Source organism: Quercus lobata, chromosome 12 (assembly GCF_001633185.2).
Source record: "Quercus lobata isolate SW786 chromosome 12, ValleyOak3.0 Primary Assembly, whole genome shotgun sequence".
NCBI lineage: Eukaryota > Viridiplantae > Streptophyta > Magnoliopsida > Fagales > Fagaceae > Quercus > Quercus lobata.
Genome location: NC_044915.1, coordinates 7,593,949 through 7,664,596, shown reverse-complemented (window position 1 = coordinate 7,664,596; position 70,648 = coordinate 7,593,949). Strand labels below are relative to the sequence as shown.

Sequence of the window (70,648 nt, the reverse complement as noted above, 5' to 3'; positions counted from 1 at the left end):
TTGGACTATATGTCGGTGCCTATGCAAAAAAGTAGTGGGAGGATAAGAGCAAATCTCTATGCAAATCTTTGTCTCTATATTCTGTTTAAACTTTTTTATGTCATTATCTATCAATTGGTTAACAAGTGATATTTCTGTCTTTAAAGATGACAAATGTCTTTCTGTCCTACAAATTCTTTCTCTATTAATATCTTTAAAGATAATGTCTTTATTAAGGAAACAAATTTCTTTCGGGATTAGGGGTGAGGTGAATCTAAAAACTAGCACATTAATTTTAATTCCTTCATCTGTCATCAAAAAGGAGTAAAGTAAAGCCATAAAGGGATTTCTTAAAATAACTTTTGAGGAGAGGTCTTTTAAAATAGTTTCAAAATATATGTGATCATTAGGTAATTTATAATTAAATATCTGAGTTAATCTTTCAAATGATCTTTCATAATACTCTAAAGGTATTAATCTTTCTTGTATACAATTCATGTTATCATCACCCTATCAATGGACTTTTGTCAAAGAAAACTCTTTATTATTTATTAAAATAATTTTTGTATCCCTATTTTGAAAAATAACTCTGTTAATTAAACTCAAATAATTCTGTCTATTGCTATCAATTTTATTGTTATTTGAAACATTAATATATGTAACTTCTTTATCTGTAGGAGGATTATGGGTTTCTGTAACTTCTTTATCTATAGGAGGATCAGGGGGTTCTATCATTATTATGCCTATTACGGGAGAATCTGTCAATGGTCTAGGAAAATATTTCAAGTCTGCTATTTCTGCAATATTTTGTTTATTTATCTTTTTGGAATTATCCTCTTTAATTTCTTTTATTTCTTATTTTACTATTTTTATTTCTGTATTAAGTCTTGTAGAGTTACTGGTTTTATATCTACTCCATTTTATTTCATTTTTGTCTTTTCCTACTTATCTTTTTCTTTCTTAACTTTTTCTCTTTTTCCACATTCCATAGCATGGTGTCCATATTTCGTACATTTAATACAAGCAATAGGCATGTCTATAGATTTTTTCAATTTTAGTAAATAGTCTTTTTTATCTTTTAGGTGATTGGGTAGATTATCTATCAATTTCATTATTATGTCTTTTTGTTTCCTTTTTCTTTTATTGACTTTGAGTGGGTTGGTTGATTTTAGTTCTTCATTTTTCTTTACTTGGTCTATCTCTTTCTGTTTAACATCAAACATTTCCATTAATTCATTTATTACATCTTTCTCAAATTCTAATTTATTGATTTGTTTAACAGTTTTATTATGTCTATCACATTGTTTCTTATTATGTCCATATTCTTTACATTTATGACAAATAATATTTCTAATATGTCTGTCAGTTTTCTCAGTATTTGATAACTTAGTATTATTTAAAACTGTTACGTCTCTTTTTCTGTCTATATCTAAAGGTGAATTTAAAATTTCTATCTTTTTAGTTAATTCTGCCAAACTATCATTTTGAGTATATATCATAGATCTTTCAATTGATTTTAGTATTTCATCAACTTTTTCCCTAAAACTATCATTTTTCTTAGAACTATCAGTTTTCCATCCTTTGTTGACTTGACTATCATTTTCTTTCTCTTTCCTCATTATGTCTCTTTCTTTTTCTATGTCTTATTCTATATCTAACTCTTTACGTAGAGTTTCTTTTGAGTTGGTTAGCTTAAGAATACTATTGCCTTTCCGTATCATTCCTTTTTCTTTGTCTTCATCAATTATATCCAACGTCTTTTGTATTATAGCACTACATTTCTTTTGTGTTGTTTTTATGTGTGTTGTTCTTTCCATTACTATGCCATCTTTCCTATTATTGTTCTCTTGTCTTTCTATGTCACCTTTCTCTTGCATTATTTCTATAGAACTTCTTTCTTTCACTACTTGACTATAGTGTTTTCTTTCATCAAAGTCTTTCTTGTTGTCTTTATATGCTATAACTATAGGTCTTTCTATTATTATTATGATTTAATATGGGACCTGTCAATTGATCAGCAATTCTTTCATATATTATTTCTGACTTTAAAGATAACAAATGTCTGCTTTTCCTGTAAATTATTTCTTTATCAATTTCTTTTATTATGGAAAGAAAAAGGAAGAACTAAAATCAACCAACCCACTTAAAGTCAATAAAAGAAAAAGGAAGCAAAAAGACATAATAATGAAATTGATAGAAAATCTACCCAATCACCTAAAAGATAAAAAAGACTATTTACTCAAATTGAAAGAGTCTATAAACATACCTATTGCTTGTATTAAGTGTAAGAAACATGGACTATAATGATATAGATCATGATAGGAAAATCTATCAGGGACTCGTAATTAACTCTTTTTGTTAAGAAATTAAATCTGTCTTTGTTCAAGAAATTACCATAATTAATGTTTTCTTTAATGATTAGTAAAGTAGAATCTATAAAGACTTTTTTTATTAAAACATCTGTCATATGAGTATTTGAGATTATTGTAAAAAGTATGAGTTTGTTATTAATCACAACCTTGATTGGTGTATCTATCATACTGTTAGTCCATGCATATTGATTAAAATATATTGTAATGCCTTTTCCACTAAATTCTTTTGTACAAAGTGTTTGGACTATATGTCGATGCCTATGCAAAAAAGCAATGGGGGAATAAGAACAAATCTCTGTCTCTTTATTTTGTTTAAATTTCTTTATGTCATTATATGTCAATTGGTCATCAAGTGATATTTCTGGCTTTAAAAATGACAAACTTCTTTCAGTTCTATAGATTCTTTCTTTATTAGTATCTTTTAAGATAGTGACATTATTGAGGGAATCAATTTCTTTTGGGATCAAGGGTAAGATGAAATTAAAAGGTGCATTAGTTTTAATTCCTTCGTCTGTCTCGAAAAAGGGGTAAACCAAGACCATAAAGGAATTTCTTAAAACAACTTTGGAAGAAAGGTCTTTAATAACTTCAAAACATATACCTTTATTACATATGTAAACATTAGGTAATTTATGATTAATTAACTTTTCTCCATTGGCCTAAATTAATCTTTTAGAAGATTTTTCGTAATATTTGGAAGGTATTAATCTTTCTTGTATACTATTCATGTTAGTATCTGAGTCTATTAAAGCAATTTCTGCCAAAGAAAACTCTTTATTAACTACTAAGGGGATTTTTGTATGTCATTTTTGAAAAATTACTCTGTCAATTAAACCCAAGAAATTATGTCTATTGTGAGCATCTTTTTCTAATGAATAGGGGTCTATCATGGGATTAGAAAAATCTTTTAAATTCATTATTTCTGCAATATTTTTTTCATCTATGTCTGTGGAATTATCTTCTTTAATTTCTTTAATTTAGAGGTTCAATTCTCAAGTTCCAACTTCAGAAAGAAGATAGCCCTCTCTCCTTAAAAAGACTTTTGCAATCCTTCCTCTCTTGTAACCTTGTAATCCTATAACCCTTCCCTTTAGACAGAATCTTGTAACCTTTCAGTTTCTAAGACAGTTTTACTTTGTAACCTTGTAACTCTTCAGACAATTTTATTTCAAACTTGTAACAAAGACAATGGTTTATTTTCAAGTTTAATCAAAGACAGAAGTGTTAATTCAAGTAAGGTTTTACTAGTTTCTGTTTTCATATTCCATACTTTGTTTTAACTTATTTTGAATATATCTATTTTGCTATTTTCTTCTTTATCATCTATATTATCATTGTTTATGCTTCCTGTAAGGACCAGATTTAGATCCCAAGCCCAACAGATAGATGGACTAAGGACCAAAAAGCCCAAAACAATGAATTTGTAAAGAATGAGTTGGAAAACTGGGCTCTAATGAATCAGACAAACACAAAAGTAGATTTAGATGACAAGAATATGTAAATGGACAGGTTTATAATGAAGAAAAGCATCCTCGACAAAGTCCGAGGAGATCTGTTCTTGTATATTTCTTTCAGATTTGATTACAAAGTAAGTTCTTGATGCTATAGTAATTTTCTCTTTGTTTCTCAATCCCTTACCCATGGAGGATCTCTTACATTATATAGTTCCCTTTGGGCGATCTTGATCCTACACTTGTTGATCATTTAAGCCACTACTTGAGTGCTTGTTCCATCAGACACCCTCTCTGGCCTTCTGTGAGTTGTGGTAGTCAATGCAGCATTGTTTAAGGGGTCTTCTCCACATAAATGCGGCCAGAAAGTTAGCTGCAGGATATTCAATGTGGTGGTAGTAGCTTTCCCCTTAGATATTTTATGACATTTCCTTGTCCTGTATTCCCCTAGTGCCTATTCGTATCAGCAGAGTGTTCCTGGGATGTTCTCCTGGATGGCAGACCACCTCTACGGACCCCAGCCTTGGTTAGCCAAGGATGCTTTCATCCTCGACCTAACCCCCCGTGCCGTTATAATCAAAACTGACTTCTTCGTTTGCTAACATGGGCTCTTTTGATAACGTTTACCTTCCACGGATGCCTTTAGTCCTCTGCTTAGGCCTTAGGTCCATTATATACCTAAATAATGGGCTCTGGGGCCCAATGCCCCTACAATTCCATATTACTGCTGTGCTCTCTCCTAGGTATGTTATGGGATCAGAGCCATGGATGGTAGATGTATGAGTTTTATTTCTTTGCAATTAAGAAGTTACTAGGAACATATATTACTATATAGCCAATACTTGCTCCTTGTTATCGTTGGTCAGCCTCAAGACTCGTTGGCAAACCATAGTTTCGCGTTGGTCAACCCGTTTTTTGTTAGTCGACAGACATGCGTGTGTTTGGGTGGTCTCGCAATGGTGTTTCCCGAGGAGGTAGTCTTGATAGCAAAGATACCAGTGGTTAGTAATAGTTTCGCCAGTAATTATTAACTGCTTGGAAATAGAATAAATATGTTTATTAGCTCATCATCTGCTTGCTTGTTCACACTTAGGTTAGGCACACACTAATAAAAAACATGGACTATGATGATATAGATTATGATGAAGGTTATAGCATAAGAGATGTAGACAATAATTGGTTAAATAGTAATATGGATTATGAGGAAACAGATTCTGATTATGGCAATGATATTGATGATTATAACTATAATAACAGCACAAATAATTGGTGTACATTAACTGGACATAAAATCAACTAACAGACTGATAGATACAATAATAGTTTGCTAGACAGAATTAATAAAAACTTAGAATCTTTAGAAACTATTGAGAGGCCCACTATATGTACTAAAGTAGAAAGAAAAAATGATAGGTTTTTGGTCCTCTAAATTTGAACCCGTCTTCTGTCTTCAGAGTTTGTCTATTTATAGATGAAGTGAACCATAATAAGTCTTCAAACGTAACCTGAGTTAGTAAAGTTAGCTAAAGTTAATCTGTCGGTGGAAGAATATTACTATTGATGAGCAGTAGTCTGTCTAGGAATCTATCAGGTTTCTTTTTATGCATTCTAGTGAGCAGTAGTGACTTATGGACATCTATCTGTATTTGCCTGGACTGTCTTGGATCTGTCTGGAAGCTATTCACACATGCTGGTGAATAGTAATTTGTCCTAGTAAATAGTGATTTGTCGTCGGTGAATAGTGATTTGTCGCCAATGAATAGTGATCTGTCGTAGTTGTCTGTCCTGGAGAGCATTCTATCTTGCTTGGCATATCTTTCTGTCTATCAATCTGTATCCGCATAGTTATCTGTCGTTGGTGAATAGTAATCTGTCGCAGTTGTCTGTCCGGGAGAGCATTCTGTCTTGCTTGGCATATCTATCTGTCTATCAATCTGTATCCACATAATTATCATAATCTAGTGGATCAGAGTTATCTTTATACTGCTCATGCTCATGGAGTACTCCATAATTACCACGTAGAATGTAGTATGAGATAGGGAGATAAATAGGAACACGATCATTTGTTGTCATTAGTCTAGGATCCTTAGCAATCTTTCTTTTTCCAATAAGCTTTCTTGTTCAAGGTCTTGGACCATATACGGATATCCTGTTGGTGTAGCCATATAAGTGGAAGCCTCTGTCTAATTCTTTTTTGTACCTCATAAATCTTGTTACTCATGAAATTAGACCATTCTTAAGCCAAAGCATTTGGATCATCGAGTGATAAATAAGTATCTCATGTATACCAGTTGTATTCGGGGATACAACCCCAATCATAGATAAGGACCAAAATGTGTACTGGCTGAGCTTCTATATAATAGCTAATGTCCCAAGCTAGAAGAGTGCTCCAGATAGTAATATTCATATAATTAAGTCCTCCAATATGTGCAGCTGCTTCTTGGATGACTTTGGAAAATAAACTAATTTGAATTCCAGAAGTTATGATTAATTTGCTAATAAACCTTGCTTCTAACATTTCAGATAACCATAGAGGATCACAAATTACTGGATCTTCTGTCTTCGTGTTGATAAGTAATCCTAGATAGGGATTGTATCTGTCAAAAGTTCCTTTATAAACTCTGTCTATTTCTCCAAAGCTTTCATACCTATAGCTTTATGAGATAGCCATATGTCGTCTGTCATGTCTTCAGTTATGATAAATGCGGTAGAAACTAAAACTTTAAAAAGATACATCCATTTGTCATAAGAACTGGTTATGGCTTTATGAGTTAGTATATTCTATTGGATTTCAGGAGGTAAAGTTCTAATGGCAAGTCTCGTTTTTTGCTGAATCCTAGGGTGGAGCTTTGAAAAACTTGTTCCGATAAGATAGCTTTTTAGAGACTGTGATTCTGTCTTTGTGGAGCTTGAATCTCCATCCTCCTTGCCAGGAGGTTGACAACCAAATGCTTCAATAAATGCATTGGTGCTAACAAGATGTAATTCCAAAGCCTTAAGGGTCTTTTGGAATAAAGATGTATGTCTAATGGTGAAAGCTACCTGAAGATGATTAAGAAGTAGTTTAATATGAAGAGGAAGGTCTGTAAATTCTCCGTCCTAAAAAATGAGATCAGTGCGGGACACTTCTTGCAGAATTTCACTTTTTCCACCATATGAATACATTGCCTCTGCTAGCAACGTATCCTGAAGGGATATTGTCTCTATCGAGATGCCTTCATGCTTATCCAAAATCTTCACTGAACCCTTTCGGATTTCTTTGGGTTGCACCGCTGGTGCCTTGCCCTTTCCCTTCATGTCTGCCTGGGAGGGTCTTTTATTCATAGTAGTCTGCAATTGGCTTTTGGGAAAAGGATTATGTCTTGAAATATAATTTTGAAAATAAATATTTTCTTGCAAAACTTCTTTCAAATTTATTTTTAAAACTCTTTTGCCAATGTCTTTCTGTGAAATTTCTTTAAAATGTTTTACAACAAAATCATTTTTAAAATTTAAAGTATATATAATAAAACAAACTTTTTTCTATACACCTTTGTGCTCTTACTAAGTAGTAGTGGTATTAGAGTAATCATGATGAAGTCTGTCAAAGTAAGTGGAATTCAAAAATTTTACAAAATCTGTCATGATTCTATCCATGTATGTATTACTATATACAAAATTATTTCCATTTTCTAATGAGCTATACATATTTTTGTTTCCCTTGCATGCACTTGACTTGGATCCAATGCTCTTATGCACAAGACCATTATTATTTCCATTTTCTAATGAGCTTTACACATTTTTTCCAGGGCTCCTATGCACTTGAATTGGATCCAGTGCTCCTATGCACAAGACCCAATCTTTACCTAATTTATTATCCATATGATAATAAGAGGAAGAGTGCTGCAAGCCACACAAGATTTTTGCAATTATTTCAAAATTTCTCATTAACCATAGACACTACTTAAAAAATGAATTGGATTAGCAAATTTACCAAAATGAGAGTGAAAATTTTAAGATGATTAAAAATTAAAAAGGTAAAATGTTAGATTTATTTTTTATTTTTTATTTTTTGCATTATCTTTACTTTTTAACATCCATAGGACCATAGCCAAGTGATAATTACATGGTGCAATAACCCTTTTTTTTTTTTTAATCCGCAGTATTCCAATCTAAACCTTCCTCTCGTGTGTGTAAATATATATATAGGTAAAATGTTGGATTTTTTTTTCTTTTCTTTTTTTTGGCTTTTTAGATCCATAGGACCATAGCCAAGTGATACATGGTACAATAACCCTTTTTTTTTTTTTTTTTAATCCGCAGTAGCCCAATCTAAATCTTCCTCTCACATATATATACCATAATACGGTTCTATCTTAGCCCATTTACCTATAGGTATAAGGGCTCTCATTGAACTTCTTTTACGGTCTACTATGGAGCCCTTTGTACGAGGTACGTAATGACTACCCCAGGGCTCCCTCAGTCCCTACGAGGGCTGCCTGCTACTCCAATTCACCATTGGTTAGGCATGTGGCCCTCTCTAAAATCCCTATGTTAAGCAAACAACCATTTCGCAAGGTTTTCAAGGAGAACCACGTGCTAACTTCTAAGTAACTCAAAAGCACACCACAAACTGCTCTTTTGTATTCTAAACAAGCAATAGTTGTTTCTCATTATTAATGTAGGAATTAACCTAGGTGCACATATGATTAAAAATGGTGTCTTTCATAAAAAATTGAAAGAATAAATTGACATTTATGAACACAAAAATAGTGATTAAATGTACATTTTCATTTAATCTGAGGGTCCTACGTTAAATAAGGCAAAAACCTATGTTAGTATGTAATATAATATTAGCTATATAAACCTATGTTAGTATGTAATATAATATTAGCTATATTGATATCATTGAAGAGAAATTCTGGAGGCATAATTTTTTGCAACAACTTATGTCGCAACTTTGATATGGTTGACTGTGAGTTGTAGAGAAAAGTGACGAATCAATGAGAAGATAACAATCGACCAGTCATAGTTAGCCACATTAGAGTTGTGGCACAAAAGTTGCATTAAATGATATACCATCTTGTAAGGTACAAATAACCACAAGTGCTTGCCTGTCGTTAGGGGTGGCAAAATAAGTCTAAACCCATTTCCCACCCAATCTAATTGAACCCAAACCCACCCGATTATTATTTGGGTTAAATGGGCATCAACCCAATTAGACCCAGTAATTATTGAGTTTTTAACTAAAAACTCATTGAGGCCCATTTAACCCAAAAACAATCAACCCAAATTCAACCCAACCCTTCCCATCCAAAATAAAAATAAAAAACCCAGCCTTACCCCTCTTTCGGCCTCTCTAATCACTAGATTTTCAAATTTTAAAATTTTCCTTCATTTTCTTAGCCTCCAATCATGTATTCAAATTCCTAAACCTACCTAAGCAAACCAACTCAGAAACCCTAAACTCTTGCTTCACTCTCTCAACAATGGCAAAGTCGGTGACTGACAAGAGTCGCCATGGCTCGATTATGCAGCCACAAGACACAGTGGTTGGCAATGGTGGCGGTGCTCACGATTGTTACGACGCGTTGCAGAACGCTCCAATGCTTGCACTTCCGGAGTAGGGTTAGGGCACGCTCTAGGTTCTCAGACACCTCGGTGGTCACTTGTCGAATCGGACAGTCATAAAGAAATCGTGTTGTGGAAGCGAATCGGGTCATGGTTCGGAGCATCTGGGAGACCTGGCCACTTGCTTGCCCACTTCAGAACACTCAAGTTTGAACCAATTGGCTTCGTCCATCACGGCCCAAACTTGCTCCGAGAGCTGAATTGGGTACCCGAGTTCTTCTTCTATCAACTTCTTTTCCAACTCCATGGCCATTTTTTCGAGAGTGCCATTTCACTGACTTGGCCGTTTTGCTTTGAGAAGACGTTTTCTTGGAGAAGGCTTTTGGTGTAGAATGGGGAGAGGAGTGCAGAGAGTTTTTGGTGGGAGGTTGAGTCTAGGAGTCTAACTTTCACTTCCACTTCTATTTCTTGGGCAGTGTTTGGTTGCTGATAAAATTAGAGTTTTGTTTTTCCTGCATTTTCTTAGCAATTAAATGCAGAGGGAAAATATGGGGTTGCAGAAAATGAGTAGAAGGGTTTAAATTTGTTGAATTTTGGATTATTTTATTTACTGGATGGTGGCAATTTTTTTTTTTTTTTTTTTAGATTTGATGAAATTTTCCAACCTCGCTTTTTGAATCAAAGAAGGATAAGGGGTGGAGTCAGGAGATTTGAGTTTTTCACTTTAGGGACATTTTGGTAATTTTGATAATTGAGTAATTGGGTGGGTTGGAGTTTATCCATAATAATTGGGTTGGGTTGAGTTTGGGTTAGAAGCAATTAGTTAAATGAGTTTTAAATACCCAATCCAATTATGCCCACCCCAAACCCACCCATTTGACACCCCTACCTATCGTTGCTTAGACTAGGGGCAAGAGAGAGTAGCCCACAAAAATTACATTTCTATAAATAGAATTAATATTCAAATTGGAGCATTTCCCAGTGAAAATTGAACTATGAAATCTATCCTCTATAGTCTATACTCCTTGACATACCTCTCTCTAAATGGAGAAAACCTGCACCCTATACTCTATATGACTTTATACAACTTCGAAAATATTTACAAGGCAAAGCAGCTGAAAATTTGCTGAAGCTGAGTTTTATAGTAACATTGCAATGCCTTTTTTAACCTTATGTCATCAGCTTGGCTCGTGAGCCCAAAAAGCATCTGGATCTGGACAGAAGAGGGAAAAATCTTCAATTTCTAGATTTGCAATGTGCCAGTTGACGAAACGAGCTTGTATTGACTTGAATAGCAGAAGGATAGTAGGCAAAAGCCACCATTTATCATCCTCCCTGTCAGCAAATACAATTAAAAGCTTTTTAAACATTTGACCAAAGGAAGAAAAAATTTCTTAAAAAAAATAAAAAAGACGCCAAGAAAGAAGAAAGCCGAAACACCAAAATATAGCCCAATCATTTTTGAAAGAAAAGACACTTTGGTATTTAAGGCAGAAGTACATATAGGCTGATTTTTATACATGTGAGACCAACAAAACATTTTCATCCAAGATAGTGATTTATGTGATTATTGACTAGGTCACTTAAATATCCTATAGAGCATAGGGTAAGAGTTCAGCCTTGAAAAAAGCAGTTATGTAAGTTCTTATTCATTATACCTACAGAACAGGAAATCCGTTTGCAAACTGTGTTGCTAAACACAGGTCAATTGTGGAAAGATATGAGAACAAGAAAATCTAATCCTGACCTGGGATGTTGTCCTAGATCCCAATTGTGATTTTGCAAAAAATTTGAGTTATTTGCTAAATATGGTTTTGTAATATGAAATTAAAAGGCTCACCTTCTAGTTGTGGATGCACTTGACTTGTCAGGTGGCTGGAGAGAGGAAAATCCGTAACGAAAAATGCCACAAAGGAAAGCCACAGCCTGCAGAAGACAATCATTACATGACACAAGCAAAGATAATAGATATGACCAGAAGATTACAAATATTTACACTATGAGCCTTTTCAACTGAGTTTAGAACTGCACAAATAATAGCCCACTGTTGGCCCAGTAAACATTTATAGCAGGGAAGTAGCAAATGTATCTTTTACATCCCAGTAATCATTTGCAATGACGATATAAAATTGTTCAAGAATGAAAAATAAGTAAATGTGGCAGAAGATTGACAAGTCTGCACTCTGCACAGCACAGTTTTATTGTGCAAATCAGCTTATAGGTTTCATATGATAGATTTTCATGAACTAAACTTCAAAAATTAAAATTATGTTAATATACAAATGTGCTTTTTGCTGCAATTCTATCTTTAATTTATACATGTTAACAGATCAAGGGGAAAACTGAGATGTAAGCAAAATAATGGAAATTCAAAAACGAACAAAAAAAACCCCCACAATTTTCCTTTTAAAATACTTTTTTTTTAAAAAAAAAAAAAAAAAATTCTAGAGCACATTCACCATGCAATTTTATTTTATTTTAAAATTTTCTTTTAATAAAAAGGGACTTGCCTACAATTTTAACAATACTGACTTAGGGAGTAAGGATAGTGTTATTTTGACGATGTTGGTATGCAAACTTCTCAACTACAGAAAATTATATAATCAATCACCTAAAATTATGATACAACAGTAAGAAGCATGAGTGTAGCCTGTATCACAAACTATACATAATACGTGGCATGAGATGTGTTTCAAGGTTGAAAAATGTCAGAATAGCAATTGTGGACTAAGTTTGGCTCTAAACATGTTTGGAGCCTTACACTTCAACCCCCAATAGAAGATGACGTATGTCATTTTCATGTGCAATGCACATGACTCACTTAACCACACTTAATCCAACCAAGCGTCTGCATTGCACATGACAAGGACACATGTTATCTTCCCATTGGAGGTTGAAGCCTAATGCTCCAAACATGTTTGGAGCCAAACTTAGTCCACAATTGCTATTCTGACATTTTCCCACCTTGAAACGCATCTCATGCCACATATAGTTTGTGATACAGGCTACTCATGCTTCTTGAAAACTTATTATTCTTCTTCTTCTACAGAAAGCATTACATCTCTTTCAATAGAAGACTAATTCCTATTCATAGTAGAACTTAGATTTCTTAAAACCCTAATAAGAGTTGGACACCTTGGGCTTTTATTACTAAGCCCAACTAAATAACTAAAATTAAATAAAACCCAAAATAAGACCCAATGGACCATTAGCACAGGTATCCAGAAATTAGGAAATCACAAAATTGCCCCTGAAAAGGGCTCTTCTTTATAAAGGTTCCCACGTTATAATAATAAAAAAAGCCAAATTTATTAAGATGCTCCTCACTGTCACTGATAGGAAAAAAGAGAGGAAGGCAATTGGTCAAGCTCTTGTTAAAAGTACCAAGTACTTGGTATAACTTACAATATTCGACAGAGATGTAGCATTCCACAATGCATAAATACGTGCAAGTGAAACTCTTCTAGGTTCTTTACTGAATAAGGCATTTAATCCAGCTGGAAAGGGACAAAGTAGCGATAGGGGAAGAATGAGCAACACAGCAAGGAAAGCCCCAAGAGAGATCCAATAGAACTGAAGCAACATAAGGAGGGTGACAGAAAGATCTGACAAAAGCATGACAGTGATTAACAGCTGCAGGCTGTCCTGAAACACAGAAATTTCAAGTATTAGAAAGCAGAATTACTCAGTAAATTGTAGCAGTGACAGACGTATTATCATCAAAGTACCTGACGACCAACAGGTCTTGTATTGTGCAATAAGAGAGAAAGGGGAAAGAGAAAATCCCTTTTAAAATCTAATGATCTCAATGTAACATCATTTAAGAGTCCTCCATTAATTCCCCTAGTTATCCTTTTAAGAGAAAATGCTTGACTTGTCTGAGCCCAAGTTTTCTGCTTTAGACTTTCTCTTGGAGACACAACCTTTTTCCTGAAACATTATTCAATAAATCACCAAAAGAGTCAACTTATAGTTTCATTGTTGGACTAACAAATATATATTCTGGACTAAAGAATCAATAGATCCTTTGATATCGTGGGCATTCACTGGAGACTAGGAGGAGAGAGAAATTGCTATTTATCCTAACCATAGATGATGCCAAATGAATGAGGTATTAAGTCTACCCTTTTGATATTATTGTTGAAAGATAAACTGTTATATTTCCTTTAGACACAGATGAGTTTAATGCCATTAAAAATCTACATCCATAGGTAGTATTATTTGTTAGAATAATGTTTAAATGATTAAATCACCAGTTTCCAACAGTATAAACTTAGGGACAAGTGGTAGTTTATCATGGTTTCAGAGGAGAAGGTCCTATGTTTGAATCTTGTCTCCACCAATTCATTTCTTCTTTTCTTTTCTCTGTTTTTCTTGTCTCTCTACTTAAGGACAAATAATCATATCTACAACATTTTACATCCCCATAAAAAATTTCCTCAGCAACAAATGCAGAAAACTGTCTCTGAGGTAGGCTGCATAAATGGCATAGAATAGAAGGCATAGTTGTCTCTTGTCACCAGAGTAAGAAAGTAGGTAATCTACAGATAGTTGCTAGTTGCATGCATCTGAAACAGGTATTAGGTGATATGAACTATTATATGGACAGTTTATGATGTATTAGTCTTGCAATGTGCAAAATCTATGGTGCAGGATGTATAGGAATTGTAGGTAAAAGCTCTGGTTCAAGCAATCGTGCAACCGCTTAAAGTTACCTTGTAGAGTCATCACTACTGTCCAATAAATCAGATTGGAGCATATCTTGAAAATAATAATCACCAAATGCTACCAAAATACCCAGCTGATAGTAACCGGAAGCTGTTGCTTGAAACCATCCGAGCTCAATTTTAACCCCATGGAACTCAAGCTGAGGGTTTGCATGACTGTTTATCCAGTCAATAACAGGTATAAGTGCAGAACGGATGGAGCAATGCCTCACTGTCCTCAACTGAGCATTCAAACCAGCAACCAAACGTGTCCAAACAGTTGCTGGGACATGCTGGGAAACAAATACGGTTTTCTTTTTGTCAGATATAAATATTAAAAATTATATTTAGAGACGCCAAAAAAGAAATAATTTTGAAGCTATTTAAAAGATCATAAACAACCAAGAGACCTGGCCAAGAAGATTGGTCAACAATGTATCACTGTGAAGATTATAAGGTGACATATAGCTTCCAGCCCCACCAAAAATTATACACATAGGGAATCTCTTCTGAATAATTGATACCATGTCCAATCGCTTCTCATCACCTCCTAGGAAAAAATCAATGTATGCCACCATCAAGTCTGGTGTTGCCCCAACCTGTATTAATGTCCACTCATATTAACTCATGTTAAAGAAAATGAAATTATGCAAAGTTCAAAACTGAATGGAAATCCACACTTCCAAGGGATATTTTGTATATAGTTTTAGTAAAATAGTGAGGATTACAGACACATGCCTCTTGTTTGCTGACTGTCCAGGACAAATAGATGAGGTGACTTCCTAGACATTTTAGAAATAATTAACCCCTCCAGAGATAATGGATATGATTAGTATCCACATTTATTTGACACAGCAAAAAATACAAAATAAAAAAAATCTAAAGAGGAAATGAGATAGAATCCAAGGAGTATAAAAACATTTCATGACATTTAGAATGTCCTATAACCTGTAACACTAACGAACATCAGTGGATACAATCAGGACTCTCAGAATTTTTTTTACCTCTTTACAGTTGACCACTTACATTTCAAAAGCCCACTAGCCAATAAGTTGAACAAGAATAATCGTTGACACAAGTTGATGGTGGGCATTATTATTGCCATGTGTTCCAAAGAGAATTCATGTTTCAGTGACAATATTTGTGTTGCAGTCACAGTCTCTCAGATTTTATCATATGACTCACATAGGTGTGTGACACTCATAACCACAAAATGTAACGTATGTCTCATTAAGCAAAAATCTGGAATCAAGTTTTGGTGTCCTGATTAGAGATGATGTAAAGCAAAAGATAATCAGATGATCCAAACCCATTCAATAAGGTATAGATACATTATTACGTAGTCCATTGTTCCAAACTCATCAAGTGAACACATGGCTTGACTGGGAAAAAGGTAAACAAAGAAGACAAAAAAAGTTGAACTCACTTGAGTAAAAAGATAACTCACAAAATTTAGAAGCAAGTCAATTCAAAATTTTGAGAAAATATATCAAAATCAAGGCATCAAAGAAAGAAATTTTTTTTCTTCCTTCACATTGTGTTTGGATGAAATAATTGATAATTTTTATAGAAATTTTAAAATCATTGGATTTACAATCCCATCAATTACTAATTTTATTGATTAGCACATATAAAGAAATCATATTCATCTAAACTAAGTAAAAACTACATAAACAATATATAATTATCAAATCTAAAGAGAGTTGGTATCGAAAAAAAAAATCTGAAAAATTTAGCCTGAGTCAGCAATGAACACAAGTTATATGTGGAACAATGTGTGACACACAAGAAAGAGTCAACTGGATAGAATGTGGAAATTATACATATTTTTAGGTGGAATTTGTAATCATAATTTTGCCTCTACAAATTCCACCAAAAAGTTCCATGGAAAATAACAATTTCCGTTTCTAACTTGCCAAACTTGAGAATTGCAGATAGCATAATTGAAAATACTGACCTAACCTCAGATTCTGATCAATCATTCCTAACCCAAACAAATGGTAAACAATTTTGATAGCCTTTGAATCTATTTATTTGAATACACGTTTTATTTGAGAATCTATAACCTCAAATCTTTAGTGATGATATTACCAGACTGAAGAATCATACAACTACCACCAAGCCTTTAGTCTCAAAATTTCAGGATCAGCTATGCATTCTCAACAGGGTAAGCCACATGTATACTTTTTTGCCATTCTATTCTAAGATTGAAGAATCATATATGTAGATATTAGCTACGCATGTATATATCATGTCCAGGTCGTCATGGGTTGCCCCCTGACTAAATCTAAGGTGACTCCCAGCCAAAATATAGTAGACTCTATCAACTTTGGGGTCAAGTGGAGTTTTAAAACACTGGAATATCAATACCTTATCTCACAATAAATCTCAAATAATCCAAATAGCTGGTCTTGCACCACTGCAAACTGGATGTCTTAATTTTTTTGGTAAGCTCAAATAATCCAAAAGTTCTTTCCTTTCTCTGTTTTAGACTTACAACTATCCCTGGAGGTGATCTTATAAACAAATGGGAAAAGTTGTTGGGGGGGGGGGGGGGGGGGGGTGGGGGGGTGAGGGGGAATGACACAGATATGAGAACTTACTTTTCTTGTGAACACCATCCAGTGAGTGGTATTTATTAGGGAGTGCTGAATTAATATCACAGCAAAGTTTTAAACTCCATTTTGATGAATGTTTTAGTTTGTCCATTGGAACAAAATATTTTGGTACCATCGCATTTCTATGTACTGTTTCAAAGTTACTGTTATTTATACATAGTCTGTATATTCATAAAAGAAACCAAAAATATGCAGTCTATACTCTAGGCAGATCATTCCAGGTTGATATGCATATATCATCCAGAACTACCAAAATAGGCTGAAATGGCCAAAACATACTACAGATTGGAAATTTCAGCAAGACAGAAAATAGGGGGGTTGGTATACTGTTTTGCTTGCTGATAAAAACAATTTCAGCTGTAATTACCAGGTACAAAACTTAATTTAAAACTTTGCATAACACAAATAAATTGGCTCTAAACCAATAAACACATAATAAGTCAAACCTTCATCCCTTTGTATAGGGCTCGGGATCTACATGAGCGCAGACATGAATGGTCATATTCAGACTTCACATATTCCTGAAGGCGATGAATTTTTTTTCTTCGACGCCACTGCTTCCAGGACCAGGCACAAGGATATGCGAGAACTGAAAGTATGCTGTGAACTGACCCTTCCCACCAATCATATGCAGAAACAGAGTTAATCTCATCAATAAACCTGTTAAATGCATCTTCATACCTGCATAACAAGAAGGGTTATACGTTACAGATAAAACTTTAGGATGTAAGACAGAAAATTGATGTTAACATAATATTGTTCTATCTTATGGGCTTCATAGTTTGTACTGCTTTTTAATCAAAAGGTGTCACTAAGAAGTGTATCTTGGAATAAAAACTACTCCAATTGCATGATGCCAAAAGAGCAATTACAGTTTTCTTCCCAACTAAGCCAAAATCATCAGAAAAAAAGTTGAACTCTGATGATTAATATCAAGAAGTTGGCTGAGTTTACTAGGGTCAAGAGGTTTTTCTTGCCATTTGGCCTGATTTTACAAACAATTTCGTTAGTTGACAAGCTTTGCAAACTAATTTGTTAAGTAGCACCTCGAGTCTTAGAAACTCAAGTTTGCTTTAAGAAACTTGAGCCTTTAAGGCTCAAGTTCCATGTGGATAAAAAATCCACATCAGCCTCTGCGAGAGCACCAAAACCGGGTCTCTTTAGACTCAAGTTTCTTCATTAAACTTGAGTCTCTGATTCTTGAGATGTTGCTTAACAAATATGTTTGGCTTTGATGCTACATAATGAAAATGTTAGCAAAATCAGGCTAAATGGCAAAAAAATCCGGGTCAAGACATTCAGAAATATCACATATGACATTTAATCTCAGATTATGCCTATATCCTTTTTAACTTGAAATGTTTTCTTACACTACTTCAATAATTGCATTGGGAGGAGAGTAAGGAAGATGCCACGGTTCTCTAAACGTGTTGGGACCCATGAAGTACATTCTGTGAACATGGCTTTGAGTTTCTTCCGCTCTGGTTCCACGCACCTGGGTTTAAGTATATGATAAACAAATCAGATTTGTAAAATGCTGAAGTAGGCCTAGTAATCGCTGCAGGCAGCATAAGCTGAAACAAATGAATGTCTGTTATAATCAACAATGTACCTCTGACAAAGAAAGAAGGTATGGAAAAGGGTGATGACAGTGGTGTTCAATTGAATTTTCCCTGTGATAAGAACCTGACCCAACTACTTTGATTCTCAAAACATTTAAGAACAGAGCTAGAAGCACCAAAATGCATGACAACAGAAGTGCAAAAGGGCAGGGCCCCCCAAAAGTATACATCAGCTCCTCAAGAGGTGTATAGCAATTTGGCATCCTATACTTGTCGGATATACATTTATAGGGACACGATGGCTGACTTACTCCTCCTGAAAAAAGTGCTCTCAAGTGAGACGTGGGCCAAAAGAAAAATGAGAGAGAGAGAGATTATAGCAAAATTACCTCTCACGTATATGAAATTAGCACGGTTGGGAAGAAGATCAAGGGAACATGGTGTGCAAAGATGTTCATCAGAGCCCTCAACATCTTTGTAAGTACCAATGGGGCATTCCTATACAACATTTCATTGCCAAAAGCTTTTATGTAATAATAATAAATAACAGACATATACAACCAAGGAATATCTAAATAATGTATATGGAGTAAGAAGTAAGACGTGAACATTTATACTTGCTCGATAAATCTTGCATATATAAAATACATGCTACACATGCCCACATGCATACACATACATCTAAACATTTCCAAACATATGAAAGAAGTAGTCTTATTTCATGGCAACCTCAGATCATATGTACTCCTCTCAGCCTAGTAATCTAAGTCATATACTTCCATTTGAGTAATTAATGTTCCACAGTTGAAACCAACAGATAATTACAGTGACTTCCTGTAGTTTGGCATTAACATAAGTAGCCCACCCCAAAGGAAACCATGTTGTAACTTCTTAAAACGGTTAGCAACACTTATTGGAATTAGAATAACGAGAGAAAATATGAAGGCAGGCTAGAGGAGTGCTCTTAATGAGACTGATCCTACCTCCCTCGGACAGGTAAAGCTTTTTCCACCCTACTAACCGCTTCTCCATCCTTATTCCTTACAAGTATTGGGTCCATAATAGCCTTGGATTTAAACCAAGAGCCATATGGTAATCCAAATACTTCATGGGCAAAGTAGAAACTCCGCACACCAATTTGCTGCTAGCTCCTCAATACCTGGAACCACTCCAACAGGAACCATCTCAGTCTTGGACAAATAAATCTTTAACCCAGAAACAGCTTCAAAGCACAACAATATACACTTCAAATACCCTATTTGATCCAGCTCAGGGTCACATAGAATTAATGTATCATCAACAAACAAAAGGTGAGATATCATTACATGTGCATTCTCCTTCCCTCTTACTTCAAGCTACTGACGAAAATGGCCATCAACTGCTCACACCATGAGTTTGCTCAAAGCCTCCTTACTTTAACAAACAACAAGGGGGAAAGTGGATCAACCTAGTGGAGACCCCTCGAGCTATCAAAAAACCACTAGGATTACCATTGATCGATATGGAGAAATGAACTGTGGATATGCAAAACTAAATCCAGTTTCTCCACCTACTCAGGAAGCCACAGCAAAACTAAATCCAGTTTCTCCGCCTACTCAGGAAGGCACACCGCTCTAACATGTATAACAAAAACTTCTAGCTAACATGATCTTCAGCTTTTTTGAGATCCAACTTACATAAGATCCCTGGGCTACCAACTTTCAAACAACTATCCACACATTTGCAATTAAGGAAAAATCCAGGATTTGTCTCACTTGTGTAAAACATTTTGAGTCTGGGATATTAAACCCCAAACCAACTTCAATATTTTAGTTAGCACTTTAGCCCACAATCTTATAGACGCTACCAATAAGGCTGATCGGTCTATAATCTTTAGCATCTGAAACCCCCATATTTTTTGGAATAAAAGAAACTTCAACAATCAGGCATCCCTCTTCCTCCATTCATTTAGCACCAATAAATGTTTCTTCCATACTGTCCCATCTCCAAAAGTCTCCTTACTCCTATTTCTCATATTGTCTTCCAAGGAGTTGAGTTTCGAAGCCAATATATAACTAAGAGACCCATGGTAGTGATAACTCCCCCACCAATTTCTCACTTTATCCACAAAGCCCTCAGTTCTTAACCACATATTTTCAAATGTAAATAAGCCCCTACCCTTGTTGATATCATTACCATCAAGTAACATGGGAAAACAGTTTGAATATGATCTTTGAAGAAATCTCTGATTCAAATAGTGAAATTGTTCTTCCAAATCTAGTGAGATCAAACATTTGTCCAACCTGGGCATTGATGGGTGACCATGATCGTTTGACCAAGTTTAAACACCTTCCTCCAATGGTAAGTCCATTAGGCTATGTTCTGAAATAAACTCCAGAAAAATGCCACATCCTTACCACTGTTCTTAAAGCTCATCCTTTTGCTTGGAAAAGGAATTATGTTGAAAGCCTCCCCTATGCACCAACCAACTATATACCCTTGCCCATTCTTCCCAAAGCTGCTATCTATTTGCATCTGCATTAGGATCATACACTCCAAAAAAAGTCCATTCAAAACCATCAACCACATTTTGAAATCAAGAATAAACTGAAAAATCACTTACTGCCTCTTCAAGTTTATCTATGACTCTTGTATCCTACATCAGCATAATTCCACTTGATGCTCCAATCTCTAAATGTATTGTCAGCTGTCTAGCATTTATTATGTGTCTTTGACTAGTCAGGCATTGCTTCTCGTATAAATAAGTAATAATCTGAAGAAAACTGGCTATTTTTGACAGAAAATTAATCTTATTTCTGGGGTTACTGACTCCCTTTTCTGCCTTATAGGCTTTATCTGCTGTTTACAGCAAACACGTCATCTTTGCTGCCTTATTCAGGCTGCATCACTATGGTACAAACTGTGGGTGAAAAGATACAGTCTGCCCTCTTGATCAATTTATTGAGAGAGCAAACACATCTTTCCACAATTTCCCTAAATTGAATTCTTGGATGTGTCCTTGAGCCCGTGACACAGAAGGGTTCATCTGGCACTTGAGTATTTGTGCTATTCTCTAAAAACAATTGCTTAGGGAACCTTTTTCTAACCTTTTAAGCCTGTAATAGTAACCTAGAGAGGGGCAGTTACAGTCTTCTCTCATCTATAATGATAAAGAAGAAAAAATTATCCTCATGAAAAAATGAAGATACACCAAGCCTTCCAATGTAACAGCCCTTGATTATGATAAGTTAGTAACAGGTAATAAAATTATGATTGAGAATCTTAAAAGATCAAAGAAAATATTACAGCTCCTCATAGAATGTAAAGGGGAAAAAAATGCATGTATTACATGACACTACAAGTGATGTAGTTTCTCAATATAACAACATGCATGCATGTTTTCAATATTAAAGTCAAGTGTTAAAGCAAGCCAACCTCGCAGAAAGTACCATAGAGGCCCTGAGGGCATTTTTTTCCAGTAATTGTGCCCTCCTCCCCATAAAGACCACCATTGTCCCCAGCACCTCCACTGTTAGACATAAGTAATATGCTGTTATTACCTGGACTGGTCTTTTTAAGATCTTTTTAAAACCAGATCAATATTTATCATTCAAGTTTGTCAATTGTAACACAAAGAGTTCTAAAATGATGCCTTCAGGCTAAAAAGGAAAGGTTTTGAATTGAGATAGAAAGGGCATTTAATTGATAAAAAGCATAACAAATAAAAATTTAAGGCATCTTGACAGAAGCTATTTTCTTCTAAGCTGATGCAGAAAACCAAATCTATATGGCCTTTCAGCATTATTTTTTTATTAAACCTTCACTCACTTAACAATGGCACCATAAATTCTTTAATAGTTCACAGGTAGCTAATTGTTAAGATGATTCAAAGGTTTCCATTTAACACCCCCAACCCCCCCCCCCCCCCCAACAAAAAAAAAAAACAAAAGAGAGAAAAGATGATAAGGATATAGAAATTGTCACATAAAAATCACCATTAGCTGAAACACCAAGACTGCACACACTCGCACACACAATTAAGAGTTTATCCTGATTGATGGGGGTGTCAGAAAATAAAGTCTGCATAAAATTTTAAATTCTTGAATAAACTCCTATTGAGGAATTTCAACAGATAATATGCTATGAGAATTATTTGGATAAAAAATAGTTGACACCATAAATTAAAGAATTCACTTAACATTATCTTTATCATCATGTGAAAAAAATTATTTTTGATAGGTAAATGTGAAAAAAGGCAAAAATACAATTTAAACCCTACAAATTCAGTGAATTGTCATTTAAGTCCACTAAGTTTAAATTTGTCATTCCACTAAGTAAAATTTTTTTTCATTTTAGTATGTTATTGTCAATCCTGTCCAGTGCCATTTGAAAAATGCTGTTAATTATTTTATCGTGTGAAATGGCATCGTTTTGAAAGAGTTAACAGAGATGTTCAAACAGCAATGGACAAAATGACTGAACTTACAGTGCTGTAAGACCACAATGACAAAATAGTTAACAGACTACAATGTCTAAATTTAAACTTAGTGGACGAAAATGACAATTCACTAAACTTATAGGGTTTACATTGTACTTTTGCACTTGTTTCTTTTTCTGTGCATGGATTTTTAGACTTCATGGAATCCTGGCACAATACTTAGCTGATTTTCTGTTTCTTTTTTCCTCTTCTCTTCTCTCTTTCTTCTGTACACAACTACTGTACTGGGATTGCTTTTTATTAATAAATTTATTAACTGATAATAAAAAAAATAAAAAAGATTCCTTTATAGATCAATTTTGGCTTAGAAGAATGTTACAAATTTTGGATAAATTCAAGTTGGGGACTGTCTTTATGTTTCTTCCCACTGTCATGTCCCAGCCTGGGCAACTCCTGTGTTCCACAGCAGCTGAGGTCATCATGTTTAATAATCAAGGTCCTGCCACAGAGGCAATGGACAAAGTACTTGCTTGGTCTAGTTGGATGCAATCTCAATATGACCAGGGGAACATAATGTTCAATTCAATATTAGTTTCATCCAAAAGTCTATGGACAGCAAATATATAAACTACAGATATTTACGTATTGCTCCACCATAAAAGGACAATTTTTTTTAGCTGAGAAAAAGGGCATTCTGAGTAACCCTCTACATCCAACCAAAAAAAAAGCCTCTACAGAAAAAAATACTCTTTCTATTACTTGTTTTATAAATAACATGCATACTGTTGTGTTGTCAAGTAATGAAATATCGTGGAATAATATATTGAAACAGTTTCATCCCCTAATGCTCATTTCATATTTCAGTTGACAAGGATATAAAAAAATCTGCAGATCTGTCAGCACAAGTACATGCACTAACCTTAAATTTATCTACCAATATGTAAGTCATTTATCATAATAATAGGCATACCGACTATTTATGGAGCCATTTATACTTGCAACTGGAGTATATTCATCCCCAACATCTATCTTACACCAGTGAAAATGAACTCTCCCACCCCCACCCCCACCACCGCCTAGAAGACCACCGTTGCCCCCAACAACAGATAAAGACGAGTTCTCTGAAAGCCTAAGCTCTTGAAGGAAAAGGAGGACTGTCCCACCAGAAGCTCCACCAAGTCCACCAATCAAAGAACCATTTCCATTTCCTGCCATTCTACGAAAGCTTTCACCATCAGCCCTCAAAGATCCATAAATATCAAGCCTTAAGAGCGGCCACTGGATGGATCCCATCACTAGCAAACATGAAAAATGAACTCTTAAACATGATAAAGGTGGTGGCATTAAAAGATACAAGATCTAGGCATAATATTTAACTTACATGTTATTGATGTAAAAAGTGGAGGCTCATTAATTTTAAACATAACACCTCCCATTTACTTAATCAAAAGGCAGGAGAACGTTTTGGTGGAAAACTGGGGTTAATTTAGAAACATTACCAATCATTCCTCCTCCAACCACATGTCCGTACAACTGATTAGGGCCTTCAGTTCCACTTCCCAATTCACAGGGGAGATCAGCATCACCATATTTGTTACCTCCAGTGCTCACCCTCCCATTGAAATACCCAAAGCCCCCTCTGCCCCCATGTCCAGCACCACTGCCAGCTCCATTTGAATAGTTTCCCTTTCCAATACCTCCACTGCAACCTGGAAAAGGACCTCCGTCTATTAAAAAAAAATATGTACAGCAAATCCTTTTTCCAAGAAATTGACAAGTTGTTAGTATGAATGCATTATGACCTTGCAACAATGGAACAGAAAAAACAAGGAGTCAACAATCTAAACAACTTTATTCTTGCAATACACTCTTGTACCTAATTCTGAAGCAGTCATCACACCACCAGTATCAATAATGACAGTCCGTGCCCTGTGGATGTGAATAATACTTCCTCTGATAAGTCCATTCACAAGAAGGTCCTCAACACGACAGATCTGTCAGGGGTCAGAAGATACCATTGCCTGTTACATAATGATACATGCAACAATACAAATTGGTCTTCTAATGGTAACTTGTCATTAAACACATTTTCCAGGCAATAGCTTTAAAGATACAAGAAGCAATTAGCAACATAAAAAAGTCTTTGAGAAGAGAATAAAGACCAATAGCAATCCAAATATGGGCAATGGGCCAAAAACATGGATCCTAACTTGAATAAAGATATCCAAACTCGATTCAATATATCACCATCTCTTTATTAAAAGCAAAAGTAATGGCAGTGGTTGGGTATGAAGAGCTCAATGGAGGGCACATGATGCACAAAATTAGGAGATGATTAAATGTCTCCCTATTCGCCTTGCACATACAGTACCAACACCTCCTACTACAGATCCTAAGTATGCTGATTGGAGAGCGGTTGGTGCACAGATTAGGAGTGGTTTGTGGAACAGTATGAAGAGCTGTAGTTTAGCTTTTTGGCCCACTGCAAAACTTGTGTAAGAGTTGTATTCTAGTGTTAATAACCTCCAACATATTTATGATCTTCATCAAAACTACTTCCCCATTACTCTTAATGATCTCTCTTTAGAGGATTATTATGCAAAGTTTAGACTTTAAAGGTATACATAAAGAACTTGAACCTCTACCAACATATCTCTACTGATAATAAAAAGCTAAGAGACTGCATGGGTGTAGCTTGTTTTCTCTCTGGTTTACCTCCAACTTTGACCCAGTGGAGACACATATTTTGCATGGTAAGGAACTTCCATCTTTAGGCAAAGTATTTAGTTGATTTAGACAAACCTCCTTATTTGAGTCTAATTCTATTTTACTATCCACTGAGAAATATGCATTTTCTGTTGGTATGGGAGGGTGGTAGATTCTCTAGATGTGGCTTATGGAGGTCGTGGTTGTGGAGGTCAAGAAGAAGGGGGAGTCATGATAGAGGATATGATCCTCACAAATGCACTTATTGTCATGGAGAAAGTAATATTGTAGATTTCTATTGGATTTTTGTTGGGATCTGCATTGTAAATCACTCAGCTCATCAGGTCAGCCTTCAAGAGGAAAAAACATACTTCACATCAAATTACACTGAAACATCAATAGTATCCATCCCTGAGGAAAAGTACCGTTAGTGTCCATGCAGTATAATTTTGTTGAATCAAATTCAACAGCTACTTTGGTTCAGACAATGGAAAGTGGTATGATTGCTATTAGACCTCAGTAACTGATAAGTTTACCAAAGCTTTGTGTAAGATTTGTTTGGATGTGTTATGTAACAAGCTGGGACTGTATAATATATACATCCCAGCTTGAGGGGGAGTGTTATAAGTTTATATTAAGTTAGAGGCAAAAGAGCAATATCATTGTAATCACCCAGATATATAAATAATATGTGCGTTTGGGTAAATAATTGTGCCCTAGACTCACTTCCCAAGACAATAAACATCTTACAGATTAAATTGTAAATGATGTTTTAAGGTCATTGTTCGACTGTTGAGGCTACTCTACTCTTATCCGCACTCTCAGCTTTTGGAATTTCTAGATCTACTTAATTTTAGATCTCAATTACCTTTGATTTTTTTGGGTTTCTCTTGTATATTCCAGTACATTAGGATATTCCCTTTCTTTTAATAAATTTTATTTCTTTTTTTAATAGATTAGATAGGTAAACAGCACTTCATCATGTGATACCTGTTTACAATTTAAAACATCAAAGCGCATATTGCTGCTAAAAGAGTACAATGGTCAAATTGAAACTCTTATTTGCAAGGCTCATGACAATGATGGCCAGTAAACAATATCAGAATTCCATAATGGAGCCACTTGGACATGAGTTTTCCAATTCGTTAATTTCCTTATAACACTATATGATTGATGCTGGGAAGGTTAAAAGTGATAAAAATGTGACTCTTACTTGAAGTGAAAAGGAGAGTGTATAATTGACATGGCAGTCATCTGGTGGAGTTATCAAATCCACAGGGCATGTCTGACTCTCACAAAGAGACTTTGTTACCCTACAAAAAGGTATTCAAATTTAAAGATTTGGAAGATCATCCAATACAAAATCAAGGAAACAAAATCAGAAGTCCTTAAAAAATGAATCACAGCTTCATACTCACATGCTTCTACCAGCACTATCATCCAATGGAGCCTGAAGTAAAGAACCAGGGCCAACCTGTCATTAGCAAGGAATTTTAAGAAAGCTTCAACTAAAGGGAACCCAAAAAATTAATCAATTAAACGGGCATGAAATATAGAGACTAATACATAGAAAATTTCCATACATGAGTTGAACTAGTACAAACCCACAAACAGAATTAGAAAGCTGTAAAGGAAGGTCTAGAAATCTTGGCATTAAATGGGAAGAAGATGTGGGGTTCTTTTTTTTGAGGTGGAGGGGGGTATCTTTCAGCTAGTTATGTTCTCCAATATAAACATAAATAAATAAAAGGATAGGGTAAGAAGTACTTCCATGATCTGAAAAGCATTTTCTTTTATCACTAACAGGTGAACAAAGAAACTGTATTTCACTCGCATATTTGATATTTGTCTTCCTAACAGGAAATGCTATCTTTACCACCCCCCCCCCCTTTTTTAGTCGAGGGGGATCTATATACCTTTTTTGTGAGTGTGTGTGTGTGTCTGTGTGTGGGGAGGGGGTGTGGTGAAGAAGGGTGACACAAATTCTGAATTCTGTTATATTCTATAGTATATCTATAAGCTTTTCCTATCACTTGTAGCAGGCTCATAGCAAATTTATTTTGCACATCTACTTTGTGTTGGTGTCTATAACAGAAACCAGGACCCTGAACAATTATAAGAAAACCTTTTATTAGGTGGAAAAAAAAAAATGTAAACCTCAAAATTAAATATATGCCAGAAATGTTTATGTTAATGACTTACAGTTATGTTATAAAAAAGAGATAGGGAAAGTCGCTGCGCTTTGATTGCATCACCATGACCAGTCAATTTTAGCAGTCCTTGACCATATACACCCAAGTTCGCATTTGAACTAATAACAGAGTATTCCTGTAAACGATAATGATAATATGTCCCCAATTTTCAATGAACCCATGAAAAAGATTGTGTTAATAGACAAAACACAATCAATTATATTAATGGACTTAAAACCATATTACCCTTAGAACAACCAGATTCCTGACTTCAAGGACAGAAGCAGTAACAATGGTATTTCCGCCGCCATCAATTTGAATTTTGGAGTTCCACATAAGTAACATTTTGACAGCAACTCTAAATGCACCAAAAACCTTCATTTATAAAATGAGAATACTTTAGATCATCTATAGTAACTATGACATACCTTCAAAGAGCTAGAAATCACAGTAAAAACTGCACCTTGACAAACATAAGGCTGTTTTCTCAAAAAATTAAAATAAATGAAAGGCAGTCTTTAAGAGGACAGAAAGAAGGATTTAGAATGAAAATAAGTGAATGATTTGCAAGTTCTTTCCCCTTGATTTTATAACTAATCGTAGCAATAATATTTGCAAGTGACATTACCACAAGCAAGTAGTTATATCCCGATAATCATATGAAAAATTATGACAAATACATGTGTTAAATTACTGATTGTCCCAAAAACTTAAACTATTGAGATATGGTAAATTTAATCATTTAACCACATAATTTTAACACTCTCCCTCACGTGTGGGCCGAAACTACCATTGTATGGGATTTTATATGGGAGGTAAAGCGGAGAAGACAGGGATCAAACTCAGAACCCCTTGCTCTGATATCATGTTAAATTACCGATTGTCCCAAAAATTTAAGCTATTGGAATATGATAAATTTGATCATTTAATCACACAATTCTAGCAACATGCTTGGACATTCTGCTCCAAATTTCAAGAGTATAAACATACAACATGTGACTGGGAGAAAAAGAAAAATTCAAATATTTACATGACAAGTTATATTAATATGCACAATAAATTAAGCTTTTCATACCTCTTCCTATGCACCACCATAGACAAGGGTTAGACAATATATACAGGGAGATATTAAACCCTGAAAGGTTACCATTGTTTTTGTTGGAATGTATGACACTTTCCACAAAGGTTATTTTTGTTTATTGTCTGGAGTAAATCAAAGGATTGGAGTAATCAATTATATTGATATGACATTCAAAATATACATGTAATAAATTGATGTTTGAACTATTTTCAATGGTTGGAAGACTCAACAATGTACTCTTAATTAACAGTAATCTTCCCCCTTTTGACTTATATAGCTTTGTCCAACCCATTAATCTACTCTACATCTTCTCCATAACAGAATTCCACAATGCAATAGCCTTGAAGGACAAGCCCAAAGGCATACCCAAATAATTCATTGGAAAACTCCCAATTTTGCAACAAAGAAAATCAGCCAACTCCTCCAGTCCCCTAACATCTCCTTCCGAAACTGCCTCACTCTTATTCAAATTAACTTTCAAACCTACAGCCTCAAAACAGTTCAATACCATTATAACATAAAGAAGTTGTTTCCTCACATCATAGAATAGTATCATATCATTAGCAAAACACCAACATTGAAGCTAGAAATGTAACCCATGGTTCCATCCTACGCAACATCCTACTCACAACCTCCATTATCTAGATAAAAGGCAGAGACAAGAGGGGATCACCATGCCCTAAGCCCCTTGAACTATCAAAAAGACCCATAGAAGAGCAATTGACTAAGACTGAGAACCGAAATGTCGTAATGCTCATATGAATCCAACCTCTCCATCTTGTACCAAACCCCATCCTCCCAAGGAAATTAAGCAAAGTTCCTCAACTAACATGATAAAAGGCCTTTTCAATATCCAACTTACAAATCATACCTAGAATCTGATGGGTCTAAAAAACATAATTTTTAAAGCCCTACTCTTTCTTGGGATTAATGCAATAAACAAGGCATGTAGAGATTTCTCAAACTAATAAGAATCATAAATTTCTTTAAAATAATGCCATAATATCACGTGCAAAAACTAACAATCTGTTCATGGATCACCGATTCCTTGATATAGACCGTACAATCCACCTTCAGACAACTAACATGATAGTTTGTTAATGACTGAAACAGCCTATGCAAAAATTTAGTGTTGCTATCACCTTCCTTTAGCCATACAGCAATATATTTCTGCCTCCATGAAATTTTTTCCAACAGAGCCAGCAGTTCCACTTCGATTTTTAACTCCTCTCTTATGTTGGCCATAGACTTTTGCTTGTCCATAGACTTGGCAAGAAAGGGGACTTAAATTCTCCTTCTACTTGGTAGCCACAATTTCTATCATTATTCATGAAGCCCCCCATAGCCTTTTCGTCATTATTGGCAAGAACTCGCATCCCGTGATTCTTTCTGATCGCATCCCATTCTCAATTCATCTACTCCCCCCCCCCCTCTCCTCTAGTAAGGTTGAACCCCAGAGATGTCACATCACTCCACTCCCATAAACTAGTAGCGAATCTCCTCAAACAACGTTTCCCACCCTCAACCACCCTTTCCTTCCACTCAAACTGTTACTTGATGGCCACCACTGTGGAATTTGGTCAACTCTAGGTAATACCCACGAAGATTCGCATACAAAATTATATGGATAGCCCAAAAACCGCCCCAATACTGCCTAAAGAATAACTCATTCAACTTATAGGATTTTGTTGCATGTAATTGGCCTACAATCCATTTCAGTCCCACTAGCCCCACCAATAATTCCCCAACTATTCTACTCTTCTTTCGCAAATATTGATGGGGTTACTTCTGCCTCCAACAAATTGACCGTCAACAGTTTTTCTATCAATTGCAATTAACACCCAACCCCATCTGGAAATGGGTTGTTGTCGATGTTAGTGTTGGCGACTCCTAATGGTTGTGCTACTGGTTGGGGTGGTGCTTGGTGTGGGTGTTGGACTGGTTGGAGGGTTGGGATGGTCCTTGGTTTTGGTTGTGGTTGTGGTTTAGCATTTAGGTTTAGATTTGACCCTGGGACAAAAGATGGGGGGCTTACGGTACATGCATTTTGGTAGTTCCAAGGGAAACAATTGGTGTCTATGTGGGCGGAAGGGCCATACTGGTGTTGGCAGAGGATATCGAAGAATAAGGTGAGTAGGCAGTTGTGTCATGGGGCTGGAGTGGAAGTTGTGAGGCATGCAACTGGGGCAGATGTGGGGGACTGAGGAGGGACTAGGTGCAGAGAAAGGGGTGGGCGCATGGGTGGGGGCCACTTAGTCTCACCCATGCTTTTGACAAAATGTTGCCCAAGATCATGTGACAATAAAATCATTATGTCTTTTTCTTTTTTTGTCATGCAAGCTTATGATAAGAATCCAAGCAACTCTTTCAAAGCAAAATCTATATAGCCAATAGCAAATCTCATTCCTTCACTAACAGCCAGAGATGCTTTGCAGTATCAACTCAGGTTGCCTTCCAACATTTTCAACCGTTGACTGACCAATATTTTTCTCTTCCCATAATTCACACCAACGCTACAATGCTTTTAATCCAGAAAGGGAAAGCCCTGTCACATGTTTTTTATCGAAACATCCCCAACGTACAAGATCTCAAGGCCGAGCTAGAGGAATAGTAGTAGTCTTGAACTCATTGGACTTTGGTTTGATGGTAAGTGCCCTCAACCTAAAGAAATGTGTCGCGAGTTCAAATTAGAAAATATGCCTCTCCAAAATTGGGGGTAAGGCTGCCCACCAACCACGTCTCCTATACCCCGTACATGTGAGAGCCTAGTGCACTGGGTACAGCCTTATTTTTTTGCCAAGATACCCATGAATGGCTTTTCAAATCATAAGGCTTATTATTTTGGGAACCCAATTTTCAATACGAAGATGAATTTAACAAAAGTAAACAAACATATACTCTTGCAAAAAACTCAGCTCAACTCAACTCAAAAGCATCTCGTATACATGTTTTAATACATTTTGTAGGTTCCCACTTTACAAGAGTAAAAAATATGTGCTATGAACTATTAGAAAAAAAATTTGTAACAGTTAGGCTCCAAGTACTCAAATAAATAGCTTTGAACTTTGAGCAACATATGGAGAATTATTTTGCACTTCTTGGGGTGGCAAATGATGAAAAATGAGATGGTCCAAATGTTTCCTTTCAATCTAAAAAGAACCTCCAAAAACAAATAGGACAATACCTAATGAAAAATTTTGAAAACAACACTTTTCCCAAAAAAAAAAAAAAAAAAAAAAAAAGTGCTTACAAAATAGATTACCATTATTTGAAATTCTCAAAACTATTACCCAAAATATTTTATGTCCCAAGTTGAATAGATTGTAAGACAATGATCATAGAAAAAATTAATAGTTCTCTAGTATAGCCCTCATATATTAGGGTTGTGCCCCTCTTTTATGTTTTTATTAATTTAAATTCACTTATCAAAAGATAAAGATAAGTTGTTGAGTATTGATATTCTAAAGATGCAACAAGACAGTTAAACCCCAAAAGGGGGTTTTGGTGTTGTGTTGGGGGGGGGGGGGGGGGTTTAAGGTGGGGTGAAGCTCAGCAAGAAAAAACTCAAGTTGAAGTCTCTTGTATTAACTATATGGGTCATCTACAAGAATTACAAAAGCACCCAAAAAAAAAAAAGTTAACATACCTTTATGATGGAATCGCTCATCAAAAGTTCCTCGGCAACAAGCTCAAATTCAGAGACTGGATACTTAGACAGTCCAAATACAATGGTCCCTCCACGATAGAGACTAATTTGGCCCCTCACCTTCACAAGCAAAGATTTAGAGATGATAAATTAAGCTTCAAGGAAAGCAATTGAATTAAACAGATAAGATCAAAGAGACTTCTACAGAATTTAAATTATATAAACAATGAATGAAAAAAAAATCTAACAAAAGAGGGAACTAGACTGCAAAATATACAACCAAAAAAAAAAAAAAATCTAACTTGATATGAAATTATGAATGCAAAACTCTTGCCTTGGCCAATTCAAGGGCAGAATAAGTATCACTATACTTTAACAGTGAAAGAAAAAGGACCCAGGAAGAAATTTAGTTTCAAGTTCCCCAATGTTATTTACCTAAAAGAGAGCAAACAACTGTAAAAAACATCCAATGAAATTTGGAAGAATTTCAAGATACTCTCTCTTAAATTAATCACAGACTCCTAAAATTACTCTTGATTTTTCGTTGAGTAAAAGTCTCCTCCGACCTTGTCTCAACCAACCTCCATCTTTTAAAGCTCCATGAGGCCGCATAAAAGTACTGGGATTTCAACCTTAGAATGATTTTCCAATAAAACCTCTCCAATGTTTTTTTTTTTTGGATAAGAAATAATATTGTATTGAAATCAGGAGAAATGTCATGTACTCATGTACACAACACTCTCATAAGGAATTACAAATATGGAAAAAGTTACAATAAAAAAGAGAGGGAATCTATGAAATTTACAATAGAACTCAAATCAGTATCCCCAAGGATAATAGGCCAATGAAACCACAATCTTATTAACAAATATTTCATCTCTATAACCAATGCTTCACATCATTAAACGAATAAGTATTCCTCTCCCGCCACATAACCCACATTAAACATAGGGTAACCATATCCAACTCTCCAATTTGATTTGTACAAACCTCATTAGAGTTTCAAACAAAATAGCAATCTACAGGAGTTCGCCTATCAGGAGAAGTTGAATTATCATGGCACCCCAATATCTAATTCCATCCCATAAAAAAGGCCAAGCCTTGGAATCTCTTAGAGACGTATTACTTCATTCATTGGACCATATACATGATGTTCCAAAGGTCTACATGCCGCCCTAAATATCCTGCAAATTCTATTCCAACCAGATTACCAACATTGAACTTAGTATAGATAATGGCAGTAGCACATACCATATTCTTCAAGGAATCTAAATTGACTGCTAGAAATAAATGGTGCCACTATTCATTCTCATTCCAGCACACGGACATAACAGACAATAGTCATAAAGTTCAGTAAAATTAAGGTCATCCATACATTGATTAGTCATATCTTATTTAAAGTATATAAAATGAAATATGTAGGACCATTTTTTTCGTATGACACACTATAATTGAGCAAAATTATGATTATTCTTACCAAACTTTCCTCATAAGAAGACTCGTAGTTTGGGATGTGAATAAGACAAGCTCAACACTGGCCTACTAGTTTAGGTGCTCATTATGATAACGAAGCCCAAATATACCAGGGCTCACCTCATCAAGCTCATGAGCCAGCTTGTTTCATAAGCCATACCTAAAACTTCTATTTCTATATGTCACTTAGGCCTGATGTGGGTCTGGGCATCAGAAATTGGCCATAAGTGGTTTATAGGTGTCATTTTAATGTAATAATAAAACTACAATGATGTTCAGGGTCTCACACCAATAAGATATGAAAAGGAGGGGGATTGCACTCTATTGAAAGCAACCCAACTATTTGAATTTGTCATTTATTTCTTGGAGTTGGGGACTTAACCATCAAATGGTCAATGTCTCATATGACAACGAGCCAGCCATGTAGGTGATGCAAACCTTAAGTGACCAAGCTAAGGTCAACAAAACAATTTAAGCTTGTGAGCATACAGCAAACTCCTTGAGTATTCACAGAGTTGAGGGTAAGCTTCAATCTTCAGACTTAAGTCGAGCTCAAGCTTCTAATTATTTCCAATTAGCTGAGCTTAAGAACTTAGAAGAAACTTGGTTGAGTCAACTCAGCCCCTACTTGTGACAGATGAGTAAGTAAAATCAACACTCCCGCTTCTGCTTCATCCAGCATTGCTCCCACAAAACACCCAGTCCTTTAGCAGTTGATGACAGTAGCCCATATAAAGACTTTAAAATCTGTTAAATATGACAGTCACATAGGTCCTCATGCAGTTTTTTTTTTCTTGCTTACAGCTCAAGCAGACTTTGAAGCTTCTTGAGGTGTGAATTCACCAATGTTCTATAATGCACAGGTGAATGGTTGCAGAACTCGTAAAGTACCACAACCCCTCCAACAATCATATCATGGATCTTCCACCTACAGAGTCAGCAACATAACTACTGATACGTTGATCTTATGCTAATACACCATATCCCAACAACTACTGTGCATGAACATCCTTTATTGGTCTACATGGCAAGTCAAAAAAGGTTTTGTCAACAAAAACTTAGTGAGAGATCAACTTATTATATGTTAATGACAAGTGACAAGGAGAATGTATGTCATTGACCGCAGAATGTTAAAGGAGAGATTAAGCAAAATATCTGAACTGGGGGGGAGCAAGTTACTAGTTCAGATGCTTCAGTGCTATGGATAAAGTTGTACAAAGAACAAAAAGGAAAGCATGTGATGATGATAATGTTGCCCAAGCATAGAGAGATATTCCACAAAGAACTACACAATTAATTGCACTATTTTCCATATTGTGCATTTTGCAACCATAAATGAGGTGTGTGCACACATGTTATGAGGGAAAAAAGAAAAATAATAAAGATGACATATGGATGGAACATGAGCATCCAACCAACACTCATCCTTCATGGAATGTATAGAGAACAAGAACATATTAAGAATCATGAATATGTAAATTATTCAAAGGAAGCAGATCTTGTAACCTGAACTCTGGTCCAAAGCAAAGGAACTAAAACTTTTGCATTATTCTCCACAAAAACATGTGACCATATAATTGTAGTAGGAAAATCAAGCAAAGGAGTTTCAGTTTCTGTTGTGACATTGTCATTGCCCACTCTTAAACTCAGTAAATCTGCATTGAAGTATGTGCCAGCTGCTCCTGCATTCCTAGGACAGCCCATACTCCAACCACCTGCACCAAGGAAAAAAAGAGCATTGAGGAAAGCAGCCGTTTTTTCAATTCTGTTGTCCTATATTTAAAGCAAACTTGAGCAAGCCGTTTATGAATCTAAGTAAATATTAAAGGTAGGAAATGGATATGTTAGTCATCAGCACATATACACACGTTTAGCATACTATCAACAGAACTTTGATATAGTGTCAACCTCAGGCTTTGGCATTGTCCCATATACACCTAAAGAGATCATCTGTGTATTCAAGTACTTATGAACAAGGAACATATATTGACATCAGCGTAGTCATCAATATTATTGATTTTGATTTCTAGACCAAACTGTGGTTGTCAACAGTACATATATAAAAGTGTATGGTTTTTTCTTTTCTTTTTTTTGATAGGTAATCAAAGATTTATCCAAAAGTCTATTGTCATCAAGAGTTAATAGTTGTTGGCTGTTTTTTAGAATATTGTCCGTAACAGTGTCAAAAAATCTCACTGGAGACATAAAGATAATGTGAATATCTTTCTTGCCAATGTAATTCCTCTAACTGTACTTTTTTTTTTTTTAATAAGTTCTATCTGTACTTATCTCACACCTCAGTGATTTCAGACCCTTATCTGCTATATTTCTTTTTCTAAAACTTTAGCTCTTCTTCCAGCTTTCAAGCTTTTGTTCCTAGGTATTCTTCAACACTTCAAGGGTTTTAGCAGAGGCAAGCTACAACCAAACATTTCTATTTGAAGTGTCTACAATATAGAGAGTGATTGAAAAAAAAATCATTTCTAAGCCATGTAGTTAAATACAGTGTATTTTAAAACAAAACACTCATGTAATATATATATAGACAAGTAAGACGTATTTTATTCCAAAAAGACTACTACATGAACACAGAGGAGTCTAAAGAATACAAAAGAACAAAATTATGTACAGAGAGACAATAATGATATTAGTGAATCCCCAAGCTCAAGACCAATCAAAAAGAACCACTAAACATAGCTAACAATTGAGTCCCTGTAATTTCTTCATCTTCAAACGTACGGTGATTTTGTTTCCACCAAATTGTCCCTTTCTCCTACAGCAAATAAATAAAAAAAAAAAAAAAATTTTGCCACCAGGCTAGGTGACAATTTTAATTTGTAGATTCAAAGTCAATTTCCTTACCTTTTTTGTGATTCTTCCAGGGATTCTCCTCCTACCTTCTATTGTTATACTCACTCTGCAATGAAGTTTTTGTTTCTTTATTCCACACAATTAAGTTTGAGTGTATGTGTGTGCATGTGAACACATGCATGCACATGTGAATGTTAATTTGTCCATATGTGCATGTGTACATCCATGGACATGCATAAACTCTCACTATAGAAAGTACCACCAGATCAGTTAGTCCAAGCTGTAAACATAATAGGGAAAAGGAGGGTTGCAATTATTTACAGAAAACTCCAGGTTAAAACGTACATTATTATTTAACACAAGAAAAATTCAGCAAACTCATAGTTTTAAACTTAGGAGCCTATTTTCCAGAAATGTGACAGTTGGGACAAGATCAAGCATCAGTAATGGGGTTGATGCATCTTGACTAGTACTATCATTATCAAAGGTTAAAATCTAAAGTTCCACAAAATGAAATCCAGAAAAAGATCATATTAGCTTTTTATTGCCACTAAGACTAGAACACCAACATTGAAAACTCAATCAAATTGATGCATCTCACTCCTTAATATCATATATAGTTGATACCGCTTCAGATTAACAAAATCACTAGTTGGACAGACTCCATGGTGCCACATTGTGGCAGAGACAGTATTAATCCCACCACTCTTAGTAACTATTAAGTAAAATTATACAGCCAAAAAGAATATTTTTTCCATAAATTTCCAGTGAACCAATTAACTCTGTTAATAACAATTTTTGGCATGTAATTTTTCAGATTTTTCAGATCAACAAAACAAGTTGAGACTCTTACATAATAATGAAATATATAGCAGTTGACTAATCGTTGCTTCTACTACCAGATACAGATTTGTGAGCAGTACGAACCATGCACAGTAACTTTTACATCTTCTTGTATGCTGTAACAATCCAGAGAGATTCTTCCGCCACCACCTCCACCCCATCCCCTCCCACCTGCTGCACTTATCGTACCATATCCCTTCCTATACAGTCACACACAATGCTTACAGTCAAGAAAAAACTAATACATATGATTAGAACAAATTCCTCCATACTTTATCTACAACCAAAACTAAACCTATGGTAATGAAATGAGTGTAATACAATTATTATATCACTCATCTTCAGCAATATTGATAAATATATATATATATATGATATTTAAAATTAGGGCAAAAAGAAATATAATCAATAGATAGGGAATAAGCCTATCTTACTTCTTTTTCCTTGGGTATAAGCCTATCTTACTTCTTTTTCCTTGGGTAATTTACACACAAATCTAGTGGGTTTTGAATCCACAACTTCACCCAATGTTACCTTTTTTTTTTTTTTTTTATAATTTTTTTAATGACTCTATAGATGGGGGAGGGGGATTTGAACCTTAAACATCTCCATTGAAAACACTAGAAGGTGCCAGTTGAGCTACAAGTTTATTGACACAAAGAAATAAATATATTATCTATATAACTGTTGATTATTTTTTGCATTACCCTAAGCAAATAAAGATGATAAATTATATCTGTGGTTCCAAATAGTGGATGCTGCTGGTGTACACTACAATCCAGGAAGAGATTAGTAACTGCTCACATATTTGGAAGACAAACTATATATAACTTGGGGTTGAAACTCTAGAGTATCATCAAAACTGTGCAACTGGTTTGGTAAAGCTAATTAAACACCAACTACAGGGAGCACTGGTCACTCAAAATTATTCCCATTACATTGGAGAAAAAGGTAGCCTAAGCTCTTTAGAAGTCATATCCACACCTCAATTTGAAATTTTTGAGACACCAAACTTGAGGTTTGGGAAATTTTTTTGAAAATGAGGTTTTTTTTAAAAATAAATTATAAAATATACTAATAAAAAGACAACCTAGTACACAAGTGAATATATATATTGAGAGAGAGAGAGAGAATAGGTTACAATATGATGAAGAATATTCTAATGCCGACAACCTAGTAGGCACACCTCATCACCTAAATACTCTAGATTTTTCTGAAAGAGTACCACCCATACAGCAAAAGAGTACGACACAATATAATAATATCTCTCTAACATCATACAAGCACATACATATAGAGAATTTTGTTTGCATTTAGAATATTTGTCGGAAGAAAAATAGAGATTTGATGCAAATTTGCGCAACATTAATAGCTTGTCAAATTTAAGTTCTTAGGAGGTTTGAGGTGTGTATTTTTACACACACACACACACACACTACCTCTAGTAGTTGGTAGTTATTAGCTGTGTTGTAATTATAACCAGTAACTTTGTCATTCTTAACAATACAAGAAGTTTCGGCTCTAAGGAATCTAGAATCTAAACTAAGAAAAACCTGTTGAGTCGCTACATTTTATGGATAGGCTAAACCTCCGAGAAGCTTTCATATGTACCACTTTAATATTACCACACCATATACCATTGCAATTTACACATGGTGGTTACGCCAAGTGGACAATCTCTCAGTTTCCTTCATATCACACCACATACTTTCTTCTCCCAAATAACCATCAATTAACTCATCAAACCAGCTTTTAATTACTAACACAACCCCATAACCCTTTCTTAAAAAATTCTATAGATTCATGAGTTCTCCTAACACCAAACCCACCACAACCACATGTACACAAATTCAGCAATTTGTCCTACATCATATATGAAACACCTTTTTAAACAATTTGCTGATAGTATATTGGACCAAGATTGTGATTATATCAATTATAAATCTTAAACATGTTATCAAAACAATCAAAAACTAAATGACATTATAATAAAGGAATCAAGGATAGTGAGACATGATTACATTTTACATACACACACACACACACCCAAAAAAATACACTTACGCTATATATATATTCATCACTTGACACAGATTTTAGCAGGATTATGACTTAATTTGTTGGGGTATTGTCTAGAAATATGCATACACCAACCAGAATACAAACATTTGAAAATTTTGAGGGGTCAAGAGGTATTTTTCTCGAGAACTACTTGTAAATATAATTATATCACAATGGGAAATAAATAATAAATTCAAAAATTTTGGGAGGGCGATGGCACCCCACTGCATTTGACAATTGTATATTATCTGCAGCGTCTGTGGCATGCATATTAACTGTGTGAGAACCAATAATCTTAATTTGATAGGTATGTTCAAGGTTTTGAATTAGTGAGCATCAGAACCCAAAAGGTACAAGCATGAAAAAATATAACCAAAAAATAAGTACTCACAGCTTTACAGCATGTATAAAGATACTTCCACCAGATCCTCCTCCACCTTTTGGTCCTCCATCCCCACCTTCTGCTGTTACATATCCATTTAAATATAGAATTTCTTTCACAAGAAGCTTGACACGTCCTCCACCATTCCCTCCAAATGGGTTTTCAGCAGACGTGCCGCCACCCTTGCTCCCATAACTCCAGGGCTCAGACAAAGATGACCAAGCATAAACATCACCACCCCAAAAACTCGTCAAGTTATTTTTCAAGCAGGATGCACCTCGGCCACCATGCCCTCCACCAGCACCATCATAGCCAACAGGTGTACCACTAGTTTGAGGCGGCGGTGATCCACCCAATGATGTTGTATTTATAGAGGAATTTTGCTCTAGGGTCAAATTGGCAGCAGAAAATACTATAGAACCAGCACGAATAGTTGCATATTGACCCACATTAACATTGCCAGACAAGTTAAAAACTATAATACAGCCTTCAACAGGACACCCAATTGAAACATGCGGGAGAATCTCTAGGTTTCCCGTACCATAAATGTAAAGATCAGAATTCAAATATAAGTTTGAGTTTAGCAAGCAGGTGGTATTAAATGACCCAACACCTTCTAGGTCCTCACAAGATACTAAATCATTATATGGGGATGAAAAGATTGATCTTTTGAGATCTTTAGTGGTGCTACTTTTAGAACCATAACTTAAAGCTGAACCAAAATCACGCAACCAGCCTTCTGACCCGGTTCCCCTACCTCTATAATGTACTGAACCAAGAGAAAGGGCAGACACATAAAGATACCCCAACAAAATGCACCAACAAAGGTAACCGTGCATTAGCAAAGGATGCATCACCACTCAAGACATGTACAAAATAGAATTTCTGTCATATGCTCATAAAACTTCACATAAATCTTGGTTTCCAACTCAGTCTGAACAGGTAGTGTAGTTATATACTTTTCAGTAAGATATCAAGTTACTTCAAACCATCTTCTTCATTTATATAGTCCTCTATATGTTCAGAAGCAGAGATTGTTGTTGAAGCTATCAATCCCAAGGCCCAGATCTTCAGAATCCTGGCATTAATACCATCCATAAGAAAACAATTTACAAACAAGAATGTTAAAAAATCAAGCAGTAAATTAAACAAAATAATCCGACTATCTGGTTTGGAGAATATAACTTGAGACCAGCACAAAGTATGAGATCATGACTGAACTACAGTTGCCAATCAATGAGAAAATAAATGATTGGGAATAAATTGAGGATACAGTATTTTTGACATAGAAATTAGTGATCACTTGTGCAATTTGTATTGTTATTGAAGCTAAAATATACTATAATAAATAAAATTATTAAAAAGCCAAATATTGGGTAAATAGAGATTGTGCTTTACAAAAACATGAAAGATTTCCTAAGAATTGCATCAAAGAAGGGCCTTCTTTCAAAATATGAAAAGCACTAACCACTTTTTACATGAAAGAAAGGAGCTTCTTTCCTTGTAGAAAAAAATGCAAGTTAACAACTCATAACTTTTTGGTACTATTATGAAACTTTATAGGGAAGTTTAGAAGCCACAATGAAATCAAATTATATTTTTCTAATGGTTTACATTTTTTTAATTAGTAAGTTACACACACAAATGCAATGGGTTTTTATTTTTGAACCTAAGACCTCACCCTCCAGCTATAGGAGCAGGAGCCACGAAGTGCGATTTGAGCCAAAAACACATTGGCAATTGTATAGTTCAATTTTGACTCAACTATTTTTAACAGTTTCTTGCAAGACTCCAATCACTCTCAAAACTAGCTTATGGGCCTGAGTTAAAACTTTGTTGCCCTAGTCATACGTAGCCCTATCTCATGAATTTCACCTCATTGCCTTGCCATGTTACCATTGGTATAGTATCACAGCCATTGCTCCATTTTACTTACCAAGCCAAGTGCTTTGCTTAACAAGGAGCATTACTTCTACGTGTTGTTTAATGAAATTACCACGCGGAAGCATCACTCAACATTCAACAAGTACTAGAGCTCAATGTACTGATTTTCAATTCATAAACCAAAATGATGTCCATTTGTAAACGACATAAATAATTAGTATTACACCCTTGTTGACCTACATAAATCAAGCACGCAACGAACACATTCACGATCATGTTAATTTCATTCCGTCCCAGCATTAGATAAACAATTTGCACAGCGGAATTTCTTAAAAGTGTAATTTCCCCATCACAGTAAAAATGAGGGTTGTGTTAAGCATTTTCTTTGCTTTTCAGTCATCATTTGCAAGAATCAACCACAATTCAATACGCATCAATATATTTCAGTCATTATCACACGAATATAATAAACTCTCATATACAACCCCCCAAAAAAAAAAAACGAAAAATACATTCTCATTTAGTAGATTAGCATTGAATTCATTTTTATAGACTCATCATCATCATCATCACAAAATAAATAAAAATAATTAGAGCAAGAAAGACAATACAGGTAGTGATTTGCCAGTTCAACCACAGCGAATAGAAAAAAAAAAACAAAACAAAACACAAACACTGAAGATCAAAAACATCAAAACCAGTCGCAATTGCAGACAAAAAAAGCTTTCCACCACAAAAATTAAATTCAAGAACCTTCATTCGGACTGAGACAGCAAGAGAATTTTACCATTTAACCAGCGAGAAAACACTGGAAAATTCCACCGATTGAGTCAGAAGGAAGCTTCGCTTTTTCTCTCTCTCTCTCACCTGAGTCAGAAAATGTAGAAATGACCTCTGCTTTGTCTCTTTGCCTTCTTTGCTTTCTTTTTCTTTTTCTGATTGAAATTGAATTGTCTATTTGCTTTTCTTTTTTGCTTTTTCTGTGCTTTTTCGTTGTTTTGTACATAAATGATTATTAATTCTATATATACTGTAAGGAACGAGGAAGAGGCACTGAAGTAGTGTGTGTGTGAAAGAGAGAGAAAGTCTGTATGAGTTCAAGCTACGTTTTTGGTTTTGCACAGCTGGACTCTGACAGAGATTTACGCGTGTGTTTTTCTAGTATCATTTCAGAATTCTCTCTATCAAAACAATCACTCTCCCTTTCCCCTCATATTTCGGGATTGCCATTCTTGTTGTGGTTTTTATGATTTGAAATTATCCTAATTCTTTTTTTTTTAGAAAGGAAATTTTCCTAATTCAATCTTTTAATTCCCTCCCATTTTTAGCCAGCATCTTCTTGAAATTTAAATGCAACATATTTTAATTTTGAAAATTACTATATCTACAATATTTTTACAATTCATTATTGAATTTTTTTAAAATTTATTATTAACAACATATTATCTAAGATTTATTATGAAAATGTTGTAAACATAATATTTCTCTTTAATCTTACATTTACATAAGAGGAAAATTTGAAAGAATTGAAAGATTTAGAGGGACAAATCTTATCCAAAAAAGTTGTTGGTACATGCACATTTTATTGAAGTTCCTTGGAGAGAACCAGAAGATTTAATGAATGAAATCTTATCTCCATAAGTTGTTGGTACTTTGTATATTAATTGTGGTCCCTTCCTTCAGTATGACTAATGAAAAATTTTACTTAAGAAAAAGAAGGATTGAAGAAAAAATTCCAGTGTGCTTAGATGAGTTTATTTTCATATGTTTATTTTGATTATTATGTGTAATTATTATTATACCTTTAAAATATGATGTTTTTAAAAAGTTGCACATTCTCTTTTAGTGTGAATATTAACGAACATCCATTTTTTTTAATTTATAAATGTGATAGGAATTGAACCTATGACATCAGCTCATTATGATTGTTCTCTACAATTAAATCAAGATACCAAATTTTTTTATGTAGGTTATATTCGAACTTTAGTCTCTTATTTGAGGGCATGACATTTTATAAAATTTTAAATTAGACTTGTATTGTGTATGTGCGATGCACATATTAAATAAAAATAATTTTTAAATTCTTGAAATATAATTGTTGTTGGTAGAATTTTAAATTTCTTGAAACCTAGCTAATAAAGTTTTTCCTGAATGCACAATAAATTTCTTGGCACAATAATTGACTATTGGTTTGATCCCGGTCAAATCAAAATATCATAAATTAGTCTCATTTTTAACTCTCTACCTAATTCAGTTTTTGAGACTATAATTAAACTAGTCTCATCACACGCGTTTTGCACATGTCATGAGGCTTTTTTGTCATAATTTTTTTTTTAATATTTTGGATAAGTTTGTTTTGAAGATATGGATTAGTAGGAGAGTGTCTTATTTTGTAGGCATTTTAAGTAAAATTAGAAATTTATTTTTACCGGGTTGTCCTCAAGTTTTTTTCTATTAAATGTAAAGTTTAGAGGTATTTTTGAAACATATAAAAATCCAGTCCAAAGAAAGGAATTCTCTTATAAATGGTACTAGCATTTGAGCACGCGCTCAATTGTGTGCTCAAAGGATCTTCTAGTTTTTTAAGCAAAGTTTAATAATTTACATCTAAAAGTCTAGTTGAAATAGGAAAATTTTCTTATATATAGTATAGATAGATTGGTATTTAAGGTTGGTTAAGTGTTGAATGAGAATCAGAATGAGAATGTAAACTCAAAAAAATAAATAAATAAAGGCCATCTCTTTGTAAAATATAAGTAATCGTTTAAAATCACTTCAAAACTTTTTTTTTTAAATTTGGATATAAATTAAAATCACTTCAAAGGCTAATTCTAATTGTATTCTACCGGGTGATGGGTGGTCATCAGTTGGAATTTATCTGTAGGAGAGTAGTGGGCGGGCTGGAAAATGAAAATGAAATTCCCAATGGAACGAGGGTAAATGCGTAATACGAATGATGATAGAGATGTTTATGTCTGACAACGAACAGGATCCCAACCGTTTTCATTCTCTTTTAATTTTTCGTCTGGGTCCCACGTCCGCTTTCCCCTGTCCACACCCATGTGCACAAACTAAGTTGTATCTATTTGTTGAGAACGACTTGGTATAGAGGATGCGACGTTAGCTTTATCAAAATCTAATAAAAATCTAAGTACGAGATAATAAAAATAACTAACTTACTAATAATTAAAAAACATATATTAATGGATTAGTTATTTTTACATACGTGTCTTTTGTTTATTAGATTTTGATATGAATAATATAATATCATTCGATATAAAATATTTTTTTAATTAGTAGACCAATTGGACCTAACCCAATTTGGTGAACCAATGCTTAAGTTAGTTTGATTGTTTAACTGAGTCACTTATGCAATTGATCCTATAAAATCCAATGTTTTTTTTTTTTTTAGCAACTTCTGCAACTAGGATGGGTTGTTATGTTCCATCCAATTTTGTAATTTTGAATAAAATTAGAGTTGAGGTTTTATAATGAAATTGATGCTTGACTTTTCAATAGAGATAGTGTTTTTTGTTTTGGTTCAAATTGTAATCTATTAGATTAAAGGACCGAGTGAGATATGCAACATGCACAAAATGTGACTTTGAAGTTTGAGATCAAAACTTTTATTCCTATAATTTTAAGATAATATAATGTAACTAAAATTTATTTCATCCAATTAAAATTAAGACAATGCATTCTTTCAAATTAGTTTGTATGAAACTTTCTCTAATTTACTATGTAGTGATTTATAAGACTATCAATGTATTTATATATATATATATATATATTTAAAGTCAAAGTTGAGAAAATTAGAGTTTATTGCAGTTCTTTTTTGAATTTGAAATATAATGGAAACAAGAGGTTTTATGATGAGATTGATGCTTGACTTTTCAATAGAGATAGTGTTTCTTGTTTTGGTTCAAATTGTAATCTATTAGATTAAAGCAATGAATGAGATACGCAACATGCACAAAATATGACTTTGAAGTTTGAGATCAAAACTTTTATTCCTATAATTTTAAGATAATATAATATAATCAAATTTTATTTCATCCAATTAAAATTAAGACAATGCATTCTTTTAAATTAGTTTGGAGGAAATTTACTATTTAGTGATTTATAAGACTATCAATGCGTATATATATTGTAGGGACACGATTTTTAACGGCCCGGGAACGACACTGGGCTCGTATGTAAAGGGCCTGCGCAATATGATTTGTAGAGAGTGGGATAGAAAGGCTAGCCCTTAGGCGCTGGGCTTTGGTCCGGTCCTGGTTCCATGGAAGCTCATACAAAGATAGGTTTGCACTGTGTATCTGAGTCTTACATCGATGTAGTCTGAGAGGTTTGGCTCCTCGGAATTAGTCCGAGGAGCTCTACATTCTCACCATTCTTGCTCCTTTTTCCTCTTTCTCCCGGGGGCCCTTCCCTTTTTAGCTTTCTTTTCCCTTTTATACTAGTATTCAATTCCCCTTCTTCATCCACGTGTCAGTTTCTCCTTGTTTGGGGCAATTGCTCGTCCTATCAATTCTCATGTCAGAGTGGTTGGGAAAAGCTGGATAGCATGGTATGGGGTATGGGTTTGTCAGGTGCTGGGCTCCACATTAAGGTGTTGGCAGCTTTCTCCCTTGTGCTGCTCTTGTACTGAATCTGTCCTTTTCTTCAGGCGTTTTTGTGAGATATTGGACGTAAAGTCGTCCTCGGCCACATCCTTGTGCCTTCAAGGAGCTTTCGTTGCGCGTCCTTGGCAGTAGGACTCTTCGGCCTGGGCTTTGGGCCCTTAATACAAAGTGGGCTGGGACCTCAGATTTCGGGCCCCACATATATATATATATATATATATATATATGTAAACTCAAAACTGAGAAAAAATCTAATTAGATCATAAATTTGAGTCTAAATTTGCGCCACGTGTCTCGTATAATTTTTAAATTTTTGTGTCAAGTGAATTATTAAGTGCAAAAATCATAGAGTTTAATCCAATTAGATTTTAAATTGGATTTCAATTAGAGTTCAATTTTGTACCATGTGTCCCATTTAGTTTTTATGGCAAGTGAATTACTACGTGCAAAAACTGAAGTGTCCAAATCTAATTATATTATAAATCAATCTCTCTCTCTCTCTCTCTCTCTCACATCTATATAACCATTACATATTTTAGAATTTCATAACTTAAAAATGTGTAAATTATAACTTTAACACCAGGTATAATTTGAACTCATATATGTGTATAATTATGATTGTTTTTAAATGTATCATTGCATATGCAGCTTATAGGCTAGTCTACATACATACATACATATATATATACACACACACATATATATAGGTAAAACTGAGAGAAAATCCAATTAGATTTCAAATTGGAATTCAATTAGAGTTTAATTTTGCGCCTCGTGTCTCATCTAATCTAAATTTTTAAATTTTTGTGCTAAGTAAGTTAATTTAGTGTAAAGATTGAATTTCATTTAGGGTTTAATTTTGCGCCACATATCCCATTCAATCTAAGTTTTTAAAATTTTGTGTCAAATGAGTTAATTTAGTATAGAAAACGAGGAGTCTAATATAAATAAACCATAAAAAACATAATCATATATCTAACTCTATATATAAAATTAGAGGAAGAGAGAGTTTGAATAATTTTATATTTATGACCATTTTTTTAAGAGAGAGTTTATCCCACATTGGTTGTATGTGTCTATTGTCCGCTGTTTATAACTCCAGTCTACAACTAAAAATGTTAGACCCTTTTGTAGTTATACTCTAGTTATATAATGTATTATAAACCCGGTTTAAAACATTATTATTACTATTTTCATATGTGTTCTAATAAGTATTACTGGTTACTCTATAAAAAAAAAAAACAATTCAAATTTATAAGTCATTTATGTAATATACTATGCTATGATTATGTACGGTCCATTATTAATTAGGTAATATATGTATATATATTTTTTTTGCTTTTTTAAACCAAAATTTAGAGAAAATTCAATTATAATCAAAATTGGATTTTGTTTTTGTTTTTGTTAGCTTTCCATAAAAATTAAAGTTTTTAGATTTTTGCTATTATTTTTTCTCCGAACTAATAAACATATTTTTTTATACTGTTTCTATTTAGATATTTTGTATGGGAAGATATTGAACATAACAAACTGTAATTGAGTTGAATGATCCCATGCACCCATCCTCATTCAATTTAGGAGATACTACTTGATCAATTTATTATTTTATTTTGTGTTATATTTAGTAGAATTTCATAGATAATAATTGTTAATTGATATTGTATATATAGGATCCAATAGTGATTTTTAAAATTATATACATAATAGCAATATAATGAGAAATTTGACGTAACCAATATCATGAAAATCGCAAGGAAAAACTATTTTAGTACCTCCAAATGTCCTAAACAAACTATGTCCTATATGTTTAATAATCCAAACTAACATCAATAGTACCACTACAATTCCTCATTCATGTGCATAAGCACAGGTTACTTACTACTATTATTTAAGGGAGAAAGTTGTGCTCAAAACATGTTTAGAGCTATTTTGCTCCTACTTAATATGTGACAATTAAAGAGACCATCTATATGTAATTTTAGCTACATAATTTTTTTTAAGTTGTGAAACTTGTATAAATATTACATATGGATAGTTTTATAATTTGTCACATAACAGGTCGGAAAAGATAGCTCCAAGCCTCCAAACATGTTTGAAACCAAGCTTTGTCCTTATTTAACCAAGTTACATGTCTTATTAAAAAGATCATGTCACTAAAAATTAAACATGAATGGTATTTATAACCACCATGTAGTGGGTTGAAAAAAGTTTCATCCAAACCAGTTTGGAGGTAAAAATTTTCCTTAAAATTAAAAAGATCCAATTTGAAACCGTACTAAACGACTCAATTCCCATTTCTTCTTTCTTAACCTCGATTTTTTAAGTTTGTATTTTTATTTTTTTATAAATATTTATCATCAAAGCTATCTCTCTAAAAAATCCTAAAAAAATAATCTAACTCTTTTTCTCTTCCTAAAAAGAGGTTTGAAATTTTTTCATTTTGTTGTGTGTGCAAGTCTCGTCCTTTCAATTCCTCTTGACAAATAAAGAATTTTGTGTCTAGGTTTCCTTTTTTCCCCTCACGATTCATTGTTATTTGTGATTTCATTATTTATTTTTCCTTTTTTGGTCTGTTTTATTTTTAGAGAGTTTCAATCTATGGCGTCTACTTTTGATGATAGCTCTTTATCATCAAACTAAAATACCACTCGGTTTTTAGTGTAGGCGAGATTTGAAAACCAGATTTCTTATTCAACCATTAAAAACTTTACCAGTTAAGCTTACCGAAACTTACTTTTGTCTATTATTCTTTGTAATCTTGTTTTTATTTCCTTTAGATTCATTTTTCTTCTTGATTGAAATTGAATTATATTTATAAACAAAATATTAAAAAAAAAAAAAAGTGATAGCTATGTAAACAGTGAATTTGTTTTTTTTTTTTTTTTAAATTTTATTAGTTCTAGACTTCTAGGTTGCAAATTCCGAGAGTGCTTAGGGTTTAGGAGTTCAAATATATATAAATCTTGAACACATGATACTTAAAAAAAAAAAAAAAAAATTACACATGTATAGCTACAAATTGGGCCCAAGCAGCAATAAATGGCCGCTCAAGGATTTTTTTTTTTTTTTTTAATGAGAAAACATGAACCATTCATTCAAAAGAAAAAGAGCTACAACAGAGAGAGCACAAACACCAGCAGGGAAAACAAAACAACAAACAACTACACACCACCATCCTCAATGATTACATGCTCCACAAAATCCAAGTGGTTCAATGCATCAGTTTGGTGTGAGACATGAAGCTTCTTCTGAGGATTTTTAACACTCCCATCCGAATAGGCATGCATGGCTATTCTTTTAGAACCTGTGAGCCCAGCAAGATTCTGTGCTTGCATATTACAGTTTTGAGGTTTCTTTCCTTGGGCTCTAGCAACTCTTTTTAAAATCCCTTTCATTGGGCTTAAAAGGGTATTGGTGGGCTCATTTTTAGGAGGGGGTTTTCTTGTGGGTTTTGGGCTGGATGATTTTTGGGCCTCAGAAGGGTGCATTTGAAAGCCCATATCAGGAGCATTGGCTTCTACTCCCTTCTCTGTCACTGAGGACTTTTGGGAAGCACGTGAGTGCACTTCTGAAGAAGGCGTTGGGCTCGAGGGACGAACTTGATCATCATTTCTCTGATTCTCCACTAACAGCACTACTGACTTGCTGCCTTGCCCCTGGTTTGTGTTGTTTGAGCTTGAGTGATTTGACAAAGCAATTGAGTGCCTCGTTTGCTCTACACTTAGACACGTCGGACTAGCAGTCATCGGACTGTGCTAAACCCCACTATCTTCTTCCATTCTTTCCTCAGACCTGCCATTGCTAGCTGCTTTTTGTTTTTCAAAAACTCCCTTAAAACCACTGTTTGCTCTGATCCACTCCCCATATTGCCTTTGACATTCGGACTTACCTTGGTACTCAGAACAATGTTTCTCATCATGACCCAAAACACCACAAATAAAGCAAAAGTTAGGAAGCCTTTCATATTTGAATGTAACCCAATATTTCTCTCCTTCCGGATTAACTATATTTCCACCTCTTCTCAGAGGCTTATCAATGGGTACATCCACTTGTATTTGCATAAATTTTGCTTGTTCCTCCGACCAAGATCGCCTATCAAATTCAATATACTTCCCCAATTTATTGCCGAGTTCCTTCCCTACTTCTTCTATCATGCTTTCAAAGGGAAGACCCCAAATTTGAATCCAAAAAGGAGAGTGAGTGAACGAAATATTGTCCACTGACAATCCTTTTCTCCATCTACATAGGAGTAAGAGATTGTTGTCAAAATTCCAAGAACCATTTCTCTCAACCCACTCCATTTGATAACTTGAACTGAACTTGAACTGGATGACATTTTTTCTCACGTCTAGAATCCTTAAATCCGAACCCATCTTCCAGGCAGATCTTAGAGTGGACTTGAAGGCTCGCATATTCTAATGCCTATCAGCTAAAAGTCGACCAAAAAGACTCAGCGTGCACTCATCCAAGAGGTCTGATCTAATGGTTGAAATGGAAATTTCTTCTTCCTCTTCCTTAGTGAGTTGAAGATGCTGAATCCCATCAGTGATTACTTGATCCATTTCAATAAGGGGTTTAAACCAAAGCTTGTAGGCTACTTAAGACCCAAAAAGAACCCGTATTTGAAAAGGGAGAGAGGACTTGTACTAAGGCAAGAGAGAGTGGCTCCTACTGAGGGAGAGAGATGTTATGGTCTAACGCTGAAAATGTGAATAGCAGAAATTTAAGGAATTTGTTTTGGGGTTAGTACTAGTGAGAAGATAAATATTGGAAAAGCAATGAATCATGCGATCTATGGGTTTACTTAATACAAGTTTGTACTAGGAAGAGAATAAAAGATAAATTATAAGTTTATTTAACATGTTACTTCTTATTATAGTAAATATACTCATTATTGTTACTAAAATTAGATTTTGGAAATCATCTATTAATTTTAAATACAATAAACATATTAATTATTGTTGTTAAATGAACTTTAATTATTAAAGTTTTGAATGATTTTATCTACTCTTTAGTTTAGGACAATTATATGTCTACATCGTAATATCAATGCAAGATTTACATTGTAGACTGTGCACAATAATATACACATTTGCAAAAAAATATTAAATATTGTAAACAGTTTGCATATACATGTACAATATTGTATACATTTGTTTAAAAACAATGTAAATCTTACATTGATAGTACAATGTAAACTAAGAATTTTTCATTAGTTTATTTCAAATTTATTAAAATCTAAATGATTTTTTTTTTTTTTAAGATTTAAGATAAAAAAAATTTCTACTTTTGATGTTTGGCACTTGGGCTTACTAATTTCTCCCCCAATTTTTAAAATAAAATTGGTTTGTTGTTGGACTTTTTTGTGTTTGAAAATACTAAAATATTTTTAAAATGATTATTGTAGGGTCACGTTTTTCAGCCCAAGTCCAAGATGTATGAGATATTGGACCAGTGAGCCTGGTACAATAAATTTGTAGAGAGTGGGTCGAAGAGCTAGGTTTTAGTGCATGGACAATAGTTAACATGGTGTTTATCTAAGTCAAGCAAGGATAAACTAAGTTTATCAAAGAGGGTTGGTCCTCGGCACGATCCGATGAGCTTTTTCTGGTGCCTCTTGAGTGATAGGGGTTTCAGCCCTCCTTTACTGCATCCCTTCACCCTCTTTTATAGTAGTTTCCTTCCTCCTGAATTGGGTTCCTAGTGCTGATACTTGTCCCATCAGCCCTTCCCCTAAGTTGTTGGGAATGGTTGTAAGGGTAGAAAAGCATGGCTATGTCAGGTACAAGGCACTGAATGCAATAATTGCAGCTTTTCCCTTAGATATTTCTATTCTCTCCGTTGTCCTTTTCTGTTTTAGTACTTTTCCTGTTCCATGGAGTGACCCGGAGTGCCACTCTTAGTGATAGGCCGTTCCCTTTGTCCTTGGCCATACCTGGCTGAAGAGGGATTCTTCCCATGGCCGAGGAGGGGTTCTTCCTTGAACTGGGCTCCTGGCCCAACGTGTATATTGATATGGGCTCCTCAGTCTGTTACCCCCACAATAGTCCCTCGAGATTCTTCTTTTCTTCCCCATGGAAGGAAAATATGATCTTGATGTGATGATAGTCCTTTCACGCCCATTTTGCACTATGTCTGATTGTAAGACATTCTTTTAGTTTATCCAAGTCGCGTTCCTGCCGTTTCGGTACACGAGGTGCGCTTTCATTAAGGTCTTTTTACGAGGTGACGCAAATCCAACGGTTGAAGACTGCTTTGGACATTGAGCAAGATTTATCTCGCTTGTAATTCTTTCTTAGAAATTTGGGCGAATTAATTGCCACCAGGTTTGCCTCCTATATAAGACACATGGGGGGGGGTCGCTCTTCTTCATTTACAAATCCTTGAGTTCTGCGAGAGTTTCAGGCTCTTAACTCTTCAGATGTTCCCAAAGGCCCCACCAAGGTGGTGATTGAGATTTAGGGAATGAAATGGCCAAGGATAAGGGTGAGGGTGGAGGAACCAAGCCCTCTTTAGAAGCCAAGGGCGTCACTAAGATTCAGAATGACACAGTTAAGGCAAGGGAAGCAGAGGCCAAAGATATTTCTCCCCTTCGACCAAACAAGAAAGAAGTCTCTCTTCCTTCAGCCAAAATCCAAAGCAGGTGTAGGTCGTATCAGATTTTTGGTGCAACAAAGTTTGGATTTCATCTGGCGTCGTGTGTCACGTATGTGCGGATTGGGATTTTTCATCGCCGGTACCATCCATACTTGCTTGGTTGCTGATAGAGCAATACTTGCTTGATTGCTGCTAGAGCAAGATTGTGGATCTAGCGTTTCTGCTTCTTCTTCTCTCCCATCGCTGGTACCATCCATACTTACTAGATTGCTGCTAGAACATGATTGTGGATTTATCGCTCCTATGGACTGCTTTTATAGTTAGCTTTTGAAACAGACTTGTCTAAGCCCTTTTATGTAATGTACCTCTTCTTTATCTAATAAAAAGATGACTTTCTTTCACTTTGCGAACCTTTCCTTTCCTGCAATAATTATTTTATGAATGGGTGTGTCGGTATCTTTTCTTTCGAATAGTGTCTAGAATTGAGGCCGTTGATGGTAAAGAGTTGTCACCCTGAATTTATCAAAACCGACGGGCACACGACTGCTAACTTTAAATAAGTTAACTATATAGGATTAATAAGGAAAATAATCGTGTGCTCTTCATTGCGAATAGCGCAACCACCAAAGGACTTGTAATTCAAAGTAAACGGTCCGAAGGGATCACCGGGTACTAAGGTTCTTTTCAACATTTGCGATGATGTTTATAGCATTAACTTCCTTTAAGTGTCTGGTCCGAGGACCGTGGCGTGATTGAATTTAGCTTAAACACTTAGAAAGTTGCTAGTACGTATTAGTTTCCACAAAGCAGGAGGTCCGAAGACCACGCAAGACCTTAGTTCTGTCTAGCACTTAGGTTCTTCTTGAAGTAGCTAGTTCCCCCCATAGATTTGAGTCCGAAGACCATGCAAGACCTTGGTCCTGTCTAGCACTTAGGTTCTTCTTGAAGTAGCTAATTTCCCCATAGATTTGAGTCCGAGAACCATGCAAGACCTTAGTCCTGTCTAGCACTTAGGTTCTTTTTGAAATAGCTAGTTTCCCCATAGGTTTAAATTCGAGGACCATGCAAGACCTTGGTTCTGTCTAATACTTATGTTCGTTTTGAAGTACCTAGTTTCCCCAAAAGTTTGAGTCTGAGGACCATGCAAGACCTTGGTTCTGTTTAGCACTTATATTCTTTTTGAAGTAACTAGTTTCACCATAGGTTTGAGTCCGAGGACCATGCAAGACCTTAGTTTTGTCTAGCACTTATATTCTTTTTGAAGTAGCTAGTTTTCCCATAGGTTTGAGTCCGAGGACCATGCAAGACCTTGGTTCTGTCTAGTACTTATATTCTTTTTTGAAGTAACTAGTTTCCCCATAGGTTTGAATCCAAGGACCATGCAAGACCTTGGTTTTGTCTAGCACTTATATTCTTTTTGAAGTAACTAGTTTCATCATAGGTTTGAGTCCGAGGACCATGCAAGACCTTGGTTCTGTCTAGCACTTATATTATTTTGAAGTAGCTAGTTTCCCCATAGGTTTGAGTCCGAGGACCATGCAAGATCTTGGTTCTGTCTAGCACTTATATTCTTTTTGAAGTAGCTAGTTTCCCCATAAGTTTGAGTCTGAGGACTATGCAAGACCTTGGTTCTATCTAGCACTTATATTCTTTTTGAGGTAATTATTTTCCTCATAGGTTTGAATTCGAGGACCATGCAAGACCTTGGTTCTGTCTAACACTTATATTCTTTTTGAAGTAACTAGTTTCACCATAGGTTTGAGTCCGAGGACCATGCAAGACCTTGGTTCTGTCTAGCACTTATATTATTTTTGAAGTAGTTAGTTTCCCCATAGGTTTGAGTCCGAAGACCATGCAAGACCTTGGTTCTGTCTAGCACTTATATTCTTTTTGAAGTAGCTAGTTTCCCCATAAGTTTGAGTCTGAGGACCATGCAAGACGTTGGTTCTGTCTAACACTTATATTCTTTTTGAGGTAATTATTTTCCCCATAGGTTTGAATTCGAGGACCATGCAAGACCTTGGTTCTGTCTAACACTTATATTCTTTTTGAAGTAGCTAGTTTCCCCATAGATTTGAGTCCGAGGACCATGCAAGATCTTGATTCTGCCTAATACTTAGGTTCTTCTTGAAGTAGCTAGTTTCCCCATAGGTTTGAGTCCGAGGACCATGTAAGACCTTGGTTCTGTCTAGTACTTAAGTTCTTCTTGAAGTAACTAGTTTCCCCATAGGTTTGAGTTCAAGGACCATGTAAGACCTTGGTTCTGTCTAGTACTTATATTCTTTTTTAAGTAGCTAGTTTCTCCATAGGTTTGAGTCCGAGGACCATGCAAGACCTTAGTTCTGTCTAGTACTTAAGTTCTTTTTAAAGTAGCTAGTTTTCCCATAGATTTGAGTCCGACGACCATGCAAGACCTTGGTTCTGTCTAGTACTTAGATTCTTCTTGAAGTAGCTAGTTTCCCCACAAGTTTGAGTCCAAGGACCATACAAGACCTTGATTCTGTTTAGTATTTAGGTTCTTCTTGAAGTAGCTAGTTTCCCCACAGGTTTGAGTCCAAAGACCATACAAGACCTTGGTTCTGTCTAGTACTTAGGTTCTTCTTAAAGTAGCTAGTTTCTCCATAGGTTTGAGTCCGAGAACCATGCAAGACCTTGGTTCTGTCTAGTACTTAGGTTCTTCTTGAAGTAGCTAGTTTCCTTATAGGTTTGAGTCCGAGAATCATGCAAGACCTTGGTTCTGTCTAGTACTTAAATTCTTCTTGAAGTAGCTAGTTTCCCCATAAGTTTGAGTCCGAGGACCATGCAAGATCTTGGTTCTGTCTAGTACTTAGGTTCTTCTTGAAGTAGCTAGTTTCTCCATAGGTTTGAGTCCGAGGACCATGCAAGACCTTGGTTCTGTCTAGTACTTAGGTTCTTCTTGAAGTAGCTAGTTTCCCCATAGGTTTGAGTCTGAGGAACATGCAAGACCTTGGTTCTGTCTAGTACTTTCCCCAATGGGGATTCATCAAGTCGAGCTACTAGACCCCCGAGAACTAGCCCCTTGACATATGTAAGGGGCATATACTTGACGTTAGAACCCCTAGAATTGTGCCCCATTTAGCAACCCTCTCCGCGTAATCAGTATCTCGAAGAGTGGCCCTGAGCAGAGGCTGAGTTATAACAATAACTGTGTATTCTTGGAAATGATGGGGGAAACTTCCATGTAGCATGCACCACCGCCTAAATGGTACTCTCGATGGACTCTTGCTGATAGGAGCTTGATCCCACCATGATTAACCGTTGCACTCACTAATATACAAGCTTTTCCCACAGACGACGCCAATTGTAAAGTCACATTTTTCAGCTCAAACCCAAGATATATGAGATTTTGGACCAGTGAGTCCGGTACAATAAATTTGTAGAGAGTGGGTCGAAGAAATAGGCTTTAGTGCATGAACAACAGTTAACATGGTGTTTATCACAGTTAAGCAAGGATGAATTGAGTTTATCAAAGAGGGTTGGTCCTCGGCACGGTCCGAGGAGCTTTTTTTGGTGCCTCTTGAGTGATAAGGGTTTCAGCCCCCTTTACTGCCTCCCTTTACCCTCTTTTATAGTAGTTTCCTTCCTCCTGAATTGGGTTCCTAGTGCTGATATTTGTCCCATCAGCCCTTCTCCCAAGTTGTTGGTAGTGGTTGTAAGGGAAGAAAAACATGGTTATGTCAGGTACAAGGCACTGAATGCAATAATGACAGCTTTTTCCTTAGATATTTCTATTCTCTCGGTTGTCCTTTTCTGTTTTAGTACTTTTCCTGTTCCATGGAGTGACCTGGAGTGCCACTCTCAGTGATAGGCCGTTCCCTTTGTCCTTAACCGTACCTGGCTGAGGAGGGATTCTTCCCATGGCTGAGGAGGGGTTCTTCCTTAGACTGGACCCCTGACTTAACGTGTATATTGATATGGGCTCCCAAGTCTGTTACCCCCACAATTATATTTAAGCTTATTCAGTTCGGCTTAAAAAAATTTAGGGGCAATGTGTTTAAATGTTTATTTTAGAGGGTCAAACCAAAAATAAAAAATAAAAGATTTTAGGTGCCAAATAGCGCCGACTCAATCTTTGTAAAATTTTAAAGTTGAAGTACTGGGCACAGATTCATAAGCCACTAAATTCCAGGCCCTAAATTGATCTAATGTTCAGCCTCCAGTGATCCAGTCCAATAAAAATTTAGACAATCCAGAGCTATTTCATCGAATACCCATTAATTTATGAGATAATAAATAAATAATATGATGATTGTCAACGTCATGCTTAACATCATCATTATAGTATTCTTGAAATACTTTTTTTATTTTTTATTTTTTTAATGCCAACTTGAAATACTATTTGGGCAACTTTTTCTACAATTAGCACCCAAATTATATATTTCTATTTCACCAATGATTGATTTTTTATTTTTAAATCGGTTAGAATCGCCTACTAACACCCAATCATCCTCCCCACCCCCCTACTACCACCCAATCCTCCCTGTCTGGAACTTCTAAATACTAAGTACCAACAGACTATCTCTAAAATTAGCACCAATGAGGGAGCAGCTTCAGTAGTTCCATCTCTCTAATTGAAGGAGTTCCAGTAAAGGGTGAGGACCCGTATAGAGAGAGACCTATGGCAGTAGTTTAATGAAATTTATAAATTAGATAAAAAAAAATTTTACATGCCAAAAATGATTGAAATTTGCCCAAATTAGTAAAACAATCCAATGAGGTCTAAAGTTTTAACAAATGCATATAAGGTTTGATTGTAACGACATGGTAAATACTTGTAGCTTTAGTTATAATAAAACGGATTTAGCAAAAGTTTTGTAATTCAACTGACATTTATTTGTCACTTTTAATTTTTTTTTCTTTTCATTTAAATGTTATTGTCACCTTCTTTTTCTTTTTGTTTTTTACATAAAAAAACTATTAAATTATAATTAAAAAAAGAGAAAATAATAGACTTTAAAACATTACTTAAAACTACATATGTCATAAATGACTATATACCTAAATGATTGATTCAAAAAAAATTTAAAAATTGTATAACGGCCGTATTTAACGCCCCTCCCACATACAGGTGAGGTCTATCCCCATGTGAGAGGAGCATGTTACATATACCTGTTACACCATATTTCCTCTTGAATCAAATGCTTATCATAGTGCAATTTTTATGCCAAACATAAATAAAAGTCCTATTACCAACCTTGAACTTGAACAAAGTTCTAGCAAAGACCCTCAATTGAAGCAATTTCCTTTAACTCCATTAATAGTCCTAAGAATAGGGATGTCTTATTAACTTTTGTTGTTCAAAAGATACAATCAGACCCATACAACCCAAATGGAACTTACTTGACCAAATAAGTTATAAATTTGTCTCAACATCTTTGTTCTACCGTTCTACTCACCAGTATTATGGAAAGTTATCATTTCCCAAGCAACTCTACCAGACCCCAGCAAAGCATTCAATTTTGTTCAACCATCTTAATGACTTTCTTTAGGAAAGAAGAAGATACCAAACCAAAGGACTTTAAATGCGAAATAAAATAGAATTTATCAATTTCAAGTTGCAACCTTCCAAGAAATGACAGCACTTTACCACTTCACGAGTTTATTATATTAAAAAAAAAAAAAAAAAAAAAAAAAAAACTTTTCCACTACAAGAGTTGATTTGAGCAATGATTTTATCCACAAGGTGCTTGAAATCCTTCTGAGATAATCTTCCAGATATTGATGGCACTCCTAAATATTTTACTGGCAAGTTCTTATCTTTAAAATCCAGAGCAATTAAAATTTCCTTTTTTAAAATAATTTGAAGTGCAAAAAAACATTTCACTAATTTGAAGTGCAAAAAAACATTTCACTCTTGCTTTTGTTGACTGAAAAACCAAACAACTTTCTGAATTGATCCAGAACATCCTTAAACCTTAATAATATTATGGTCTTCATATTAGCTTCAACAAACATCACCAAATTGCCTGGCAAACAATGGAAAGACAACTAGACTTTTTCACACTTCATAATTGAAACTTAAAATCATCATTAGATTTAGCCGCTACTGTGAGAACTGCGGTTCGAAATTTTATTAGCATCCTCCTGATAACAAATCTCAAATTGAAGATTCAAATTATAAATGTGTGATATATCCCCCTTAGCTGAGGGAATTACATTATAATCGTCGCTTAATTTAGTTTATAAAGGAAATTTTCAGAAAATCCCTAAATATTTTATTAATACATGAGTATATTACATGAAGGATTCAAAAGAAACGGAAAAAAAAAAAAATACAAAGCTTTGTGTCTTAAATAAATTATAAAAAAAATAAAATACATGACTCGTAATAAAATACAAGACTCCTTATTGGGAATTTGCATATGAACAATTGAAAAAGACCAAAGTAACTTAGATATCAAATAGAAACTTGGAGGCACAAAAGAAATGTTTTTTGAAGACAATATTTGCCCCCACATAAGAATTGCTAATGGGTTACTATAAATTTGTTCTCAGGATACAACCAAGTCTATTTGATTCTACAAATAGCAATTTTGGAAAATACCTACAAGACTTCTTGTGTTTCTAAGAAAAGAGAAAAGTTCACTCTTAATATTAATATAGATCATTGGATCATATTTATAGACAAGGAGGTGTGGCTCTTCAATAGGCACCTTTGGAGAGACACTTTTGTTGATTATAACTTTCACATAGAATATTAGCCGTTTGATGAGCTAGAAAACCATCTTCTGGAAAATTGCAGGAAAACTATTTTTACTTATCTTGAATGATCGAGAATTTCTCTGACCAATCGAATACATAGTCTCGATCGATCGATCCTGTATTCAAGTAAATAATCAAACAAACAGAGAGTAGGGTTCTTAGATTGTACATGCTTTGACCGAGCACGCCATATTTCAATTGATCAAAACAAGTTTGATTGATCGAACAGGAGTTGAGCTCCTTTAATCAAAACCCAGCTGACCTTTAATGACATTTAAATTCTCTTCACTATTAATGACATTCTGGAGCTCTCACAATTTTCCATATCACCATTATTTTCCTTTTCTTTTTATTTTAGGTTTTATATCTTATATATTTATTATTTCTCTTCAAGTAATTATCTTATCAAGTGTTACAATAATTTAGTTTAAGTAAAACTCTATTAGATATATGTTTCAAGAGCTTGAAAATTCTACTTCAATATATATATATATATATATAATCGAAACCTTTGGAGGTCCTACAATTTTCCACATCATTACTATTTTCTTTTTCTTTTTATTTTAGGTTTTATACCTTATATATTTATTATTTCTCTTCAACGTGTAATTTATCTCATCAAGTGTTACAATAGTTTAGTTTAAGTAAAACTCAATTAGATATATGTTTCAAGAGCTTGAAAATTCTACTTCAACTAAAATTCTATAACAAAAATTTCAACAAATATAAACCCCTGCCAAGGTCGAAACCCTTCATACTTACTCAAATTTTCACAAAAAAAACACATAGAGCAAATCGAAGATTTTGCAAAGAGGGTATGAGACTTCATGAGACCACTTCGTAACGTTGTATCCATGGAATTGCTCAAAGTAAATGCAAAGGTAAGGACATGTTGCCATATTTCATGCTCTAACTCTCTATGATTACTACTTTATAATATTGTTATTGTTGTGACTTGTGAGTGAGTTTATTAGTATGAAAAATCTACATGTGAAAATTTTAATTGTAAAAATTTATTTTTATGATTAAAACATTAGATTTAATCGTAATTTTGATTTAATAATTAACAATTCATCAATCAAATTTTCTCTAACATTGGTGTAATTTGTACTACTATGTATGTTATATATAGAACCCTCATATGATCTTGGAAAAACCACTCTATAAAAAAATTGTCATCAATAACAAGAAGAAGAGCTTATTCCTGACCATCAAAACCACAAATTTCCTGACATCAATAATCAATTTTATATTTATGTTGTGATATAGTCTAAAGGTATTAAAAAAAGAAGAAGAAGAAGTATAGTCCATATGGGAATGGTTTAGATCTTTCCTACTTGATTTTGGAATCTCAGATTGATTAGTAGAATAATATGGAGTGAGGAGGTGCATTATTCATATTAAAAGTGGTAATTCACATATTGATAAGAAACTAAACAAGGGCATGTAATAACCTCTATACATATGATAATGGTGTAGCATTGGTGCATGTGAGAGTTAGAAGACAAAATTTTATTTTTTTATATATATTTTTTATTTTTTTATATATATATATTTAAAAAATGCATCTTAATTTGTTGGTATCTGTTAGGTTTTGAGTTTGTAATGTTGGCAAACCATGACAAAACATGACAAAAATTAAGTCTCATTAGTTTAGAATGGTCTACATTGAAGCCCAAGACAAAAAACTCAAGTCTGGGATAAAATCAAATGAGTTACAAGCTGGTTGGTTCGATTGATCGAAAGACAGATTCGATTGATCCAAAATTTCAGCAAAATCAGCAAACGTAAAAAGGACATAACTTATTCGTTTGAAGCCCAAATCGCGAGCCATTTTTTCCAGTATTTAAAGGACATTATAAGCTAACCCTAGGTAGGGTTTTGAGAGTTTTTTAGAGAGATTAGAGTGCATCTTGTGCCTCTTTTGTAGATCTAGGGTTTCGTACCCAAAAGCTCTCTTAAGTCTTTTACCGGTATTATTCCTTGAAGAATCTCAAGATCCGGTATGGTAGAAGTTGCTGCCTTCTCTTGTCATCAAAGGTGTTGATGATCTAAACCTTCAAGGGTGGTCTTGGAGTCACAAACAGGAGAATTTGTGTTGCTAAATCTTTGAGTGGGATCTCAAAGTCACAAACGGGGGTGTTTGTGTTTTGCAAAGACCAAAGAAAGAAGGAGTCCGTGGATTCGGAGTTTGCACGTGGTCGTGTCAGTAAGTTCTACTGGTGGGTAGCAATAAGAAGTCGAGCGTGGGGGCTTGTAAGTCTTATTGTATGAATTTCGATTCTTTCTAGTGGATTTGCTTTTTACCTTGAGGATAGCTACGTTAAATCCTCCCTAGGTTTTTTTACCGGTTTGGTTTTTCTGGGTTATCATATCATTGTGTTTTTTATTTTCCGCTGCTATACATTGATATGATATATTTGTGTTAACCTAGATTTGTTAATTTGACTAAGTATCACTTGGCTAATTACCTAGGTTAATCTGATTGTGATTTTAAGAGGTCTAAAAACTAACAGTTCCTATACAATATCTATGGGAAACTATTCAAATTCCACTACAATTTATTTGTTCATATCCTATCAAAATTTTTTTTTGGGATAAATAATAAAACAAAAGCTGCCACTGCCCACAATTACATTTTTTTTTTTAAATTTAAAATCTGCATCTTACTTGGTTGATACCTATACAATACCTATGGAAAACTATTTTAAATTATAAAATAATTTTTCTATTAACTTTTAATTAATGATTTTTTCATACAGGACTCTTTATTTGTTTTTGTTTTAAATATATGTGATTTTAAATTTACCTATTCCATGCATCGCACGAGTTAGCGACTAGTATATACAACAATCATTCTCCTAGCTATAATCTCAAAAAGATTAATAAAAGAAAAATTATATGGATAAGAATCAATGTCCCGTATTGTAAAATTCATGATAGTTTTTTATGTTATCAAATTATTAAAAACCATTAGTTATGGGATTTAGAACTATCATAAATTTTACATGTATATAAGTTGACACTGAAAAACTATGAGACTTACCCCTAATATGATAAGATTTTCTGTCTTGACCCAGACATGCTGTATATACATTTAATTTGGTTTATGTGATGCGAAAACTGAATATATGTTGTGAGTAAAGAAAGGGCCAGATTTCTTATTCAACTTAATCTTAAAGTAGGAGTCATATTCAAAAACCATATCCCTACTGACCAATTAGATAAAGATACTTATTCAGCAAAAAAAAAATAGATAAAGATACTTAATGTTAAGGACATGTAATCATATTCCTACTAAACCTCTAATTGATCACATATGCCGTACCATGTAAACCACCAAATTAATTAATTAATCAACTCAGTCTAAAATATAGACTAAGTTTAGAGGTTAAGTTACAAAGTGAAGAAATGTACCAACCTCTCTCAATCCTAGAACCTAGAACCGGTCTCTTAAGTTGCAATGGATAGAGGGTTCTGGTTAGTTCAACTAGTAAAGTTTCTGATAGACATTGAATAAAAGATCTAGGGTTCAATTCCCACCTACACCAAAAACCGATTGGTGTCTTGGTTTGACGATATAGATGAAAATTATTAGAAGCAGACGCCAAAGGTTGAAAATCTATTAAAAAAAAAAATTTACAATAGATAGTATAAACAAGCTTACACACCTGGCCATCACACATTTGATTAAAACACACAATAAAAACATATTAAAGAATGTAACATCATGCATGATACAGAGATACAAGAAAGAGCACGCAACGAATGGTTTGACTAATATCTACGTTAAAATAAATTAACTACGAGCATCATTATTAATCTATTCATAAAATTGCAAGTTTGCAACCTAAATACAACTAAAGCTAAACAAAAAATGCATATATATATATATATATATATATATATATTATTTCTTTTACAAACACAAATTATAATGCCAATGTTTACTCTAAAAGCAATATTTAGAGATTAGCTAGGATTATTACCTCAGTCATACCAGTATACCACTACACTGACTATGTTCTCTCCTCTCAAACAACTAACTCATGAACCCTCCTCACTGAGTGAATGTGTATTAATTGTCGCGGTGTTTGATGCTGAAAGGCTTACTTAATTAAAAGAAGATGCTTAGGTTGCCTAGAGCTTTGATTGTGTGGGTAAATTATGATGATTTCGCTGAGTTCTTGTTGATGAAGTGGGTTATTGAGTGAGAAAATGTGTGTTTCTCTATGAAAATTTCTTTGGTTTTGGATGCTCTAAATGATAATCAAGCAAAATTTTGATATAGTAATATATGCAAAAAGGGTCCCTTATTTTATAATTGCTCTCCTATTTATAGACAAAATTTTTAAGAGTACTAAGTTCTAAGCTCAAAAATGAAAACTTTTCAAGTTACGAAATGGAGCATCTAGCAATCTAGTCCAAACAACCACACATATCACAAAAAGATAACGAAATATTGGGTGTCCTTGTCTCAGCCCTTTCTTATATTCAAAATATTCCACCAAACTACCATTTACAACCACATAATACATTACTGGAGAAATAACATGAACGTTAACCTAATTTAAAAATCTACCAATAATTCCAATAGCAGCTAAGATCCCCATCACAATTCACAATGTCCCATTGACTCAAGTCAGTCAAGTGAATTATACGCTTTCATCAAGCCTACCGTTAGAATATAATAAATTATATCATATATATGTAGATCATAATTTTGTAAAATATCTTGAATCACAGTTTATCGTAATTTTAAGCTTATCATACTAAGCCTAATATTTTTTCATATATACTGTTAGGACATATATATGTGATTCACTTGTTATGAACATATATCACTATTTTATGTAATTGACTTATCCTTTGACAAAATGCAATTTACTTGTATTTGGGTAGATTTAGGATGTGTTTAATATTTCAAGAAACTGTGTTTTAAGATAAAGTATTGAAGACATGCAAGTCTGTCCAAGATTCAAGCTGAAGAAGTGCTGTTCATTAAATCTTGACAGCTAGCTATCCATCAAGCTTAAGAAGCTGTTCCAGCCCCGTGGCTCGACAGCTGCTCGACAGCACCTCAACAGATAGCTATCTGTCGAGTTTTATGAAAAACAGAATTTCAGTTCTGTTTTGACTCTAATCCAGGATTATGTGTTTGGGCTTTCTTTTCTTCTAACCCTAGACATATAAAATGATTACTTTAAGGGTCGTTAAAGTGTATATAAGTTGCACAAGTGTTGAGCAAAGTTTGTTTAAGCAATTTGTAACTGGAGACAAAGTTTTGCTTTAGTTCATTATTCTTGTGAAGAAGTTGCTGTGTATGTGCACTGTAGGGTTTTGTGACTAAACATCTTCTTGATCTTCATCGTTGGTGATTGAAGTCGCGTACTGGTATCTGCGCATTGGTTAGTCACGTATTTGGGAGCTGTGCATCGAAAAGGGAAATTGTCACTACAGAACAAGTCCAATTGGATATTGGGTTAGGGTTCAACTGTAGGCTGGTATAAGGTACTGAGATTCCTTTACTTGTAATTGCTTATTTTGATAATAGTATAATTTCTGGAGTAGTGACCTAAAAATCACCCGGTGGAGTTTTTGCCGTTAGGTTTTCCCCATTCGTAAACAAATCACCGTGTTATTTATTTTCTGCTGCATAATTAGTTTATCGGTGATTTGTTTGTACTACCATGCGTTTGCATGATTAATTAACTTAATTAATTCACTTGGTTAAATTAATTGGTTAATTTATCACAAGGGGTCAATTCGATTTTGGCCTATCATATACCTTATATTGGGTTCAATGTAATACACAATTCAATATAGCAAAATGTAGTCATTAAGAATTTTCGCTTGTGAGCATAAATCGTCAACATGAACCATGTCGATCAATCTCTCTCTCTCTCTCTCTCTCTCAACATTAAAAAAGCCATAAGTGTCTTATTACGAAGTATAAAAGATGTGCGTGTAATAGCGAAAACCTTAAGGGAGCTAAGTTAGTACAATTTACCCAAATTCTAATATGGAATCAGAGTTATGTCCCTATTTGGTTCTCTAAAGGCTAACAAATCACTCATGCACCTGATCACCACAATGTCTTTTTGTTCTTACGAGATGCTTTTCTCTACCAATTATCTTCCTGTGAACAATTTCACTCTCCTATATATATGCTCATCAGAGTTGCCATCCTCCTCGTTCATAATTGAAAACGTATACCAAGTATGCCATCTTCCAATCACTGTTTGCTTTATTGAAGTCCTTTGGCCACCAGTACTGTAGCCATCTACTACTATAGTAGCTATCTCCAGCTTTCACTCCTTTTGCCAAATATTGATGTTGCTTGTCGCATGTGTTCGATCCATTCCATGTCTAGCCCAGTCACAAGTTTATTAGAATACAATAAATTATACCACAAATATATAGACCATGTTTTTGCAATACAACTGGTTTTGGGGTTATCATACTAGACACAATTTTTCTAGGAGAAAATTGGCTTCTGCCCTTTTTAAAAAAACAATTCAACGTTTTGTCCTATTTCTCAAACTAATTAGGGAAATGCTCATTTTTTGAAACTCGACGTTTTAAAAATCGAGTTTCAGAATCGAATTATAACAAATTGAAAATTAAAAAAAAAAAAAAAAATTCTAGAACCCTATAGTGGTGTTTTAATTAGGAGCCCTATAGTGACGTTTTAAGACCCTATAGTGGCGTTTTGGAACTCGAGCTCCATGAACTCGAGTTCCATGCTTTTTTTTTTTTTTTTAGTTTAATCACCCCATACCTATAGTGACGTTTTAAGGACCCAATAGTGGCGTTATGAAACTCGATTTTTGGACAATCAAGTTATAACAGGGACATTTCCTTAATTAGTTTAGAAAAGGGGGCAAAATGCTAGATTTTTTTTTTTTGAAAGGAGCATTTGCCCATTTTCTCCTATTTTTCTATATATAACTTATATTGGGTCCAATTTAATATATAATTCAATATAGTGAAAATGTAACCTTGTTTTGAGTCTAGTTTAATGTATAACTCAATATGGTAAAGATGTAGTGATCACTTAAATTTTCCGAGTTATCAAATCAAGCTCTCTCTCTCTCTCTCTCTCTCTCTCTCTCTCTCTCTCTCTCTCTCTCAAAGAAAACATTAATTCTAACATCAACTTTGATTGCACATCTAGCAGACCTAATTTCTAATTCTTGACTATCTTCCTTATGAGTTATGACTAAGGTGGGGCTAATTTCTAGAAAATGAACGATATCATGATATCATTCGTTTTCTAGAAATGTGATTGTTGAAGCCAAAAGCATTTTGAAATCTCTCACCTGGACTTAAACCCCCCCCCCCCCCCCCCCTTTTTTTTTGAGAGAAATTGAATTAAACCTTTTCATAGAGAGTTTATAGACACAACTTTTGTGTTTTATAATTCTTTCCATGTGAATGGTGAAAAAAATAATAAATTTATGAAAAAATAATGGTTTATATTACAATCGCATATATTATCAAGTTGTGACATAAGTTTTTTTTTTTTTTTTTTTTTTGATATTCTCAAGTTGCAACAAAAGTGTGTATCGTAATAGAAAAATTGTTTCTTAAACATAAGTTTTGGTGACAGCTGTAACATGGTTTTACATCACTCGGCAATATTGCAACAGGAAATTTACCGACTTGGTTGATTACTTGATTGACGTTTTTCAGTTTTTGTTTTTTACCAGAAGGTTGGAAATGCGGAATCTTACTATTTATAGTGCCAAATTAATGCGGACCAGAAATTCTTTCAATTTCATCATGTAATTGTTTTAAAAAACCATTTAAATTCAATTATATGAGCATCCCACTCAATCTTGCCCCTTTTGGTGTGGTGGTGACTCCATCACTAAATCATATTGTTAAATGTTTTACAGTCAATTCCTATTAATCCTAGAATGGCTTATAAATTGCTTAAACTTCTTCTTCCTCCCCCACAAATTCATAAACCTAGATAAGTTTTTACTCTCTAGTTGGGTAAGTAAAATATTCTTTATTCTTCCTTAAGAAAATATAGATATTCAGATAATATTCATGATAATCTTTTGTATGCTAACTGATTATTCTAGTTCTTATTAAGAATAACACAATATTCTTTAATTATTCTAAAATTTTGTTTTGTTTTTACTATTTTGGGTTTTGGTTTTTGGATGACAGGGAACAGTAAAAGCTGAAGAATCATGAGGTTTATCGCACTTGCTCTAGTCTTGTTGATGGTGAGCACTTGTATGGCCACAACTCAGAGAACGTTGCTTGCTGAAGTGCAGCAGCAGCAGCAGCCAGAAAAGGGCCAGAATGCTGAAGTTGAAAGCCAACTTTCCAATCCTAGACCGATTTCCGACAAAAGTGGGCCGTCTGTTAAACAGTAGTGTAACTAGTTCAATGATGATGCTTGCTATGTATATAATATATAGGTTAAATAATCCTTGAGCTAGACCAAGCAAAAAAGGAAAGAAAGACGTAAAGTTATGCTATAGATGCATGGCATAAGTTGTATGCGGTTTGGGTTTTTAACCTGTAACTGTTACGTATTAGTCTGCATGGTGTAGCGTACGTATGTTTCTGTGGTATAATAATCATAGACTATGTTTGGAGTTTGTGTATTTGTTGTGTGATCGTAATCATATATATGTAAAATGTAATTGAAAGTAATTTGTATTGTCAACAGCTTTATAATTCAACTTAATACATCCCAAAACAATACTCTCATTGATGATAATATAAAAACTCATACGATATGTATATAACATCCTTTGCATTCCTTTAGAAACAACTCTGGCAATAGTCCTATTAAAAAAAAAAAAAAAACTCTGGCAGTAGTCTCAATTAATTGATTCATGTGTTTAATTATTAAATCCAATTCATATGAGGAATTTCTTTTCTTACAAAAAAGTTAGTTTATAATGTACGCTGCAACACTGGCCTATGATCACCCATCCTTAATGTAAAGACTCAAATTTATCATTATATATTAATTAATTATCATTATATACTAGTTGGATTTACCCTGCTAAAATAAATAGTATAAAAGTCAAATTTATTGTTAACTATTTACCCGTGATTTCTACTACTCTCCAATATTCAAATAGCGCATGTTTCTGCCTATAAAAGACATGCTTCTCTTCATTTGTAATCAGAGCTTAATTTTTGGATTTCATATTCTCATTTACTTCCTCTTACTTCCCTAGTTATCTACTCTTGTAATCTTGTTTCTTTCCTACTTGGAAATAATCGTTTCTACCACTATTTCTTGTAAGTGTTTAATTTGATAATAATATTCAGTATTTAAATTTACATTATTTTGATAATAATATCCAATATTTATATTTACAGTATTTACATTTATTTTGATAATAGCTTCTATTTATCAAGTTACTCAGGCAACTATACCTCAACATGCTTCCTCTTCCAGTAAGTCTGCTAAGTCCAAAAAGAAGTCTGTTCTCCATGGACTCAAGAAAAAAAATTTGATTTCCCTGTTAAAGGAGCCCCTCCAAGATGACGAAGATGATTCAGATAATCATTCCAAGACATCCTTTGAAACTTCTATTGCTAATAATGATAATCCTTACTATCCTTATGATGGATCTCTATTTAGAGATGACCCAATTGTTAGCTAGTTAGGATTTATTTGAGGTTTGATTCTCTGTTTCAACCCCATGGTCTTAAGTTTGCTATTATCGACATATACCAACATAATTGTTGAAGTTATTACTGCTGTCACTAGACATGACACTATTTATATACAATATTCACAATATTATTTGTAACTCAATTGACATTTATTAATCACTGTTAATTTTTTTTCTTTTCTTTTTATCTAAATGTTATTGTCACCTTCTTTTTCTTTCTTTAAAAAAAAAAAGAAAGATTATAATTAAAAAAAAATAATAGACTTTAAAACATTACTTAAAACTACATATGTCATAAATGATTATATACCTAACGCCCCTCTCACGTACAAGTGAGGTCTATACCATGTGAGAGTGGTGTGTTACATATACCAGTTATACCATATTTCTTCTCACATCAAATGTTCATAATAGTGCAATTTTTATGCCAAACATAAATAAAAGTCCTATTAAGAACCTTGAAGTCGAACAAATTTCTGGCTAAGACCCTCAATTGAAGCAATTTCCTCCAACTCCATTGATAGCCCTAAGAATAGGGATGTCTTATTAACTTTTGTCGTTCAAAAGATACAATCAGATCCATACAACCCAAATGGAACTTACTTCACCAAATAAGTTATAAATTTGTCTCAACATCTTTGTTCTACCGTTCTACTCACCACAGTTTTATGGAAGTTATCATTTCCCAAGCAACTCTACCAGACCATTTCCTAAGAAACTCTACCAGACCCCAACAAAACATTCAATTTTGTTCAACCATCTTAATGACTTTCTTAATTAGGAAAGATGAAGATACCAAACCAAAGGACTTTAAATGCAAAATAAAATAGAATTTATCAATTTCAAGTTGCAACCTTCCAACAAATGACAGAACTTTACCACTTCACGATTTTATTATATTAAAAAAAAAAAAAAAAAACTTTTCCACTACAAGAGTACTTGATTTGATCAATGATTTTATCCACAAGGTGCTTGAAATCCTTCTGAGATAATCTTCCAGATATTGATGGCACTCCTAAATATTTTACTGGCAAGTTCTTATCTTTAAAATCCTAGAGCAATTTAAAATTTACTTTTTTTAAATAATTTGAAATGCAAAAAAACATTTCACTCCTGCTTTTGTTGACTGAAAAACCAAAAAACTTTCTGAATTGATCCAGAACATCCTTAAACCTTAATAATATTATGGTCTTCATATTAGCTTCAACCAACATTACCAAATTGCCTGGCAAACAATGGTGAGACAACTGCACTTTTTCACACTTCATAATTGAAAATTAAAATCATCATCATTAGATTTAACTGCTGCTTGA

General features: G+C 34.4%; 1 protein-coding gene across 7 annotated transcripts; it reads right to left on the bottom strand.

Annotated features, from left to right (window-relative positions):
- Positions 1-10,241: 10,241 nt before the first annotated feature.
- Positions 10,242-42,771, bottom strand: LOC115971130. Of its 7 annotated transcripts, none has more exons than XM_031090830.1 (23): positions 42,522-42,770; positions 39,860-40,928; positions 37,492-37,607; positions 35,260-35,468; positions 32,281-32,400; positions 27,800-27,928; positions 27,564-27,689; positions 26,780-26,835; positions 26,575-26,674; positions 24,532-24,649; positions 24,155-24,364; positions 23,626-23,863; positions 21,653-21,746; positions 18,628-18,736; positions 18,289-18,554; positions 18,047-18,171; positions 17,123-17,357; positions 14,469-14,657; positions 14,068-14,351; positions 13,081-13,282; positions 12,758-12,997; positions 11,193-11,278; positions 10,242-10,687 (listed from the first exon to the last, which is right to left on the bottom strand). In XM_031090830.1, the coding sequence occupies exons 2-23, from the start codon at positions 40,702-40,704 to the stop codon at positions 10,531-10,533; spliced, it is 4,254 nt and encodes a 1,417-aa protein (XP_030946690.1). In that variant the 5' UTR covers positions 40,705-40,928; positions 42,522-42,770; the 3' UTR covers positions 10,242-10,530. The 7 variants fall into 7 exon arrangements, 6 of the variants coding, with proteins under 6 accessions (XP_030946690.1, XP_030946686.1, XP_030946688.1 ...); XM_031090826.1 differs by having other exon boundaries at positions 23,626-23,950; positions 42,522-42,769; XM_031090828.1 differs by having other exon boundaries at positions 23,626-23,950; positions 39,860-40,918; positions 42,522-42,769.
- Between the last annotated feature and the right edge of the window lie 27,877 nt (positions 42,772-70,648).

What these genes read in the sequence shown, in the direction of transcription:
- LOC115971130 (XM_031090826.1), bottom strand. Translation starts at nt 40,704, where the DNA reads ATGCATCCTTTGCTAATGCACGGTTACCTTTGTTGGTGCATTTTGTTG. An exon ending in CTCTTTTTTATAACATAACT is followed by an intron (nt 26,836 to 27,563) that starts GTAAGTCATTAA and finishes TGCTAATGACAG; the next exon opens with GTTGGCCCTGGTTCTTTACT. An exon ending in AATGGCTCCATAAATAGTCG is followed by an intron (nt 21,747 to 23,625) that starts GTATGCCTATTA and finishes TATGTCTAACAG; the next exon opens with TGGAGGTGCTGGGGACAATG.